Source organism: Lathyrus oleraceus, chromosome 5 (assembly GCF_024323335.1).
Source record: "Lathyrus oleraceus cultivar Zhongwan6 chromosome 5, CAAS_Psat_ZW6_1.0, whole genome shotgun sequence".
Classification (NCBI taxonomy): Eukaryota; Viridiplantae; Streptophyta; class Magnoliopsida; order Fabales; family Fabaceae; genus Lathyrus; species Lathyrus oleraceus.
In genome coordinates this window covers 298,344,954-298,417,042 of record NC_066583.1, presented here as the reverse complement: position 1 = coordinate 298,417,042, position 72,089 = coordinate 298,344,954, and the positions used below count along the sequence as shown (strand labels likewise).

At 38.0% G+C, this 72,089-nt stretch overlaps 2 protein-coding genes across 2 annotated transcripts; both read left to right on the top strand.

Moving 5' to 3' along the window:
- The first annotated feature begins 19,162 nt into the window (after window positions 1-19,162).
- LOC127084093 (transmembrane emp24 domain-containing protein p24delta3) lies at window positions 19,163-21,230 on the top strand. Its single transcript, XM_051024483.1, has 4 exons — window positions 19,163-19,519; window positions 20,366-20,572; window positions 20,652-20,728; window positions 20,816-21,230. The coding sequence occupies exons 1-4, from the start codon at window positions 19,289-19,291 to the stop codon at window positions 20,958-20,960; spliced, it is 660 nt and encodes a 219-aa protein (XP_050880440.1). The 5' UTR covers window positions 19,163-19,288; the 3' UTR covers window positions 20,961-21,230.
- A 446-nt stretch (window positions 21,231-21,676) lies between these two features.
- On the top strand, window positions 21,677-23,682 carry LOC127084094 (uncharacterized). Its single transcript, XM_051024484.1, has 3 exons — window positions 21,677-21,975; window positions 22,060-22,149; window positions 23,367-23,682. The coding sequence occupies exons 1-3, from the start codon at window positions 21,730-21,732 to the stop codon at window positions 23,445-23,447; spliced, it is 417 nt and encodes a 138-aa protein (XP_050880441.1). The 5' UTR covers window positions 21,677-21,729; the 3' UTR covers window positions 23,448-23,682.
- The last annotated feature ends 48,407 nt before the right edge of the window (window positions 23,683-72,089 follow it).

Sequence of the window (72,089 nt, the reverse complement as noted above, 5' to 3'; positions counted from 1 at the left end):
CTCCTTCATTTGCTTCCTATAGAGATGCGAAATTGGCCATTGAGTGTGGTGCAATTGCTGGTCTAGGAAAAATGATTGAGCTGGAAGACAATAAGTCTCGGGCTGGCATTGGCTTTTCTTCTGGGGTCTTCAATGAGAAAGGGTTGTTCAAGAGTGGAGGTTTTATCCACACCAGTCAGGATGAGGAAGCGGCTGTTGTTTTGGAAGAGGATGCAGAGGATTCTGACAATTTCATCATCCCTGGAGGGATCTACAACAATTGGGTCGCTGTGGATATTCCTACAGTTGTCCACAAGTCCACGTAATGATCACTTTGTTTAAAAACCCTTCTCCCATGCCAAAAGGAGAAGTGATGACATTGTTGGCAACATAAATACAATGATATTTTCATTCAATAAATTCATGTTAAATGTTTGTTTTTCCAATTATTTTCCCTTTTCGTTTTTGCATGAAATTGGTGATCACATAAAACCCTAAAAATAGAATAAAATCAATCTTTTCATCTGCATAATGATTTGCCTTGTTTGATTTCTAAAAGCTTTTCATATCCAAAATCATTATGCAGGTTGATTTCTAAACCCATTGAACATAATGACCCAACACCATCTCCCAATTTTGAGTTCCCTGTATTTGAGGCAGAGGAAGATGATGTTGAAGAGATTCCTGACGAGATTACCCGTCTACTTGAGCATGAAAAGAAGATCATTCAGCCGCATCTTGAGAATCTGGAACCAGTCAACTTGGGGTCTGAGGATTGTGTGCGAGAAGTGAAGATTGGGGTACTCCTGGAAGAATCTATTAAGAAGGGGTTGATTGAATTGCTACGAGAATATATCGATATCTTCGCTTGGTCGTATGAAGACATGCCGGGTCTAGATACAGATATTGTGCAACATTTCCTACCCTTGAAGCCTGAGTGCGTGCCTGTGAAGCAGAAGCTCAGAAGAACTCATCCTGATATGGCAGTGAAGATCAAAGAGGAAGTTCAAAAGCAAATTGATGCGGGGTTTCTGGTGACTTCTACACATCCTCAATGGATGGCCAATATTATGCTCGTGCCTAAGAAAGACGGAAAAGTCCGGATGTGTGTGGATTATAGAGACTTGAATAAAGCTAGTCCGAAAGATGATTTCCCTCTACCACATATTGATATGTTGGTAGACAATACAACTAAATTCAATGTCTTCTCATTTATGGATGGATTTTCCGGATATAACCAGATTAAGATGGCACCCGAGGATATGGAGAAGACAACATTCATCACACCTTGGGGAACATTCTGTTATCGAGTGATGCCCTTCGGTTTGAAGAACGCCAGAGCCACGTATCAACGAGCTATGACCACCTTATTCCATGATATGATGCACAAGGAGATTGAGGTATATGTTGATGATATGATTGCTAAGTCAAGAACGGAAGTTGAACATATAGAGCACTTGTTGAAGCTTTTTCAGCGTTTGAGGAAGTACAAGCTTCGTCTGAATCCCAACAAGTGTACATTTGGAGTCCGTTCTGGCAAGTTATTGGGCTTTATCGTTAGTGAAAGAGGTATTGAGGTTGATCCTGCAAAGGTCAAAGCAATACAAGAGATGCCTGCGCCCGAAACTGAGAAGCAAGTCCGAGGTTTTCTTGGCCGCTTGAATTATATTTCCAGATTCATATCCCACATGACTGCCACATGTGCGCCGATATTCAAGCTCCTCCGGAAAGATCAGTCTCATGATTGGACCGAGGATTTCCAGAAAGCTTTCGATAGTATCAAAGAGTATCTGTCGGAACCTCCAATCTTGTCTCCGCCTGTAGAAGGAAGACCTTTGATCATGTATCTGACAGTTCTTGAAGATTCAATGGGTTGTGTACTTGGTCAGCAAGACGAATCAGGAAAGAAAGAGTATGCTATTTACTACCTAAGTAAGAAGTTCACTGATTGTGAGTCTCGATACTCAATGCTTGAGAAGACGTGTTGTGCTTTGGCTTGGGCCGCTAAGCGTTTACGCCAGTATATGATAAATCATACAACTTGGTTGATATCCAGAATGGATCCAATCAAGTATATATTTGAGAAGCCTGCTTTAACCGGGAGGATTGCCCGTTGCCAGATGTTGTTATCTGAGTATGATATTGAGTATCGAGCTCAGAAGGCTATTAAAGGTAGTATCTTGGCTGACCACTTGGCACATCAGCCGATTGAGGATTATCAGTCAGTTCAGTATGACTTCCCAGATGAGGAGATTCTGTATTTGAAAATGAAAGATTGTGATGAGCCTACACTCGATGAAGGGCCAGAGCCTGGTTCCAAATGGAGTATGGTATTTGATGGCGCTGTAAATCAGTATGGAAATGGTATTGGGGCAGTGATTATTACTCCTCAGGGCACACACATTCCTTTTACAGTAAGGCAAACTTTCAAATGCACGAATAATATGGCTGAGTACGAGGCCTGTATTATGGGATTGGAAGAATGCATTGATCTAAGGATCAAACATCTTGATGTTTATGGTGATTCGGCCCTTGTTGTCAATCAGATCAAGGGTGAATGGGAAACGAATCAAACTGGTCTTATTCCATATAGGGATTATGCGAGGAGGATTTCAACGTTCTTTACTGAGGTTGACTTCCATCATATTCCTCGAGATGAGAATCGGATGGCAGATGCTCTTGCTACGCTTGCTTCGATGATTGTGGTTAAACTGTGGAATGAAGTTCCCAATATCACCGTGATACGCTTGGATAGACCAGCTCATGTATTTGCAATTGAAGAAGTGAAAGATGATAATCCATGGTATTATGACATCAAATGTTTCCTCCAGAACCAGGTTTACCCGCCTGGGGCATCTGTGAAAGATAGGAAAACTTTGAGAAGATTGTCAGGCAGTTTCTACCTCAATGGCAAAGTGCTTTATAAGAGAAATTTTGACATGGTTCTGCTCAGATGCGTGGATAGACACGAAGCAGACCTGTTGATGACTGAGGTCCATGAAGGTTAATTTGGTACTCATTCCAATGGACATGCCATGGCCAGAAAGATGTTGAGAGCAGGCTACTATTGGCTGACAATGGAGTCTGACTGCTGCAAATATGTAAAGAAATGCCACAAGGGTCAAATTTATGCGGATAAGATTCATATTCCTCCGACACTTCTGAATGTGATTTCATCACCATGGCCTTTCTCTATGTGGGGAATTGACATGATTGGCATGATTGAGCTGAAAGCGTCCAATGGACACAGGTTTATTCTCGTAGCAATTGATTACTTCACTAAGTGGGTTGAAGCGGCATCATATGAAAATGTGACCAGGCAGGTGGTCGTGAAGTTTATCAAGAATCAGCTTATATGCCGCTATGGTGTGCCAGATAAGATCATTACTGATAATGGATCTAACTTGAATAACAAGATGATGAAAGAGTTGTGTAGTGAGTTCAAGATTGCACACCATAATTCTTCTCCCTATAGACCCAAGATGAATGGGGCTGTTGAAGCTGCTAACAAGAATATCAAGAAGATTATCCAGAAGATGGTTGTTACGTACAAAGATTGGCATGAGATGCTGCCATTTGCTTTGCATGGATATCGTACATCTGTCCGCACTTCAACAGGGGCAACCCCTTTCTCTCTTGTTTATGGCATGGAGGCCGTACTCCCAGTAGAGGTGGAGATCCCATCAATGAGAGTCTTGATGGAGGCCAAGTTAACTGATGCTGAATGGGTTCAGAGTCGTTATGACCAACTGAATTTGATAGAAGAAAAGAGATTGACTGCCATGTGTCATGGTCAGTTGTATCAGCAGAGAATGAAAAAAGCCTTTGATAAGAAGGTCAAGCCTCGTGTGTTCCGAGAAGGTGACCTCGTGCTCAAGAAAGTCTTGTCTTTCGCGCCCGATTCCAGGGGCAAGTGGACTCCAAACTATGAAGGTCCATATGTTGTTAAGAGAGCCTTTTCAGGCGGTGCTTTGATACTTACAACTATGGATGAGGAGGATTTCACTCGTCCTGTGAATTCAGATGCAGTCAAGAAATACTTCGCCTAAAAATAAAAACAGAATAGCTCGCTAAGTTGAAAACCCGAAAGGGCGGCTTAGGCAAAAATGAGCGTCTCGGTGGATTGAAAACCCGAAAGGGCGATCCAGGCAAAAGTTAGAGACATAAAAAATGAATATGTGCATCCTGCTAGATTGATTACCTCATCCTGGGGCAATCTAGGCAAAAATTAGGGATTTGGCAACTAACTGCATCCTGACAAGACTGTGTTCTACAACTGTCATCCATCAGAGATTCTTGTCCATTCGTCGTCAACCAAAGCTTCGAATACATCGAATTCAGAATTGGTGGAGAAATGATCATTATGTTCAATGTAGCCCTTTTCCAATATATATCACTAATTTCAAATTTGTAAAGATCTATGGAGTCTTGCCATTCGCAGGCTACCATTCTATCAAATAAATTTGAGCCTTTATCCAATTATTTGCACTCTTATTTGTTTCTATTCAACAAATGTTTTGCATGCTTTTAATTGAGAAAATATCATTGTTTTAAATAAATGAATTTTTCATAAATTGTTTTTAAACAAAGTGAACATTCACAATGATGAAAGGATACTTAAGGGGTCCTCAGTGCTCTCCCAAGGGTGGCATGATTTTCAACAGGGTAAGACATTTGTTCATGTTCCTGGCATGACTGTATCCTCTTCTTCCAGAATATTTGTTGTGGGTTATTCCACCGAGTGGAGTGCTTGTTAAGGTTATTCACCTTCCCTCCCTTCAGCAGAGCAGTGGTCTTCCTTCCTCAGCAGATGTGTCCTCTTTAGAAGGTTCGGTATTTGGTGGTTGATCCCTAGAATTCCTTCATTTCCTCGGATAAATCCCCAGTAGAGTTGTTGGTGTGGTGGATTTTATCTGTGATGGTTCATCCCCGAGTAGTATGCTTGTTGAGATGTTCACCACTCTCCCCTTCAGTGGAAGAGCGGTTTTTTTCTCCTCAGCAGGTGTGATTTCCTTGGTGAGTTTGGTACTTGGTGTCTGATCCCCAGAATCCCTTATCTCCCTCAGATGGATTACCCAGTAGAGTTGCTTTTGTGGCAGTTTTTGCCTGTGCAATGAACTCCTTTCGCCAGCTGAGACTGATGATTCATCCCTGCAGAGATTTTGTTGTCTCTGATCCCCGACAGTTTGGATATTCTCCGGTGATCTTGGCTCCTTCTCTTGAGATGTAGTACCGGGTGGTTGTTTCCTAGACCTGTGTATGTTAAATATGTCTGTTTGTCAGCATTCATCAAACATAAATCACACATATACATGCATAATTATAACATTCAGATATTCATGTTGCATTCTTTGCCATATATCGTTGTTTGTTGTCTCCTGCTATTTGGTGATATATATTTCCCCAAGCAGATGTGTGTGTTTGATCTCTCAATATAGAGTCAGCCCCTTTAAGCAGAAAGTGTTTATCTTCCCTACCCTATTCCCCACTGAGTTATATCCTCGTGGACGACGGTTGTTTCTACTTCCTCCCAACACATATATTGGGACGGGTTCCCCTATTGAGTTATATCCTCATTAGGACGAGTCTCGATTCAGTTTGCCTTTTTGGTTTGATCCTAAATTGGCCTCTTGTGACTGTCTCGGGTGTTTCCCTGTGGTAAATGAATAATTGCTCAGTAATCAATAATTATTCACCTTATCCTCGGCGGAGTTTGTGGTTTTCTACCCTTATACCGGTAGTCGTAAATCCTATTTTTCCCCTTTTCAGAGTTAACCATTGTTGTTCATCCTAGTTGATGACGGTTACTCTTCTGTGGTTTTCTACCCAGTATCCGGTAGATGTAATCCCCTCTTTGACGGTTATCATTATCCAATATTCGGTATTGATATTCCCTCATTCTTTTGGATAATTGCTCTGATTAAGCAATTTTATCCCCAACGGGTCCTCTTTCATTTACCGTTTGCCGGTGATGTTTGTTGCTCCCATTGTTTGGTCATCATTATATACCTAGTTTTGGTATCCCGATGCCTTTCTCTGTCGGTTGATTTATCCTTTATTAACCCAGTAACCGGTTGTGGATAATCTTTCATGCGAGTATATTATCTATGTTCTGACGGCAATAGATAATATATCTCATGCGCTCTTTGGTTGAAGCCTTTTGTTCTTCCCCAGTCGAGTAAGATTCGTATCCCCTTTGCGGAATCGAATATCCGTCCTATAATCGAGTTTGCTTTTAGCCCTCTTTTGGATGATGAGTGTCTTGGGAATATTCCCCAATTCACGCCTCGGTTGATTTATCCTTTATTAACCCAGTAACCGATTGTGGATAATCTTCCATGCGAGTATATTATCTACGTTCTGACGGCAATAGATAATATATCTCATGCACTTTTTGGTCGAAGCCTTTTGTTCTTCCCCAGTCGAGTAAGATTCGTATCCCTTTGTGGAATCGAATATCCATCCCATAATCGAGTTTGCGTTCTGCCCTCTTTTTGGATGATGAGTGTTTTGGGAATATTCCCCAATTCATGCTTTGGTTGGTCACCTATTAAATGCCCAGTAACCGGTATCCCTGGTGTTCCTTCCTTCTGCTCCCTATTATGACTTTGGTCCCCTGTGGAGTCAGATTTTCCTGAGTTGAAATATACCTTTTAGGTCTTCCTCAGATGATTTGGTTGATTGATATGTCTCACCCTTATACCGGTCTTAGATATTCATTCTTCCCGAGCTTGTTGTTCTCTCACCCTTATACCGGTGATCAGATCACATGTCTCATTGAGCTTGTTACCCAGTAACCGGTAACACCTCATCTCACTGCTTCCCCAGGAGAGTCTTTTTAGACATCCCCAGCGAAGTATCCATTGCGGATAGTTTTGCTGTATTGGCATATTCCCCAACACATGCACCTTCGAGTCAGCTCGATGTCTTTCCAATGGATTTATTCCCTTTGGAAACTCTTTTCCCCAGCTTCAATTCGTGACCTGCTCGCGCAATTTATCTCCTTTTCTATCCCCATAAGAGTCTCGGTAGAGTCCCTTCCCCATGGAGTGGATAACTCATAGGGATTATCAAATTCCTTCTGATATTTTCTTCTTTGTGGACACATATCCCCACAGAGTTTGTTTGTTTTGCATACATACATTTGCATTATGAGGTCTCTTAGGGACCAAAATTTGTCTCTTTGTTATTATTTAAGCCCATTCTACCTCGTCGAGACGAGGATTTTAACCTTCATTTCTCCGGCTAGAATGACCTTAAATAGGGGCATCTGTAAGACCCCAATTTTGTCCCTAAGATCCCTCATGGCATCATAACATTTCATTGCATAGCCTCAAGGATCATTGAGCATCTTGGATCCCTTTCCCTGTGGGTAGGGATCTCTTGTGAGTGGTTTGAGATCACCAAGCATGCTTGAATTGTATATCATTGCTTTTTTTTTGTTTTATTCACTAACCAAAAGCACAAAAATATGTCACTAACATCTTTTGTTGTAGCTTAAGCAATCACCAGGTCAAGAGCTTCAAGAAGATCCTTTATGCAAGAGATGAGGTATTTTTCTTGGGATGAGGATCACATGATTATTATAAAGAGCTTACATGAGCTAGGGTTTCATTTTGAAGCAATCTCACCAAGTGGTAGAGGCCCAAGTTAATCAAGACCTTTCAAGGTTATCTGAGGACCAAAAGTCAACTGTGCAGTCAACTGAGGGCTATGAGGTGGGGAAATGAGTTGACACACCTCAATCATGTTCAAATGGGGTCTATTCATCATTCTAAACATCCATCTTGAAGATTCAAAGGTCATGGCAAAAGTTACTAAAAATGGAAAATGACCTATAATTCAAAGTTTCCAAATTTGGCAAGTTTTTGGTCCACATTCAACTTGACTTGTCAATGTCAAAGAAGTCTCAAATGGATTTTTGGTGAACATAAAAGTTGTATATCTTTGTCTCCCTTTTCCAAAAAGTCCTAATTCATGTTCATATGATGAATGGTTGAGAAGTTATGGTCAATTGATCACAAAGTATGCATGGAAATTCAAAATGGCCTAACTTTTGATATAATGCTTCAAATTGGTTCATTCTTTTTGCAAAATACTTCTCATGTTCAAGGCATCTCAAAATGACTTCATTTGGCCCAATTGTGCAAAGGAATCATGACCATGAACTCATTATTTCACACATGTGCAAATTGAAGAAAAATATTCAATATTCATTTTTGGCTTGAGATGCAAGCAAACAAGTCTTCAAATCTTGACCTTTGGATGTCCATGAGTGGATTGAGAGCTTAACATGGAGCTGTACACGTGGATTATGGCAAGGAAAGCTCAATTTGCATTTTTGCAAGATGCTTGAAATCTCATTAATCATGATTAGCATTTGGCTTAAGTGATTAGCATGGTCATTAGCAAGGCATATAAATACCAAAACCCTAATCATAACTGCATAACATAACCATTTCAGATCAAAATTCAAGAACTCCAAATTTTTCTCTCTCTTCGAATCTTCATTTTCTCCACACAATTCTCAAATCTCTTTGCATATTCTTGTTCCTGGTGCTTCATTGAGCAAGATTCATCCATTGATTGGAGCAATTCATCAAGAAATCATGCAGATCAAGAGCAATATCATGTGGATCGGATTTGGAATTTGAGGTGGATTCATGTGGTTTCAACCGTTCAATTTTGCTTAAAGCTTCAAAGGAAGTGTAGAGGAAGTGATCTGGAGCATTGGAGCTCTTGAGAACGCGTGAACAGAAACTTCCACTTCAAGGTGACTCAAAATTCATCATCTCTTTTTGCTGTTTTTAGACCATAGATGTGTAGATCTCATTGAGTAGAGCTTGTACATGTGTTTAGAATTGAATATGGTTGAGAATTGAGCATGTATGATGAACTATAAGTTTAGATCTGAAATATGTTTCTCCCTCGATCTGGGAAACCTGTTGAGAATTAGGATGATTTGATAGCATATTTGGAATGTATGTGAGAAGGCGGTTCGAATGATGTATGCCTTACAAATTTCTGGAAATTTTTTGTGTTGAACTCGCCGGAGGTGGCCGGAGAAGACGACCAGAGTTGTAGCTCCGGCCTCTGAGTGTGTTTAGGGTTTGTGCCATGTGTGTGCTGCATGGAAGCTTGCGTGTATGTTTGATTGGTTGCAATTGCTTTGACCTGAGCCACGCGTGCCTTGACCAATGACTGTGCATGCTGACTGTTTTAATGAAACGTGGCGTTTTGGTAGTTTGAACCTGGACCATTGATTGCCATGCGCGCCATATCTGATGGCTCATGTATTTTCTGAGTTGATTTGAATATTTGAATTTCCCTCCATATTTTCCATGTTATTCCATTTATTTTGTTCATTTTGTTTAATTCATAAAAAATGCAAAAATGATCCAAATGAGTCCTAATTTTTTTTTATGGTTTTGTATGGATGTCTACTATTTTTTGGTGCTGATTTCATGAATTGTTGATGTCTGGATTTTTATTTGTGAATTTTTTATTGAACATTGTGTTAATTTGATCTATTGCATTCAATGCATTGTGAAATCCTCATGGTTGAGCCATTTGATCCAATTTTTTGCATGCTTGACATTCACATATGATATGAATTTTTGGTCCCTGGTTTGGAATTTTTCTCACATGTTATCATCACTTTTGACACATAGAGAAAAGTGTGACAATTTGTGTCACATTTTTTACATTGAATTGTTGCATTTTTGTTCATATATCATTTGAACCTTTCTGGATTTGATCTTTTGCATATTGATTATTCATGACATGAGGAACTTGTACAAAAATATCAAAGTCATTGCATGCATTTCTGATTTGATGTGAATTTTCTAAGTTGGAAGTTCATTTTGTGCACATTTTTTGTCCTTGCATGACATAGATCATTTGAGATACTTGCTTATGGATTTGATGCTGGTCCTTTTGAGGAAATCTTGTGGATTGTTTGAATGTGAATTGTGTAAAAGATTGGGTTCTGTTTTGGTCATTTGATTTGGTTTTGAATCTAGTCCTTGCACTAGTGTTTTGTACATAAACTAACTTTGTCTTGTGTTTCAGGTTTGGACATTTAGCATTGATGGTTGATTTGTTCTCACTTGTGAGATGCAAATGCATTTGAGTTCTAACATATGTTTGTTTTGTAGGATTTTAAGTGATGTGGTGAACCTATGAGCTCATTTGAGTGCTATGCACTGAATTGTGTAACTGTTGGAAAGTTTCACTGTTTGTCTGTTGGTTTAATAACTGAAGTACTAATTGTTTAGTCTTTGTACAGGTACCTTAGTTGCTTTCTTACTTTAGCTCTTGCTTGAGCTTTGGATTATGGTTGATACACCACTCAGGTAGTTAGCTTCTTACTTCATGTAGTCTGAAGTCCTGTCACCTTTTTGGCAGGCATTTTGTTGGCAAGTCCTCCTTCAGAGGCTCTGTTTGTGTTTGTTTAAAATTGTGCTCAAAGACCTCCAAGAGGAGGCATGTGTTATTTGTTAAGACATCCAAGAGTAGAGGCAATTGACGGATAGAAGGGATTAGTAGCCAATCCCCCATTATTCAGTGTGTCGTTCTTTATGCTCGCACTACGTGCTGATGCTTCTGAACATGTGCCCCAGATCTTTGTCCAGTGTCTGTCAAGTGGAATAGGATCCCACTTTCTGGATCCCCACGCTTTCTTTGTCATGAGCTCATCCTGGCCAGGGTTAAGAGCATGAGGTCTCATCCTCATTTCCATTTTGATCAGCTTCACCCTAACGTTCAATGTTAGTGGTTAAGAGCTACAAATTACCCATTACAGTTTGGCTTGTTTGTCGAGGTTAACATGACCCCTCTTGACTAAAGCCCACCCATTGTTTGAGCCTCTTGTATGTATATAGTGTGTGATGTTTGTTTACTTGTGGGACTTTTGATGTGTGTGTTCTTGAACTAGGAGTTTCCATTTGAGCTTAATTGGAGGATCATTACCATGTTCATCTAAGTGGAAGATACAAGATACATTGAGGATCTCTTATGAGACTTGTTTGATTGCTTATGCTTTGTGCTTGCTTATTCCAAAGGATAGGAGCTACTTGGATCATTTATATGATCTCAAGAGAGGAACTCCTAGTGTGGTTTCATTTCTTATCCCTCACCTTTTTGTTCTCTTTAGGACTTAGCTCTTCTCTCCACCCTAACCCAAGCCAAAACCTTTTTGTGCAAACATTTGACTTTGTTTTCAACATTAGAAACCTAAGCCTTATGCTTTTGATTTTCAAACTTTCTTTTCACAATACTCATTTTGAATTGAATCTTTAAGTCAACTTTGACCATTTTTGTATATACTTCTAATTGGTAAATATAACTCATTCAAATGTGCTTTTTGTGGTTTCAATGTCCACTTCTTAATCAAAATTTTCATAACCTTTAGCTATTAGGTTTGAGTTATCCTTGTGGTAGATATAATACTCACCTATATCCTTAGTGATGGACAATAAGTCTTCCATGCTTATTATAGGGTTAACCCCTCACTAGCATGTTGAAGTTATCCTCACATGGTGGATTTGTGGTTTTAGGTTGAGTTTTCTCCCTTTGATAACAAAAGACCTTAAGGCTTTTGGACCAATCAATCCACTCATTTGTTTTGAGATTTTTACCCCGAACTACGAGGTTTTGATCCTAATCTTTTTATAAAAGGGTACGTAGGCAATGGGTTTATCCATCCAAACACAAAAATGTAAATAATTTGTACATTCTCTTCTCATCTCTTCAATCATGTTTGCACAAATAAAATTTTCACAAAAACAACAACCTTCACAAGTGTGAAAAGGGCTCCCTATGAGTACCTAGGATGTTTTGGGTGCCTAACACCTTCCCATTGCATAACCAACCCCCTTACCCAGATCTCTGTTTTCTTTTACTAGTTTTTGTTAAAACTATTAGGTTTTTGTTCGCTTTCTAACCATTCCTTTGGATAAATAGAAGTGCGGTGGCGACTCGACTTTGTATGATTTACCTTGGATTTAGTCAATATCTCCAATGGTAACGAATACCCCGCTACACCCTGCCACCTCGAATTTTGAACAAAAGTTAATTGTCATGTGATACCAATTATTAGAACAACAACTAGTAACAAAAGAGAAAATAGAAAATGCTAATCGCAAACAACAAACATGATATTTATTTATACAATTCCACAAAATGTGTCCAAGTCCACGACTATAGAACATGTGTAGTTCGGTATAATTACTCGAATGAATTAGAATTTCAGTATTACAAATAATATATATAATACTACAATTCATATTACAAGAATATTATTAAACGTAAACAGATGACCAATCTCCCCCACCTTTGCTTCTCTTTTGGGACTATTAGGTATACTTAACATATAAAATGCTAAGTAAATATTGTTAATTAGTATTTTTTTTTAATTTTTAAAATATTATAACATCATGAATTATATTTAAAGAATTTATCTAAACTCTTTAAAACTATTAAAAAAAAATACTCCACTACAATTCTTAAGTTATCAAAATTAGAGTGATTTTTTATTATAAAAAAGTCATAGTTTTGTCAAAATCTTTCGGTTCTTTCTATTTTATTTTAAATAAATTTTATGATACCCATAAATTATGATTATGTACTTGTTCTTTCTATTTTATTTTAAATAAATTTTATGGTACCCATAAATTATGATTAAGTACTTGTATCTTTAGTGAAAATTAATTTAAAATTTAAAAATAAAATAATTTAAAAATTGACATGACCTACTGTAGGACCATCCGTACCCCTTCTACAAGGAGGAAAGCACCTATGAAAATTACGACGACTAGTTAATACAGCCAGAGCAAATTGTAGGGACAATTAGATTGTATAGCACAAAAATAGCACACACTACCATAAATAATATAATCTCAACCACCCTAGGAGCCACCAAGAGCCATGTTTGCATGCATGCATTTGAGGCTTTTTTTAGAGTTGAGAATTGATATCAAGGAGGCAAAAGTAGTTGCATTTGTTTTTTGTTTTCGACAATAGCACGTAGTTACTTGTTGGGACTCACCAAAGAGTTTATAATTTCCGATTTAAGTTGGAGGTCCAATTCAATTCCACGCCCCCTCAAGTTGACATACATGCACATTTTTACGAGGAAGCCCAACACTAGAGTGAGACACCGCTCCATCTCAACCGTTGGATTCATCCAATGGTTCCCCACGAGACGCCGCACTCTTTAGAGACGATTCTAACTGTTATTCCTATATAAGTGTCACTCAACGACATACCAAAGACGAATCATTATATTCTTAGAAGTTTCACCTATCCGACTTCGTTGGCTTGAGCATTGGAGTGCTAATTTTGCAGACACACTCCCTTGTTGGAATTACGATAAATTCCTGATGTGGAATTTCACCAAATTAAGAAGAATTCCGAATCAATCTTGATGAAGAAGAATCAATCTTTCTGATTGACTACTACTCTTGTTTTTCACTTTTCACTCGAGTGAATCAACCACACCTTAGTTGGAAGATGATTCCAACGCACATAAGTTTGAGAAGAAAGTAAAAGATGAATTGGGGAAGAAAATATAAAATTATGTTTTTAGAGAAAGGGGAAAAGAAAGAGAATATTTCTGCAGAGTTTCTCTCTGCCTTCAAACAAAACTTTATTCAATATTTTCTCTATGCAATTGCTTTATTACAATGATATGGTACCTCCCTATTTATAAGTTGAGATTGCTTGCACACCAAACAATCTCTAATTAACCTAACTCAGCTAAAACACAAAATAAAGCTAAGTCTTACAATTCATGTCGAAGACACACTCTTCGACATTTCGACAACTATACAAAATTCGGCGCATAGCATTTTGACAACAACCAACTCTATCGAAATGATGCTTTGACACAAAGAATTATATTCTCAACATACCACCTAATTCATTGTGTCTAAGGTATCTACATTCATCATTGTTCTTAGTATTTTGAACACTTTGACTTGCACACCTTTTGTCACGGTGTCTGTAATCTGATTCTCAGTTCTGCAGTTTTCTAAGTTCAGCTTCACATTTGTTGCTTACTCTCAAAGATAACGAAATCTCATTTTGATGTGTTTGCTTCTTCCATGTGCTGCCGAATTCTTTGCCAAATTGATAACAAACATGATGTCAATCTTCATAGTAATTGCTCCATGATCCTTCCCTGTAATTTCTTCGACCAAATTCACCATCCATGTTGCTTGACATGCACAAAGGGAAGTAACTATGTACCTTGCTTCACACGACGACATTGCTACTACTGATTCTTTTCTTGAGTTCCAAGCAACCGAATTTTTTATCCTCATAGAATAAACACATAAGGAAATGTGGATTTTCTATCCTCAACATCATTACACCAACTTGAGTCGGTGTAACCCACTAGCTTGGATTCTTTTCTTTCATCAGATGTAGGAAACAAAATGTCATTGTCGAGAGTTTCTTTGAGATACCTTAGTATCTTCTTCGTAGCTGCTAGATGGGATACCTTTGGCTTCTACATGAATCTACTTACCATACCTATATTGTATGTTAGATCAGGCCTTGTGTGATAAATTTATCTTAATGACCCAATAAGTATTTTGTACTGTGTTTGGTCGACATCTTCATCTGACTTTTTCGACTGTTGCAGTCTTGGTTCACCAGGTGTCGAAGTTGCATTGCAGTCTTCCATCTCAAATATTTTGAGTATTTCATTTGCCTATCTTTTTTTGATGCATCATCAATCCTCTACTACTCTTGTAGAATTAGACACCAAGGAAGTATGAAATGTTTTCCATATCAGACATTTCGAACTCCTTTCTAAGATCACCTTTGAAGTCTTCGATCTCTTTCTTGCAGCTACCTGTTATTAACAAGTGATCGACATAGAGACACATTATATGCAACTCATTATTGCTTCTTATTACATATACTTCTTGCTCAGTTGTGCACTTCACAAATTCCTTCTCCCTTAGGAAACTATCTATCTTCTCATTTCAAGCTCTTGGAGCTTGTTTGAGTCCATATAGGACTTTATGCAGCCTGTATACTTTTCTTTCTTGACCTTGTTTCACAAACCCAACTGGTTATGCAACAAAAACTTATTCTTCTAAGGGGCCGTTCAGGAATGCACATTTCACATCCACTTGACACATATTCCAGTTGTTCATGTGTGCTAGACCAACAAATAACCTGATTGTTTCGATCCTAGCAACAGGTGTGAAAACTTCGTCGAAGTCGATTCCTTCTTTCTGAAGAAATCCTTTTGCCATAAGCCTTACCCTGTTTCGAGTTACTTCTTCTTTGGGATTTAACTTCACCTTGTATACCCATTTCACATCAATTTTATTCTTGCCTTGAGGCAATTCGACAAGTGACCAAGTGTTGTTGACTTCAATGGATTTCATTTCCTTATTCATCACTTTCATCCATGTCGAATCCTTCAATGCCTCAGCTGCATTGACTATTTCGACATCTGTATAAAAAGCATAGTGTACCAGCTCACCTTCATCATTGACCATATCATCTAATGTAATCACACATTCCTGCAACCTTGCAAGCATGTGTCTTATTCTTTGAAGTCTTCTTATGCTTGCTCAACCTCTGACTTCTTCTTGTCGAACTTATCTTTCGACTTCACTTGTTGGTTCTTCACATAAGATTCTCACTGAATCCTTCTTTACATTTTCAGCTCAATCCCATTCCTTAATCTCATCTATGATCACAATGATAACAAGAGAGATAAAATTTCCTTTTTCATGCCTGCTTTGCTTTAATTTCACATACATGAAAATGCCAAAAGTGCCCTTATCCATTCAAACTGAACTTTCTTTGCATACTTGCTTTGAGAAATAAAAGTGGTGTCTTATGTGATACCCAAGAATGTAGGTGAATTCTCCACCTAGACTTATCTCAACTTCAGACTGCATTAGTTTGATATAATGTTCCAACATCTTGTTTGACATTTCACCAAACACAAAGTCATCCAAGAGTTTTCCTTTATCATTCTTCGCACATAGGGTGTTATTTATTCCACCCAGGCCTTTCACATGTATGGTTTGCATAAGGTCCATATGAAGTAACTCAAAAACATTAGAGTTGGAAAGATGCTAGAGCTTCTTGTGGACATCTTGGTCTGCTTGCCTATTTGGCAATTTCCACATATTTTGCCTTATTCAATTTTCAGCTTTGGTGAACCTCTAATGGCTTCTTCATATATGATCTTGTTCATGCTATTGAGGTTGATATGACTAATTTTATGGTTTCATAACTTAGTCTCATCAACCTTGGATATCAAACTTGAAGAGAGATGAGAGATCCATATATAACAGTTGTCTTTGGATCTTGAATCCTTCATTAACACCTCTTGATATTTGCTGGAGAAAATAAATCCAGACTTATTAAAGTTCACATCCATACCTTGATGACATAGTTGACTTATGCTGATAAATTTAGAGTTAGACTTTTTACCGACAACACATCATCAAGATAAGGGGAACCTGGACTAACTAGTTTGCATATGCCCTTCATTCTTCCTCTAGCTGCATCACCAAAAGTAACATAACTATTAAAGTAGGGCTTTAACTCTTCAAGATAGTTCTTTTTCTCTAGATATATGCCTTGAACATCCATTATAAAGATAGTTCTTTTGTTCTTATTTGTATTTAAGTCTTTTGAATGTTTTCCTAATTATGTGCATTTGAGCATTTGTATACTTGTTCATGAATTATTCATGATTGTTCTAAATTATGTGCATTTGAGCATTTGTATACTTTTTCATGAGTTATTTATGGTTGTTTACTTGGAATTCAAGGGGGACATAAACATTTTATGCGTTATACTCAAGATCAACTCAATTCAAATTAAAAGCTTGCCAAGCATAAAAAACGGGATATTGTAGTTGCATGTCCCTAATTTAATCAGGGGAGCAACTATATCCAATTATTTTGTTGATTGTCTTATCGCTTTTATATTTGATTTAATTTCGATTTGTTGAGTTTTCTTCGTGATTGCACTTCTCAGAATCAAGTTTAAAAAGATTCATTTTAGCATGAATACACCATTTGTTAGATTTGATCTTGATCATGATGTTTTTTATCAATTACATGAGTAACTGGAATGAAAACCTTTTATATTTTTTATTTGAGTTTGATTCAAAGTAAAATCTCAAAGCGCTTTTAGAACCTTGAAAATTTGAGATTTTATGTGTTTGATTTGAATCAAGGAAATCAAACACATTTTATGATTCAAATCAAAATGGATAGAGGCAAATATGGAATTTTCAGACAATTTGATTCAAATCATTTTTTACACATGATTCTAAACTTCCTGATGTCCACCTCTACTTGATTTTTTTTTCGAATCAAATTTTGAACATGATTCGAATCACACACTTTTCAGCATTTTTCAGTTAGGGTTGTTTGATTTGATCCAAATCATTTCCTGTACATGATTTGAGTCAAGAGGTCCATGATTCGAATCACACTTTCCTTGTGATTCGAATCACATTTTCCTTGTAATTCGAATCAACTATCAAATGTTCAAAATTAAGTTTTTTATGCCACTTCACTTGCTCATTTGATTCAAATCATAGATTGTTCTTGATTCATATCTAATTGACTTTCTTAACCATTTTTTATGCTTAATCAAAAGCACATATAAAACCTTTTTGTCATCATTTCTCATAAAACATATATCATTATGATCATAATTTTCAGTGTGATTTAGTGAAAAACCAATTTCCTCTGCTTTGAGTGTTCAAAGTCTTGCAACGAGATTCTTGCATCTTCAAATTCAATTTGGTTCAGATCTTAATAACGAGAGATTCGTAATTGATTGGAGGAGACGCGTCCTTGAAGCTAATCGTTCTTGGAGATATGGTGGAGTTTTTCAGGTTGTTTGCAAGATTGGGGTGATTGTCAATGGTGGTGACAAATTCCATTGAAAAAAAGTAGGTTATTCTCTCCAGAATTGCCTTAGTAGTGATTGTGTAGAAGGCTACGGATAAGGCAGAGTTCTTCTCATATCTTCAGATAATTCATCGCTCAATAAATCGGTAGTATCAAGGGGTTGATAGCTACAGACGAAGGCTTGTAGCAGATTGATGATATTGGAAGATTCAAGAAACGTAATTTGAGTAAAGATTACGTAGAAGAGTTTGGGAGTGTGCTGTATACAAGTCAAGATCTAAATAGGAGATTGTATTTTTTCAGTTGTATTGTGGATTGGTGATTGTATGAACTCTTGCAAGTGTTTGTCAAATAACAAGGAATTATGCAGGTTCTAATGAGAAACCATTGAAGAGTGCACATAGGAAAGCCGAGGACGAACGCCGAAGCACTATAAATCTCGACGTCATTTCTCTCTCTCTCTCTCTCTCTCTCTCTCTCTCTCTCTCTCTCTCTCTCTCTCTCTCTCTCTCTCTCTCTTACTCTTGCATTTAATTTTATAGTATTTGTATGCTTAGGTATTTCAATTCCATCGTAGTATATCGTTTACACATTGATAGCGATTTATTACATAAACATTAGGTTTTATTGGAATTGAATAACTTTTTAAGCTAGATTGGTGATTAATTTTCTGAGAAACAAATTGACATTAGAATCTCATTCAATGAATCATTGTGTAAACACTTCTTGTGAATTACACAATTGAATATATTCTCATATTCATCTTTGCTATTTGTGAAACGATCTGTATTAACTTGATCAAAATTCAAGCAGTATAATTTTCACATTTTCGCATCAAACCTTCCGCTCACAATTATTTTTGAAAAACACCTTGATTTCAAAAATGACAATTGAATTTTAAATTGGGTCTATTCACCACCTTCTGGATCATTTTTCTACTTTCATATTCACACTCAACAGAACCGAGCTAAAAGTTTATGTCCCATTAGATTTAACTAAGAATTCAACCAAGGGATCAATAGGATAAAAAAAAATTCATACGGAACAAATACTTAGAACATATTCTCCCCCGATATGTTTATGTTGTTGAAATAGTGATAGACAATATGATCTTTGGTGATGACATAATAACATTTAAAAAAAATATAAGTTATATAATTTATTGTTATGATTTTGTGATTGAAAGTAAAGTTATTTTAAAATTAAATAAAAAGCTAATTAACAATGATTTTTTTAATAATTATTTTGGTTTTAAATTTAACTTAAACTAAAACATTAAAGAATCTTGATGATAAAATCTATTTTTCTTACACACGCCAACTTTATTTCCTTCTCTCTGTTAGATCTGAACCATTTGGTTTTGAGTATCCTGTTTTATTCCACGGTCAACGTGTCTTCCGGAAATGGCAAAAAGCTTCAACCCATGTTCTGTAACCCAAATCGCTCTGGTTTCGTTGTTATGCTTCATCTCTCTTTTTAACCTCCCTCAAACTAAGGCCCTTTGGTTAACTCTCCCCAGTTCAGGAACTAAGTGCGTGTCCCAGGAAATCCAAACACATGTTGTCGTTTTAGCCGATTACTATGTTGTTGCTGATAATATCAAGGGTCATCCACTTCCTACTATTTCTGCCAAGGTGTGTTTTAGCTTATGTAAATCCTTTTCTTTTTTTGTTTGAACTTAATGCTTAATTTTGTCAAAGTATGCTCTTAATTTTGTTTTTAGCAAATTTAGGACCAAATTTCTTAGTTGCTCTAGAAATTTTATGGTGTTAAATTAGGATATATGCTTAATGGTTAGCCACTGGGGCTCAACTATATGAATTTCAGCATTTAATAATTGTGGTTAATCACATTTAAATTTGTGATAAATGAAAGTTCGTTGGTGGTTTATGGATTTCTCACATGCAAATGTTTGGGTGTTCCAATAAAACAACTAAAATTCATATAGACTTAAATAAGATTCGATAAATACATTTGTAAGTTGTTAATCTCGGATAGTACCGGTGTAATGGATACCGGGTATTCTGAAGAAATTTGTGACCTTGTCGACCATGTACAAATAAAGTCTCAATATAAGGGATGTTTTTTTGGTCATCTTCTAGTGTATTTATAGCCCTATCTCTTTCCTCCTACTTTCATGGTTTTGGGAGTTATGAGAGTTACATCATTATTGCCATTAACCATTTTGTCTTCTTCTTGGAGCATTATTAAAGAGTTTTAACAATCATCATCTTCTAATACTCAGTCCAGATTTTAATCTTAAAAAACTTTACATGGACTGAAATATGGTTTAAAAATATTTGAGATATGATCTAAAAATATGTTTGTAAGTGGAAAACAATCCTTATTTAGAAGTCGGTTTTGTATATTGAGTTAGACCGGCTTAAAATCTAAAATTCTTTCAATACAATTTCATCCGAGGTAATGAATTGTTCGATTTAACAATGTTGTTCTAATACATGTCTGACCTTTTATCCCAGGTAACATCTCCATATGGAAATAATCTTCACAACAATGAAAATGTCACTCAAGGCCAATTTGCATTTACAACTACTGAGAGTGGGAGCTACGTAGCATGCTTTTGGATGGATAGTAAAAATGTAGATGGTACCTCAATCAGCCTTGATTGGAAAACTGGAATCTCTGCCAAAGATTGGGACGCCGTTGCAAAAAAAGATAAAATTGAGGTAATAAATAAATAAATTTCACTCATTCTCTCTCTCTATTGAAGTGTTTAATGAGATTTGTTTTGGACAATGGCTTAAGGGAGTTGAACTTGAGCTAAGGAAACTTGATGGAGCAGTGGAAGCCATTCATCAAAATCTGATATATTTAAAGAATAGGTAAAAAAATTTATGTTCATTATGATGTTTGATTTCGGTTTTACCCTAAACCCTAACCCTTAAACACTTGCAATCGCGTTGGTATAGGGAATCGGAAATGAGGGAAGTTAGTGAAGCAACTAATGGGAGAGTTGCTTGGTTGAGTATAATGTCTCTTGGCGTCTGTGTTTCGGTTTCGGTGTTGCAACTGTGGTATCTGAGACGCTACTTTCAGAAGAAGAAGCTCATATAGATTTTACTTTCTTGTAACTTACTTTTGTCAAAACCAAATTGTTTTCTTTTAAGTTTTGGAGAATCAGTGATGTCCCTTGGCGTCTGTTTTTTATTTTACTGTATCATTGGAGGTTAGTACAAGGGGTATAGCGGAGGTTACATATATAAAATATAAAGATTTCTGATGAAATGGAATGAAATAGAACAGTAAATAATCAGATTTTCTTGTTTGGATTTGTAATTAATAGATAGAATAGAATAAAATAGAGTGGAATCTATTTTCTTTTCATTCAATTATTTAATTTTTATTGCATCAAATTAATGTTGTATTTTTATTGCATCAAAACAATGGAATAAATTAGTTAACTAAGTTTCATTTCGTCATATTAACAAAAATACCCAAATTATAGAATGAAATATCCGATTCTTTCCACTCATTTTAATTCAATTTTATTAAAATTCATTCAACTCTGTTCTAGTTCATTTATTTTCATACCTTTTTGATTGCGAGGAATAACAATTTTGTTTCGTTACAGTTAAAAATATCCGTTTTAAAATGTCCAATCTTAGCTTTAGAGATAGCAATGGTTAGTTACAACCTTACAATTTTAAAATTAAAATGTGGAGGTGATAATAGCATTTTCAAAGATAATTATTTGGGCTAGAGAGATAAGCATTTCCAGGCCCATTGAAGACATTTTGTTTTTTTTTTTAATTTTTTAATTTTTTTTAATTAACGGATTCAGATGGGCTATGATATATGATTAGTGTTCCCGAGACAGAGAAGAATGGCGACGGTGGCACGTGCGGTGGCAGTGTTAGCAGTAGCGAAACCCTCGGCGGTGTTATTGGGTGGCGGAAAAACTCAAAGGTTTCTAAAATTCAAACCTCTGTGTAGTTCATCTACACCTTCTTCTAGAAAACTGGTCCTTTACTCAAAACCCGGTTGCTGTTTGTGCGATGGTCTCAAAGAGAAGCTCCAAGCTGCATTCTTGCTCTCTGGTCCTCATTCCCTTACCGACGTCGATTTCCAGGCAAATATTTGTATCGTAGTTTTTACTCGTGAGTTTGAATTTGAATTTGAAGTTTTTGATATGATTATGTGTTTGTTTTATCAGATAAGAGATATAACCAGCAATCCGGAGTGGGAAAAAGCTTATCAATACGAGATACCTGTGTTGGCTAAAGTGCTCTCTGATGGCACCGAGGTTTGTTATTTCACTCTACAAGAACATTTTTATTACATTCAATTTATTGATTTTTAAAATTATTATCGGTGTTATTCTAGAGTAAACACTTTGTTATCTAGAATCTAGAGTATTGTCTTTAAAATTGGCTTTGTAAACTAAGGGCAAACACGCCGACTATGCACAAGGCTAATGCTCTGTAAATGCTACAAACACAAGAAAAGGGTCAAACTGAGTGGTTGGTTAAGAACTACTGGAAATGCCTTATTTTTGCCAGAGGTCCAGAGCAGGCTGAGAAATGGTTAAGTTTGGCCTATGTTTGGATTTTTGAAACTGGTTTGTCAATGTTATTTTCAAATGTTGAACTGATTTATAGATTTTAAGGCTTTGGTTCAGGAGTTAATTTAACGGAAAATGGTTCTGAACACACTTATGGTTCTTTTTATTTCATAGTGAGAAACATTATGGCTTAAGGATTACCCATAGGCACTGTCACTGATGAGAAATTTCCGGGTCTTCTATAACTCTAATGATTTATGTATCAAATAATGGCACAACACAGGCATGCAAAGCACTATTAATCACATGCATCCAGACTGAATTAATCAGTATTATTGCGTCTGTTTGCATTGGGTTAGATGGGCCAAAGTAAACAGAGATTTCTACATGTCTTATGGAAATCCAAGCAATGTTCTTTTTCGGAAAGATCCATCATACACAGATCTCTTTGCATTTTGTCAAACGAGAACCTATGATCTGGTGGTCATTTTTTCAGCCCAGTCTGAAAAGTATTTTAATGCATGGTGCTTGCCCGAGTGCATAAACTGGTTGGACTGAATTAAATACTGACCAAGTACCGAATATATTTTGTCCCTTCTCTTTTCAAGGTGTCTTGAAATTATTCCGCCATATGTATGAAGGTGTAGTTTATGGAATATGGACCAAACCAGATAATTAGAAATTTGATATTCCTATTGGCTATCTGGTTTTTGTGTCCAAAATGTTTGATTGTGGCCTGTTCTCCCAGAGTCCCAGTTTAGTTTCTCGACTCCTATCATGTTTTGACACACACAACTTGCTTGCAGCTCAGTATATTTTTGCAGCTTGTGATGCATGTTACCCCATTTGCCTGATCCATGACCGTATTTATAATATCCATGGCCACGTGATAAGTGTTGAAAAATAAAAGACTCAATATTGACGAAAAGTCTCTTATATTGACACTGTTCTGTTTCCAGGAAACTTTACCGCGTTTGTCTCCTCGTTTAGGAGTGGAGCTCCTCCAGAAGAAGATAGCTGCTGCCCTGGGAGAACAATAAAGGCCAGGACTCCCGAGGCATAAGAAATGTTTGTTCTATACCTCTATCATTTAACACCATTTTTTAGTTATATTTAATTAAAGGATTGATTCCTTTATACTAAAGAGTTAAATTTAGAGAGAACAAAGGACAGGACAGAAAAGTTATAGTATTTTATTGAAAATTCAAGTTGAGATTATGATCATATGTAAACACATTATGAAGTTACTTAATACTGGATAACTTCTTTAATCAATTGTTACAAGTATTTTCTCTCTAAAATGAGACATTTTTGTTTATAATTATCAAGTGTTTTTTGACTTAACAATTTTCTCTACAAATCAACATGGGTCGTTTCAACGTACTTTATTCCCGTTCATTTGCATCTAGAGATGACAATTTGACCCATCCCCAATGGGCACCCTTAAATTTATCCACAACGAGTAAGGTAAAAACCTGCAAAAATGGATACGGGCATGAACTCGGGTAATTATCTATAAAAATAAGTGGATATGGGCATGGACTCGGGTAATTATCCATAAAAATAAGTGGATACGAATGCGGGTATGAGCATCTTTGTAACCAGTCTGCACCATACCCGCACACTATATATTTATGTATTTTTATTTTTATTTATATCTTTTAGTTTATATTATTATATAAAAAATGTATGTCTATCAATTCTAAAATGTATATCAATGTTAAAACATAACGTATTTAATATAAGTGTTCGTTTATTTTGACAATAAATTGTTTGAAATTTTTTATTATTTTTAAAAATTTAAAATTATATGATATTTTATAATTGATCTATTTATTTTTAATATGAATGCGGGTCACGGGTACGGGTATGAGTACTTACATACCCATATAGTGCGGGTCATATAGTGCGGGCCATATAGTGCGGGTATGAGTATTAACTTTGACATCCAAGCAGGTATGGGCTCGGGCATGGGGAATTTTTTCAAAGAGTGGGTATGGGGATGGATACTATAGTATCCTGTCCAAATCTTATGCATTACCATCCCCTTATTTTTTGAAACAAGTATGCGTATAGATGATGGTGATGGACATACTTTGTGGCGTATCCCAGACACTGGCCTAAGTGGTGAAAAAAAATTAGTGGTGAAAAAACAAAATTCAGGGATCAAATATGAAAAATGTACGAGTATACGTGTGTAGTTACACCCCTATTGGTTGGAGTGATTCTTTGGCAGTTGTCTAGGCAGAGAGACAAATGTAGGATCCAAATTTATATTGAAATTTGAGTAGTCTTGACAAGTATGAAACCATAGAGTTGAGTTGAGTGATTCTGAAAATGTGTTGGTATAAGTATGAAAATTTAAAAGAATTATTGGTACTATATATCACCATATGTACTAACAAAATGTATATTCTTTTTGGGAGCTCGTTGTACTGGTTCTAACGAGTGATTTTGTGAGGAGTTTGTAGTGTAAAAATCTTAGTTACACATGTTTAAAAGATGTTTTAGCTTTAAGGAACTGTTAAGACAGTCGTTAGAGCTGCCAATTTAGGGATCCAAAATTTTAAATTTTTTTTAAAAATAAATGAGTTTTAAAATATACATGTCCCGGTCAATAAAACTCAAGTAAGGCCTTAAGATCCCCATATTTTTTAAAATTGATTTAAAAAAAAAATCATTTAAAAAAATTGACTTTTTTTAAACATTTCTTTTTATTTTCAAAAAAATCAATTTTTTTGTATTTTAAACAAATCGATTTAATTTTTTGAAAAAACGAATTTTTTTAATTTTTGAAAAACTCGACTACTTTTATTAAAAAAAATTGAATTTTTTTTGAAAAAAAATGACTTTACTTTTTTGAAAAAACCGAATTTTTTATTTTTGTAAAAAAATTGTTTTTTTTTTTGAAAAAAAATCACCTTTCTCATTTTAAAAAGAAATCAGCTATTTTTTATATTTTCAAAAAAATCAATTATTATTTTATTTTTGAAAAAATTAACTTTTTTTTCAAAAATATTAATTTTTAAAAAAATAAAAAAATTTCATATTAAAAAAAATAGACTATTTATTTTTTAAAAAAATTGATTGTTTTATGTTTTGAAAAAGAATACCTTTTTTTGAAAAAAATTAGTGTTTTTTTTTCCAAAAAAAATCAAAGTTTTTTTAAACTTTTAAATTATTTTTTTCTTAAAAAAAACTATTTTTCAAAACTATTTATTATTATAAAAATATATATTTTAAAAAAATAAAATAAAATATTTTAAAACAAATTATATTTTGAACCTCTTATTTATTCTCTTTAAAAATGAAAAACATGAGGGGGCTTCATCAATTTAAGGGGTTTGGTATAACTTTTAAGAGAAAAAGAAATATAAGAAACCTAAAATTTTAAAAATAAACGAGTCCCAAAATATACAGAACTCATAAATTAAAAATCCATAAAATTCAAGTAAGGCCTTAAGGTGCCTTCATTTTTTAAAGTTGACTTTTAAAAAAAATTATTTTAAATAAAAATTAACTTTTTTTAAACAAAGAATTAACTTTTCTTTTTATTTAAAAAAAATCACTTTTTTTATTTTTAAAAAAAATCACTTTTTTTATTTTCGAAAAAAAACGATTTTGTTTCAAATAAAATTAACTTATTTTATTTAAAAAATTGTTTTAATTTTTTTGAAAAAAATCATCTTTTTTTTATTTTCAGAAAATTTTGACTTTTTTTTTTTGAAAAAAGTAAATTTTTAATGAAAAAATCACCTTTTTTTTATTTTTTTTCGAAAAAATCGACTTCTTTTATTTATAAAAATAATAATTATTTTTTTGGAAAAAAAATGACTTTATTTTTTCGAAAAAAAATCATTTTTTTTGTTTTTGAAAAAAATCGTTTTTTTTTATTTTCGAAAAAAATCATCTTTCTCATTTTAAAAAGATATCGATATTTTTTATATTTTCAAAAAAATTGATTATTATTTTATTTTTGAAAAAATTAACTTTTTTTTTCAAAAATACAATTTTTGAAAAAATCATAAATTTTTATATTCCAAAAAAACAGATTTTTTTTTTAAATGATTTTTTTGTTAAGAAATGTTTTCTTTTATTTTCAGATTTTTTTTATTATCTTTGAAAAAATTTAGGACTTTTTTTCTCGAAAAAAAGTCATTTGTTTTTTAATTTTTTAATTATGTTTTTCTTAAAAAAACTATTTTTCAAAACTATTTATTATCTTTAAAATATATATTTAAAAATAATAATAAAATTTATTTTAAATGAATTATATTTTGAGCCTCTCACTTAGGCTCTTTAAAAATAAAAAAATATGAGGAGTTTTAAAAATAAGAGATCAAAAAATTAATGATTTAGTAGGGGACCAAAAAGACTAAGTAGGGGATTTAATTGTTGGATTTTTTTCATTTAGGACTTTTTTTTGACATCTCTAATCATTTGAGAGTATGAAAGATGATCTAATGTACAGAATTTCAGAATTAAAATATAATTAGATAGAATCTCATAAAATATATCTTATATGTTAGGTTAAATCGTGATTAAATAAGATCTCTATTTGAAATTATTCCAATAACTAATAATTCAAATGATCTTAAATTTTGGATCGAATTGAACTCAACCTTTACCTATAAATAAATTTTTGTAATACACAACGTGTGACTTCTCATCACCACCCACTTCAAATCTAGAATTTTACATACTTTCCTAAGTGATGCGATAACAATCAATTGATCATTAACCATCATAAAAACATATAAGAAAAACATATAAGGTGAACTATATGATATCATTAACCATCATAAAAACATATAAGAAAAACATATAAGGTGAACTATATGATATGTTTTATATATTTTAAGTCATATCTTATTCAATTTGACGTGTGATTCTTAACACTGCCTCCCCCTATCTAGTTCTTATAATATATTCTCATGTCATATTTAATTTAATGTGAGACTTTTAAACAAACTAAAATCTAGTTTGTGAAATGTTTTTCTTTCTTCTGTATCTATTAGAAAGAACAAACATTCCACTCTAAGCATCTTTTATTGTTTTGACAATTTTTTTTAAAAGTAAAATAAAATATAATTAGATTTTATTTAAAATTTATTTGAAACAATTTTAATTAGATTTTGTTTCTAATTTATTTGGATTTGTATTTTGTATTTTTTATTGTGTGTGATGATTATATTTAGAATTTGAATTTAAATAATAAATATGTGAAATTATGATATTTTGAAATTCTGTAGAGTCATGATACTTTTTAGAGACTGAGTCATTCAGTTTGATCGATTTAATAAGTATATAGTTTTGTTATTGAGATTGAGTTATTGAACCGAATTATCCAATTTAATTTGGTTTAGTAATGCGATTTGACTAATGATCTATTGATTCGATGAATGAACAAGTGATATAGCATCCTCATTGATCTAATGACTAATTTGATTTTTAAAACATTGATTTAGTCTAAATGTTCATTTAAACTAAAGCATTTACAAGATGTTTAAGAAAACATTATTATCCTTTCCAAGGTAAAAGAGTTTAACCATTTTTTCTAAAATTAGCTTTTCACCAAAGTATGATCATATTTACCCATACAATAATTGAAATGAAATTAATAGCAATCCTAATGAAGTTTGTTTCAAGTCTTTGACACTAAAGTTAGTATCTTTCAAGAGTTTCACCATTGGACACAATCTAAGTGGCAGATTCATGAGCAGTTGAAAGATACTTTCAAGAGTTTTTTGAAATAATGAGAAAGTTGCATAATTGCTTCAAAGTTATGTATTTTATTAAATTAAATCCACTTAAACTACTTATAATGGGTTGCATTATTAGAAGTCCTTTAAAATTGATTGTTTCTCTAAAGAAAGCATTGTTATCATCATCAGCTCTTTATAATCATGCAAGCCAGTTGGACACACTAACTAAAGAGTATTCCAAAAGACTAATGTGCTCCTCAATGCTAGCTCATGTGTTCAGTCTGAAAAATTGATTAATACCTATGCAAAATAAATGTAAAGAGAAGATATAATTAAATGATTATTACATAGTTTGATGTAAACGAAAATAAAAAGAAAGTAATTACAGGAAATACGTTTGTATTAACAAAATGACTTAAATTTTCTTAAGAAAAATTAAATATCATATAGAGAATAACATTAATTTAAAAAATATTATTTCATTATATTCATTTTTTTACAAAAAAATAAAGAGGATAAAACATAATAAAAATAAAAAATAAAAATATTACTTTAAGAATAGTAGGTAAATAAAAATAAAAATTAAAAAAATATGTTCATCAGATTATAAGTAATAAATTGTAGAAATTTAATTTTAATAGATTAAAATAAATAAGTAATATAAATAAAATATCATATAATTAATTTAATTTTATGAAATAAAAAAATGTTTGACATATAATTGCACAATAAAAATAGTGTTATTCTCTGATTGTCTATTGACAAAAGTCGTGTTTTTTGCTCTGGTTTTGGAGTTTCCATGTTATGTTCTTGTGTTGTGATTGTGTTCCTCATTTTCTCTATGCTTTATTTTCTTTTCCAACAACTGATATCAGAGCTTTTGGTTTGATCCGAAGATAGGTGTTCTTAGTATGATCTATGGTTGCAGTTTTGTCTGATCTTCCACAATAGAAAAGAAGGATAATATTGTGAAAGAGTTATTGAGTTACAGTCACAAATTTTGCTGTGCAGTTTGGGATAGAGAAAATTGATGGAAGATTTTTTTTTACTTGTGGAAAGTTCAAGTCAAAGATGTGTTGATACAATCAAGATTACACAAGGTGCAAGAATATGTGTAATACCCCAAAATTTACCCTTCATTTTTCTTGGAAGCATGGGATTATGTTTTACACTTCATTAGCATCATATTAGGTCATACTCATTGCATACTGCATTAGTGACATGGAGATCAGGTTTTGATCGATCACTCCTTAATAGAAGGAGCCCACACAAAGCAAGATTGAGAATTGGGCTTCATTCTCTAAGTGTACAAGTCTCAAGGGTCTCAAGGGGGGTCCAAGTATCTTATTATGGTTCTCAGTTCATCAGTGAAGGATTCAAAGCTATCAGAGTGTTCATATGGATTTAATCAGAAATTAGGGTTTCATGGCTACCTGCAACAGGCAATGTTTGGTTGGAAGTAGATGAGCTCATCCATGTCATGATTAGAGAGGCATCTTGGCCTAGGAAGATTCACAATTATCTCAGAAAGATCCATTGACAATCAGTGCAATCAATTCCTGATCATTTTGCCCTAAAACTAGGGTTTGGTATAAAATCAGTTTATTTCTGATTCTTTGGGTGAAACTATTTTCCATGGCCCTTCATATGTCCACAAGGGTCTACATACAAAAAATCAGCTCTTTATTTGAGCTAGAAGTGCTTCAATTGATCAATGAAATCGGGAATCATACAGTTTGAGAAAAGTCAACTATGGGGCCAAAAAAGTCAACTCCTGACATTTTGAGAGTGGAATCTCAAAATCCATGCCTAGGGGATCCTACATGTGAAATTTTATCAAGGTTGGATCATGGATTCATCATTTAATCAGGAATTGGAAAAGTTACTTAATTTGGAAATGGTTGACTTTCCATTTAGGGCAAGTTTTCATGATCGTTGCACTCACTTTAAGCACATTTTGCATCAAGATAAAAGCTCCATTTGAAAATTTCTCCAACAATAAAGTTGTTCCTCTTGTTCCAAGCTTTCTAGATATATAAAGTTTGCTCCATTTGGATTAGAATTGAGAAAGTTATGCTTAGTCAAAGTGAGACATTTTTTAGGACACTTAGAAAAATTTCTAAGTCCAAAATCTTCAAAATTTGTCAAGACTTCTTGGCAAGTTTTCTTGCACTTCAAGGCATTATTTGAAAATACTTTCTTCACAACAATTGTACCTTGCCATTTCCTATTTCACATCCTTTTAGAATCATCTTATTTGGATCCATGGTTTGAGAGATACATTCATTTAAAGTGGGCACCATGACTTGATTTTCGAGGCAGATTTTGGGCCTGACTGGCCCAATCAGATTTTCTAAGCATGCTGCACAAACCAGTCATGTTTTTTTTTACCTCTTTTGGCCATGCATTGGACATCCATTCACTTAGGTTTGGCCCAAAATAACAACATTTTACACCTCACTTCACACTTTTATTCTTATGGATAAATCACTTATTAAAAAGCTCATGAGAACACCTAATCCACCCTATTTAAGAAGCTGAAACCCTAACCCTAAAGGAGCATTGGAATTTCGTGGCAAGGAGGCAAAGCTTCATCACATATCAGATTCCATTCCACTTCTATTTTCCATTAGGTAATCATCTCTTCCATGGCCATGTTTTGATATATCTACGCTTGCTTACCATGTTCATCACCATTAATCCTTCCATTTTCATATTTCTTTTTCTTATTTAAAATATTTTCTTCTCCCATAAAAATTACCCAAAAATATTTTTCACTTTTCCTAACGTTTTATTTAATTTTATATAATTATTATTTTCGTATTTTTTTAATATTAATTTTTTTTTATAAATATTTATTCTAAATGGTCTATTTTAACACACTTTTTTTTTTATTGATTTTATTTTTTTGACTTAAAATTATTGTTAGCATTTTATTTTTGGATGATGGTTGATCACTGTCTCATGGTCAACCTGACCTTTTCTTGGAATTTTATTTCACATTTTCAATTTATTTTGGATTTATTTTTGACCTAGTTTGGTTGGTTGACTTTTAATTTGACTTCTGTTTTATTTTAATTAATTCTTGTACCAATTTTCATTATTTTTAAAATAGTTTTAGGGAATGATGATTTACTGACCCCACCTTATTTACTTTAATGTTTCATAATTTTCTTGATTAATTTACTATTTATTCTTGATTTATTTCTAACCTAGTCTTATTAATTGACTTTTAATTTAACTTCTGTTTTATTTTAATTAATTCACGTACCAATTTTCATTATTTTTAAAATCTTTTTGGGGGATGATGATGTCCTGACCCCCCTTATTTAGTTTAATTTTTCATAATTTTCTTGATTAATTTTCTATTTATTTGATAATTATTAAGTTGACTTGAATTTTCAGTTAACTTCTTTATGATCGATGTTTGACTTAGGGATTGCTTATGGCAATTGAAGAGATCTTTTGACCCTCCCTCGTTCATCTCATATGCCATGTATTAGAGGCCTTTTACCTTGATTTTATTTGGTCCTTACCTCATTTCCTGATTAAATTATTCAGTGGACCCTTCATGTGCATATTTTCATCTGTTTGATTCATCTGTTATCTTTTATACTTGTTTCTCTCATTCATGCTTTCTATTGCTTGATTATTTAACATGTTCATACTCCCATGCATTGTTTAAATGCTCCATTATTTGATTCTTTGGTTTGATTATATATTGTTTATTTATCCGATCTGATTGATAACTGTTGCCTACTTGTATGATGTATGAGGCATATATTCTTATTGTTTGTTTGCCATGAACAATCCCCATTCATAACAAATGTACCCCTCTCCCATAAAGTGTATAATATTTATTTCTTTATTTCTTTAGTCACCTGTTAATACAAAAATTAAAACGAACATTCGATAACCATTTCAAAATAAGATCAAAAGCTCGATCCAACGTCGAGTAATCATTTTCAAAACTTAACAGAACCGGCACGCATTCATCCGTCCTCTTGTAAGTCGATTGCCTCAAGCATCGCCATCTACCTGTAAGTCGATTACCTCCGGCATCGCCATCTACCCTTATCCGTAACTCCTCTCCGCGCTCCATCCGTCGACTCTTGTTCCGTTTAGGTAGCACCCATTAGGTAGAACCCTTTGTATGATAACATAGGTAGAATTCCCTTATTCTTTGCATGCTAACATTAGGTAGATGTTCCCCTTTGTAAATCCTAACACATAGGTCCATATTGCATGACAATTCTAGAGCAGAGCTTCCCCACTTTTAGACCTTCCGCACGTCTCCGATCTTGTGGCATGTCAGTCCGTTCTATTGCAAAGAGGTAACTGCCTAAGACTCGATTCAGCGAGCTGCGACACCTACTACTAGGACGTTGAACAAACTGCCCACCCTCTTTTGACACAGCTGGTGTCCTCTTTTGTAAGTCCATGTTCAGATGGCAATCCTTAACCCCTAGTTAGCCGAACTACGTTTTGCTATGATTCTCATTCCAGATGAGATACGTAGGCATAAGACGCGACGTCTTACCGAGCACACTTCTCTTTAACCCATAGGTAGCCAAGCTACGAAGACTCTGATTTTCATACTCAGATGAGATACGTAGGCAGTGGATGCGACATCCTTGCCAGTCATTTTCTTTTAACCTTCCTTTTAGTAAATAGTACTTTAGATATACCTACACCCTTTAGACTAGAACAACACTTATGAAAAGGGATCCCTAGGAGTACCTAGGATGTTTTGGGTGCTTAAAACCTTCCCATTGCATAACCAACCCCTTTACCTAGATCTCTGACATTTTTACTAGTTTTTGATTCGATAAAACTTTTAGGTTTTTGTTCGCTTTCTAACCATTCCTTTGGATAAATAGAAGTGCGGTGGCGACTCGACTTGTATGATTTACCTTAGATTTAGTCAATATCTCTAATGGTAACGAATACCCCGCTACAGAAAAGTGGCGACTCTGCTGGGGACTATCATTTGCCTAGTGGGTTTTGCCTACTTTTCATATTTGTTGTATTGTATGGTATATTGCTTTGTGACATATTTTTGTGCAATTTGGGATTACTGTATTGTATGTAATGATTGAATTGTTTGAATATTAATTCCTTGTATGCTTGGTGATCTTCGTGAGATGAGTTCTATACCCGAACTCGAGTACACTTAGGATAGGAGAATGGCATAGTCTTGTTGACTTGTGTGGAGTTATTCCTTAGCAAGTTGACTTGCAAGCCCATTCACTTGGTGGAGGTTATGTTGGGATCAATAATGTCACACGAGTAGTCGTGGTTAGGCATTACTCTTTCCAATATATGCCTTAGAAGCCAAGGACCTTAGTTTACCACGCCCATCTTGGCCTATTTTTAGGACGTAGTGCGAAGATCGTTCAAGTGTAAGATTTGATACGATTGTTACGCGATACTACACTCATAAGAGTCTCTCTTGAGAATATTTTTGGAATACGAGTAGTCGTTTATCCGATGATATCCGAAAGATGGGATAATGACTATGGGAACCTCTTGTAGAACATGATTGTCAGGTTTAACCATAGTACACTTCCTTTGGGTGGTTCTTAACCAAGACTCCATGCTCGCGACTCACAACAAACCCTTGATTCGTGGTTGATCCGTTCTTGTGTATCCTTAATATCAATGGAACTTGGGTGTTGATAAGGTGTAAACCATAATCCACCAAAATGGATGATTGATATTAAGGATGACTTGATCCATCCCATGACCTTTGTGTGGTGTGATTGTTGCATCCATGCATTCATGCATTCATACACATCCATATCATCAACAATGAGAAAACTTTCAAGGAACTTAAGAGGTCTATTTGCAAATTTTCAGACATGGATAAGCAAAGAAGGAATACGAAGAAGTACAGTTTCAGACAACCCGACTTGAAAAAGTTAAGGAGTTTGACATCCTATGTATTAGATCCCTTGGAATTCAAGGCTCGTCATGGGAAGCTTCTGTCTATTCTGGCTACTCAAGTGGATGAAGGTCTAATGAGTGTGTTGGTGCAGTTCTATGATCCCTTGTACCGTTGCTTTACTTTTCCGGATTTTCAGCTTTTGCCCATGCTTGAGGAGTATGCCTATCTTGTGGGCATACCTATCCTAGACCAGTTGCCGTTCAGTGGCTTGGAGAGAGTTCCTTCTTCTCAAGAGATTGCTAATCTGTTGCGTATAGATGAATCTATTATTGGTGCTCATATGACTACCAAAGGTGGAATTCAAGGTCTCCCGTCTGATTTCCTCATTGATCAAGCTACTATGTTTGGGAAGGCCATGAGTGAGGACGCCTTTGAAGCCATATTTGTACTTCTCATCTATGGGCTAGTGTTATTCCCCAACATCGACAAGTTTGTGGATGTGAACGCCATTAGGATTTTCTCTACTCTTAATCCCGTTCCTACTCTATTGGGTGACACTTATTTCTCTTTGCATATGAGGAATGCAAAGGGCGGTGGTACCATTATGTGCTGTTTGCCTCTGTTGTACAAGTGGTTTATTTCGCACTTGCCTCAGACGCTCGCCTTCAAGGAGAACAAAGGATGTCTACGATGGTCCACGAGACTTATGTCTCTCACTAATGATGATATCTTTTGGTACAACCGTGTATATGATGGTGTGTAGATTATCGACTCTTGTGGTGAATTCTCCAATGTACCTCTTCTTGGTACATACGGTGGAATTAACTACAACCCTATTTTGGCACGTCGTCAGCTTGGGTTCCCCCTAAAGGATAAACCCAATAACATTCTGTTAGAGGGTGTGTTCTTTCAGGAGGGTAAAGATCCCCAAGGCTTGAAGGGCAGGATGGTCCACGCTTGGCGCAAGATCCATAAGAAAGGAAGGAAGGAGCTAGGTCTGAAGAACTGTATCGCTTCGGAACCGTATACCTCTTAGGTTAGGAGGAGAGTTTCTGAGTACCTCATGCCTTATGAGTATCCAAGACCCATACCTTTGGTTGTGGCAGGGCCTTCAACCCTCCCTAGCCAAGGAATAGAGGAGTTGAGAGATGAAGACCGTTCACGTGCTTGGATCCGTGAACGAGAGGAGTTGCTTCAGCAGATCAGAGAGAAGGATGCTTTGATAGAGTTCCTTGAGCACCAGGTTATTGATGATCCTGATGACGCATTGACTTTTCTACTTCCTCAGTCTTCCAAGTTTTGGAAGAGGAAGTATGATCGACTCGCCAAAGAGAAGGCAAATATGGAGGCAGCCTATGAGAGGGAGGTGAAGAGGCTTCGTGCAGCTTATCTTCCGGTCTCGAGGGCTTTGGACGATTTCTTTTAGGGATCCATAGGATGTTCAAATATTAATTGACGTGATATTTCCGTATGTGATAAACGTTTAATATTTCCAAAATTTGCAAATAAGACTCTAAAGTTCCTCTGATATAAAAATTAAATCATAAGCATTGCATGCATCATGTTTATCTATTCCTAGGGGTTTATATCTTCTTCTTGATTCTAGTCGGGGTTTTCTTACACTATTTATCTAATGTGAGACTGGAATCAAGGGGTAGAATACCCTTTGAAATTGATAAACATGTCATTGCATTTGCATAGTCATTAGCATGTCTTGCATAACAGGTACCGCCGCAGTGTTCTCATCTTGTTTGGTATTCCATTAGGATAGCTGACTCAGGCATTCACCGATACGGTACCCGAAGGAATCAATAGAGAGCAATGGAAGGTTTACAAGCAGAGCTCACTGAGATGAGGATTCGCATGAATCAGTTCATGGAAGTGGTCCAAGGAGTGGCTCAGGGACAGCAGGAGATTAGATTATTGGTACAGAGGAATCCCCATACTACTCAACCGGAGGTTGAGACTGATCCTCCCGCTGGAGAGGCTAATGGACCCAATGGACCGGGGCCTATCCCAATCCCACATGGCAACCTTAGTCAACAACCCATCCATGATGATCAGGAGGATCAATTCCCCCTGCTTCAGGAGGACTTTGGCATGGGCCATGGTATGGACCCTATGTTTCGGAGACTGGAAGAGAGGTTGAAAGCTGTGGAAGGGCAGAATGCTCTTGGTGTGGATGTTGCTGACTTGGGGCTGGTCCCAAGCGTGAGAGTTCCGCCAAAATTCAGAGTCCCCGTGTTTGATAAGTACAATGGCAACTCTTGCCCGAAGACTCATGTACAAGCTTACTTCCGCAAGATGATCGCGTGTTCTGATGATGAGAAGCTGCTCATGTACTTCTTCCAGGACAGCTTAGCTGGGGCATCCTTGGAGTGGTATATGAGGCTGTACAGAGCCCATATTCACTGCTGGAGAGACTTGGCTGAGGCCTTTGTGAAGCAATATCAGTACTGTAAGACCCCAATTTTGTCCCTAAGATCCCTCATGGCATCATATCATAACTTTGCATTGCCTCAAGGATCATTGGACACCTTGCTTCCTTCCATGTGGGGGGGATATCTTTTTGAGAGTGGTTCTTGATCACCAAGCATTTCTTGCATTTGTATATCATTGCTTTTCCTTTAATCACTAACCAAAAATGTACAAAAATATGTCATCTAACATTTGTCTTGCAGTTTAAGCAGTCAATAGGTCAAGGCATCAGGTGAATTCATGGTACAAAGAGCAGATGGTAGTTTCCATTGAGATATGGATCATGTGATCATTATTTTGAGCTTATATGAGCTATAGGTTCATTGTGGAGCAAGTTCTCAAGTGGCAAAGGCCCCAAATTCATCAGAACATGTTCAGGTCATCTAAGGGCCAATGCAATCAACTGAAAAGTCAACTGTGGGTTTTGAATGTGAGAATTGAGTTTCTTCATCCCATTCATGTCCAAATCATGCTTATTCATCATACCAAAGATCAAGGTTGAAGAATTTGAAGTCAAGTCAAAAGTTTCCAAAAATGGAAAATGACCTATAATTTCAACTTTCCAAAAATGGCAAGTTTTTGATCCAACTTCAACTCAACTTTCCAACACCAAAGAAGCTTCAAATGAAATTTTGTCCAACATGAAAGTTGAATATCTCTCTCTCCCATTTCCAAAAAGTCCAAGATCATGAGCATCTGATGAATAGTTGAGGAGATATGATCCAATCATTGCCAAGTGTGCATGGGATTTCAAATGGCCATATCTTTTGATCCATAACTCCAAATTTGGTGGTTCTTTTTGCATTTTGCTTCTCATGAAATGAGCTTTTCAAAACATTCACCACATTGCATGAATTGTTATCACATGATCATTTGCATATCCATGCCTTTTTTGGAGGGAAATTGCAAAATTCAAAAATGGTGCATTGTATGGATTTTCTACCATTGCCAATGTGTTTAAAAGATGATTTTAAGTGACTTTGATGAAGGAAGTGGTACTGTTCACGTGGGTTTACTACATGCACCATGCAATTTTAATTTTTTGCAAAACACCTTATTTTCATTAACCAAATTAATCATGGATTAGCAAGGTGATTAAGAAAGCATATAAATACCTAAACATAACAGAATTTGAAGAGGGAATCATTTTTCACCATTTCTAGATCCAAAAACTTTTTCCCTCCAAAATTTTCTCTCAATCAAAACTTGAAAATTCTCCACATAGCATAGCGTTTTTCTTCCATATTCTGGTTTATTGAGTGTAGTGGATGAAGAATCAAGCATTGGATCATTGAATTCGAGCAGAAATCAAGCATACTCCAAGCAAATTCATGAAGATGGAAGTGGAAAATTAATCAAGATCTAAGCCACTACAAGCTCCAATTTCTTCATAAAGCTTCAAGTCATCAATATAGGAGTGGATCTGGACACTTTAGGAGCTTGAATCGCTGGTTTTATTGTTCTGCTCTTCAAGAGGTAAAAATTCGAATCTCTTAATTCTTCAATCCATTTCCATGTTTAGGTAGAGCTTTTCATGCTGATTAATCTGATATAAAATTCGTATGAAATGGATGAGAAATGAATGAGTTATGCTTGATTAAAGTTTGACATGTCAAAATGTTTTTGCTCGTATCTCTTAATCCATGGCTTGTTAGGCTTAGATGTTGATTGATCTGTAACCTACATTGGAAGAGCTTTCTGTTGATGTATGCATTTCGAAATTCTGGAATTTTTTTTGAACACATGCACTGTAGCGCCACCGTCTTCGCGAAGAAGACGGTGGAAACCTCCACGCAACGTACGCGTATCATACGCGTACGACCTGCTATAATTTTGACATTACGCGTACCATACGCGTACCAGCGCTAGGGTTTTGTCTGGTTCAGGCGCGCACACGCTTCGATTCCTGCATGCTGCATATTTTCAAATTTCTTTTCCATTTCATCTTTCCCTCCATATTTCCATGCCATACTTCATTTCATTTCAATTTTTTTCTCCAACTTTAAAAATCCATAACTAATTGAAAAATCATCCAATTAATCCCATTCTTTTTGCAAAATGATCCTTTGTTTGTATAGAATTTTATGATGTTAATTTCATGATTTTACACTTCCTGGATTTTGATTTGTGCTAGACTTTGTGATCATATGTGCATTTGTGACCTTGCCTTACTCTTTCTATTGTGAAATGCTTGATATTGATCCAATTGCTACCAAATTTTGCATGATGATTCTTGACATGTTAATTGACATTTTGGTTTTGGTTTGACATTTTTCCCATGCTCCATTCCTGTTTTGTGTATGTGTTAACATGGTGTGACAATTTGTGTCACACATTTGGTTGATCAACTTATGCAATTTAATTTCCATATCAAATGACTTCTGTTGATCCTTATTTTTTATATGATGATTGTATTGGATATGTTAACTGCTCATGAATTTTTCCAGAATTATTTGAATCATTTCTGTTTTGTTTTGGAATTTTCATTCACAATGATCAAATATGAGCTTTGAAATTGCCTTTGATTTCTTTTGATCATGAAATGTTTTTGCTTAATGATTTTGATGTGATCCTTTTTTGGACATGTTAATATGTGTTTGAAGTTGCATTGTGTTGAATTTCAGCTCCTGTTTTGAATTTTTTCTTTACCTTTGACCCTAGGCTTTGGCCTAGTGGTTTGTACTTACATGTGAGCTTTGAATTTCAGGTTCAAGCATCCAAATTCCATGGTTAATGTTGCTTCATCATTTGAATGTTGATATTTGCTTTTGATTGCTAACATTTGCTGTTTTGTAGGTTGTTGATAATTCACTTGAGTTTTCCTTATGGCTTACATTTTGTACATTGGGATTGTCTGTTTGTTATTGACAGTTGTCTGTTGGTCTGAATATTGTACTGATTTGTTTAGTTGTTTTCACAGGTACCTAAGTTGCTTTAAGTTCATTTGAACTTTGCTTTGCTTTTGCTTGTGGTTGGCATACCACTTAGGTATAATCCTTAATCTTCATGTAGTCTGGAAGACCTGCTGTTATTGGCAGGCACCTGTCTGAAGCCCTCCTTAAGAGGCCATGTTTTTGTTTGTTTAATTTTGTGCCAAGCAGGTTAAGTCCTCTTAAGAGGCAATTGGTAGATAAAAGGGATGTGCAATCCATCCCCTGCTATTCAGTTGTGTCATTCACTTTGCTCACACCATGTGTTGATGCATTGTGAATAAGAACCCAAGATCTTATAGAGTCATTTGTGGAGAAGAGTTCCCTCATTCTGAACTCCCACACTTTCTATTGATTAAAGCTCTCCCAGGCCAGGGATAAGAGCTATGAGGCATAACCCTTATCTCCATTTCATCTGCTTCACCCTAACTCTCAATGTTAGGGTTAAGAGCTCAAAACACCCCATTCCAGTTGGCTTGTTTCTAAATCCTAACCTTGCTTGAGCCCATTGATTGTGTATAGTGTGTGCTAATTGGTTGCTTGTTGTTTGTTTGCCCATATGTGCATAATTGTTTGTGTGTGCCTTTGTGCATTTGTTTTCATTAATTGTATATCATTTCATGATCATTGTTCATACTTTGTGACATTTTGTTTTGTCCATTGAGGAGTCAATTGTAAGTCCATTTATTGGCAGTTGTTTCCTATGATCTGGTGGGAGTTGGGACTAAGACCATTGATTGGCATCCCATTTCCTTGGAGTCGAGTGTAAGACCATTTATTGGAAACTTGTTTCCTCTTGCTTATTGCATTTGTTATTGGTTTCTTGTGAGGGGTCAATTGTAAGTCCATTTATTGGCAGTTGTTTCCTATGATCATTCTTGGGAGACTAGTGTAAGTCCATTGATTGGCATCTGGTATCCATTTTTGTTTTGTGAGATTGGTGTAAGTCCATTGATTGGCATCCGGTATCCTTGTTTTATTCGTTTTGTGAGATTGGTGTAAGTCCATTGATTGGCATCCGGTATCTATTTATGTTGTTTATTTGTTATCACTTGTTGCCTTTTCCAAAGGAATCACTTGGATCATCTACATATGATCTCAAGAGGTGAACATCTAAGAAGTTTTACATCCCTTAACCTCTCACCCCTTTTGTTCTTTAAACCTCCATTTTGCATTGTTAACTCAAACCAAAAGTATTGTGCAAACATTTTCACCTGTTTTCAAATTAGAAACCTAGGCCTTAAGCCTTTGATTTTCAAACTTCATTTTCACAATATTCCTTCTGAATTGAATTCTAATCATACTTTGACTTCATTTTTGTGAATAAATCCTAATTGGTTAATTTCACTCATTCAATTGTTTTGTGGCTTTGTCCATTCTTGATAAGTTTTCATACATTAGCCATAGATCTCAATTATCTTAGTGGTTGATGTGAATCTCACCTTTTGTCCTTAGTGATTGAATTGTAAGACTTCCTTGCTTATTATAGGGCATGGTCCCTCACTAGCAAGTTGAAGCTTTTCTCACATGGTGGACTTGTGGTTGTATAGGTTGAGTTTTCTCCCGTGGATAACGAAAGACCTTAGGGCTTTTGTTTTAAAATGAATCCACCCATGTTTTGGAAATCTTTTAGCCGAACTACGGCGTTTTGATCCTTACCTTCCATGGAAAGGTACGTAGGCAACAGGTTCATCCGTTCAAACACAAAAATAATAAAAATTGTATATTCTTTTCTCATCCTCCCAATCAATGTTTGCACAATAAATATTTTCATAAACAATATCTTTTGCAACAAGTTGTGAAAAGGATTCCCTAGGAGTACCTAGGATGCTTTGGGTGCCTAACACCTTCCCTTTGCATAATTACTCCCTTACCCAGATCTCTGATCTTTCATTAGTTTTCTATGTGTAAAACTTCTTAGGCTTTTGTTCGCTTTTTAGCCATTCCTTCGGATAAATAAAAGTGCGGTGGCGACTCTATCTTTGTATGCTTTGCTTTTGATTTAGTCAATAAATCATAAAGTGACGAATATACCGCTACAAGTACAATGCGGATATGGCACCTGATATGACTCAGCTCCAGAATCTGTCTCTCAAGAGCAACGAGTGCTTCAAAGAGTATGCTCAACGCTGGAGAGAGTTGGCTTCCCGTGTTCAGCCTTCGATGTTGGAAAAAGAGATGGCCAACATGTTTATGAACACACTGCCTGGATCTTATTTGAAGCATCTGGTGGGTTGCAACGCCTCGAATTTTGTAGATGTGGTCTCTACCGGTGAGAGGGTGGAGAACTACTTGAAGACATGTAAGATCCAAAATGGGGTTGGATCATCTTCGAGGTCAAAGAAGTCGTTCTTAGGAGGACAAAAGAGGAGAGAAGGGGATGCAAATTCCGTGTCTTCTTATTAGAGCAGGGGTAACCGGAGGAATAACTTTCAGAATTACCATCAACAACCTTATGTTGCAGCTGTGACCATTCCGGCTGTAGCACCAGTGCAACAACAACAACCTCAACGTCAACAAAATCAATACCAACAACAACAGGGTAACAGACCTGCTTATCAACAGAGACAGAGGATGATGGATAGGCGTTTCGACACTCTTCCGATGTCGTATGCCCAATTGCTTCCCAACCTTCAACATTTGCAACTTGTGCAGTTACGCACTTTGGCTCCTCCCGTTGGCAGGCTTCCAGTGGGTTATGACGCCAATGCTAGGTGTAATTTCCACTCTGGGGCACCTGGCCACACTATTGAGAACTGCAAAGCTTTTAAGCACGTAGTCCAGGACCTTATTGATTCAAAGGCCATTAACTTTGCGTCGGCTCCTAATGTTGTCAACAATCCTATGCCACAACATCGTAGAGCAAATGTTAACATGGTTGAAGGAGAAGTCAAATTAGTCAAGGAGGTGTTGAAGTTGAAGACTCCGCTGTTAGAAATCAAAGAATACTTGCTAAAGGCAGATGTTTTCCCCGGCTGTGGGAGTGGTTGTTTGGGTTGTGTTGCACAGAGTGGGGGTTGTGTGAAGCTGCAACAGGGTATTCAGGCCTTGCTTGACGATGGTATCCTCCAAGCTGAAGACTTATATGCCCAAAGGTCTGTTGAAGGGGTTGTTGAGAATGCAGATGTTGATCCTCTCTTTCCTGAAGATGCTGAAGAATTTACAAATGTTGTTCCTACTGATTTTGTAATTCCCAATGATGTAATTAATTTTTGTGATGCTGTTGCTGATATTCCAAACATGGTGTTTGATTCTGATGTACTTGCTGAACTTGATTCCGATGTTTCAGATGTTTGTACTTCAATAAATAAGATTTCTGAGTATGATTGTGACGTTGCCACTATCATAATTTTCTACCTGACCGCTCAGATCAGTGCGCCAGTAGCGCAACCGGTACCACCAGTGCGACCGCATCAATCCACAATGACCATCACGACCCCTGGTCCTTTACCTTTCACCAGCGAAAGGGCCATTCCTTGGCATTACGGGGGGAGTGTGTACACGCATGATCTTGGAGTGGAGCAGCCACTGAAAGTAGAAGAGGTGCAAGATCAGAAGTCTAAACCTGGAATTGAGATAAAAGATCCCGCAGTGGACAATGTTGGTGGAATCGGGCGATTCACCAGAAGTGGTAGACTTTTCTCACCACCGGTTACCCAACCTGATAGTGCTGACACCGCGATGAAGGCCAAAGGCAAGCAAGTTATGAATGAGGGTACCTCTGCACCACAGGCTGGCTCTGAGTCTGCTTTTGTGAAGGATGTGGACGAACTTTTGAAAATTATAAAGAAAAGAGATTACAAGGTAGTCGATCAGTTGATTCAGACGCCATCCAAGATATCTATTGTCTCACTCCTACTGTGTTCAGAGGCACACAGGGAGGCACTCCTGAAGGTCCTTAATGCTGCATATGTGCCTCAGGAGATCTTAGTGAACCAACTAGAAGGGATCGTTGCAAATGTTCATACAAGCATCAAGTTGGGTTTTACTGATTCTGACTTGACGCCAGCTGGACGCAATCATAACAAGGCTTTGCACATCTCGATGGAGTGTAAAGACACTGTGCTATCCCATGTTCTGGTGGATATAGGTTCCTCTTTCAATGTGCTACCCAAGAGAGCCCTGTCAAGGTTAGATGTAGAAGGTTTGATCTTGAAGCCTTCCGCTCTTGTGGTAAGAGCCTTCGATGGTTCTAAGAGGTCGGTGTTTGGAGAGGTAGAATTGCCAATTCAGATTGGATCACAAACCTTTAACACTGTATTCTATGTGATGGATATTAGTCCTTCGTATAGCTGCTTGCTGGGTCGTCCTTGGATCCACAATGCTGGGGAAGTCTCCTCGACCTTGCATCAGAATATCAAGTTCCCGGTCAACGGAATAATTATCACTGTCTGTGGTGAGGAGGATATTCTAGTCAGTAACCTGTCTACATTCAAGTATGTAGAGGTAGAAGGTGAGATTCATGAGACCCTGTGTCAGGCCTTTGAGGCAGTTCAAGTCAAGGATGCAGCTCCTATGGAAGAGGTTAAAGCAGGTGCATCTTTGTCGTCCTTCAAGCAGGCACATGCCTTGGTAAATTCAGGTGTTGCTCCCGGTTGGGGACCTCTGGTGGATTTACCTGTAAAGGAAGACAAGTTTGGGATTGGGTATCAGCCGACATTGACTTCTACAACTTCAACGCCTCAGACTCGTCAGGGGCCGATTACTGTCTCCAATGCTGGCATCATTCAGTATGGCCAGGTCTCTGCAATCAACGAAGAAGATGAGGATAGTGATTGCGACATTGACAACTGGGTGCGTCCAAGGGTCCCGGGTGAAGTTCTCCGCAATTGGTCTTCTGAAGAGATTATCCAAGTCATTCTTCTTAAAGAGTAATTTTTTTTGTTTATTCATGCATATCCAAGTCTTACGTTCCGCCCAGGGCGTGATGACTCATTGTAGGGCTCATCTATGTGGATACCTGCATTTTTTTTATCATAAATAAAGGACATCTTTTTGCATTCAAATATTTTGTTCACTGCCTTTCTATTTTTGCAGTTTTCAAAAATCAAAAATATATATAAAAAATATACATTTGGCAATGTTTTGTTTAGTTTCCACTTCTTGTTCACACTCATAAGCACATACCATCACTCATGCAGATGCACGTCACTGGATCCTATTGATAACAGTTCTGCTATGGCTCGCTTCGACTTTGAAAATCCAATCTTTCAAGCTGAAGAAGAGGGTGATGAAGACTGTGAACTCCCTGAAGAACTTGCCAGGTTGTTAAAACAGGAGGAAAGGGTCATTCAACCGCATCAAGAGTCTGTTGAAGTGATTAATCTCGGCACCGAGGACTCCAAGAGAGAAATCAAGATAAGGGCTGCTTTAGAAGATAATGTGAAGAAGGGTCTGATTGAATTGCTGCAAGAGTATGTTGACATCTTCGCTTGGTCTTATCAGGACATGCCAGGGCTTGACATAGACATTGTGGTACACCGTTTGCCTCTCAAAGAGGATTGTCCTCCGGTCAAGCAGAAGCTCAGAAGAACAAGACCAGAGATGGCTGTCAAGATAAAGGAAGAAGTGCAAAAACAGTTGGATGCAGGGTTTCTAGTGGTTACAAATTATCCGCCATGGGTTGAAAATATATTTCCAGTACCTAAAAAGGATGGAAAGGTACGGATGTGTGTTGACTACCGGGATCTGAACAGAGCTAGTCCTAAAGATGATTTCCCATTACCTCACATCGATGTTTTGGTGGATAACACGACTCAGTTCTCGGTATTCTCCTTCATGGATGGCTTTTCTGGCTATAATCAAATTAAGATGGCACCAGAAGACATGGAGAAGACAACTTTCATAACCTTATGGGGCACCTTCTACTACAAGGTGATGCCGTTTGGTCTGAAAAATGCTGGGGCAACATATCAACGAGCTATGGTAACTCTTTTCCATGATATGATTCATCATGAAATCGAGGTTGTAGAAGCAAGCTTCAATCCAAGAAGTATTTTGATGAAGACAACTTGCATCAATGCAAAAAGAGAAGAGCTACAAAGATATTTCAAGCATCAAGTATTCAAAGCCGCATATGCATTTGATCAAGCTTCATTTTCAAGACAACCGTTTGCAAGATTGTTGATTCACTTCTTAGGTATATCTAACTCACTCTTAGATTAGTATACAAGTGTTCAACAATCATGATCTGCATTTGCATCTTTTAACATAACCATTTGTTAACACCTTGAAATGCAAGACACATTTATTTTTAAGTATTTTTCTGCATTTCAACAGTGTTAACCGGTTAACCATATGGGTTAACCGGTTAACAGCCCAGTTTTTCAAATTCTTTGTTAACGTTTGCATGCGTTAACCGGTTAACCCATATGGTTAACCGGTTAACACTGTTCGTTACAGCAAAAAATGTTTTTGAAAAATTATATCTTTTCATCAATATTCATGAGGGAATTGATACCTCTTTGAAAAGGTATTTTTGGCAATATAAATTATTAAATTTTCAAAATGAATTTTCACCTCCAAGAATTTTCATACAAACTTCAAATAAATCACTCTCTCATATTTTTCCTTTAATAATTTTTTGAAAGTGTTCATAATAAAAAATTTCATCTCATTCTTTTGTTGAACACTTGCATATTATCTTTTGAGTGACTTATTTATCTAAGGAGAAGATCAATCAAGAGAAGATTGATAACACTACATCTTTGTTAAAAATCATTCATAGAATTATTTCTGTTTGACTTGTGATCCAGGATTGTTGGACACAAGGGTTGGTGTTGAAGAGGATTGTTCTTCATACACTTGTTTGTCTATAGGTTAGATAGTAGGCATCACCGTTTGTGTGAATAGGCTGTACCATATTCTAACTATAGTGAATTCTCTTTCGTGTGAAAGGGGAGTGGATGTACCTTCGGATTGTGAAGGGAACCACTATAATTTTCGGTGTCATTTACTTTCCGCATTTTAATTTTCCGCACTTAAACAAAAATATCCAAAAACCGGAAACTAGATCGAAGAAATTTTTATCTCCTAATTCACCCCCCCCCTCTTAGGCGCTTTTACAACTTACATTTGGCATCAGAGCAAGTTATAGGTAACTTGTTCCTAGAGATCCAGCATGGCTTCCGCAAGCATAAATCCGATTTTCAAAGACGGTGGAAGTAGCAACAAGTCCCCACTCTTCTCCGGAGAATATTTCGATTTCTGGAAAATAAGAATGAAGGCACATCTTGAGGCCCAAGGAGAAGGTATATGGGAAGCAGTTGAAGAAGGTCCACACAATCCGGTGAATGTGGTGAATGGAGTTGGTACCGCAAAGTTGAAAAACACTTATGACGAAGATGATAGGAAAAATATTCTGAATGAGAAAAAGGCAATCAACATACTCCAAAGCGCTCTTAGTATGGACGAGTTCTTCTGTATATCTCAATGTAAATCGGCAAAGGAAATTTGGGACACCTTGGTTGAAACACATGAAGGAACCACCGAAGTGAAGAGATCGAGGCTAAACACCCTAAGTCAAGAATATGAGATGTTCCGCATGCAGCCCGGTGAATCTATAGTTGCCTTACAAAAGAGATTCGTCCATCTAACAAATCACTTGATCGCTCTGGGTAAAACTTTCACTAATGATGATCTCAACCTGAAAGTCCTAAGATCTTTGACAAGAGAATGGCAACCGAAACTGACCGCTATTTCGGAAAAGAAGAGTCTCTCAACGATGACATCCGCGTCTCTATTTGGAAAACTTCAAGAACACGAATTGGAACTTGGAAGGCTCGAGAAGCACGAAAGTCAAGAAAAGAAGTCCAAGGGAATTGCCCTGAAGGTTGATTCAAAAAGGGACAAAGATGATGAGACATCCGAAGATGAGAACTTTATGCTTCTTGTAAAGAAGCTTGGTAAGTTTTTTAATAAAAATAAAAATTCCTCTTATCCTAAAAAGAATAACCATTTCAGGAAAAAGGAAGCATCCACATCAATGCAAGACGTTACGTGTTATGAATGTGGACAGCAAGGTCACATAAAGCCGGACTGCCCAAAACTTGCAAAGAAAGGAGGATTCAAAGGCAAGAAGGAATTCAAAAACAAAAAGGCTTACGTCGCTTGGGACGATAATGAGATCAGTTCATCTTCGGAATCGGAAAGCGATGAATGTGCGAACATGGCTCTTATGGCTTCACATCACTCCGATGAAGAAATCGATGAGGTTAGTAGCAATTTTTCAGTTTATGACAATGACGCACAAGATGTTATAAATGAACTCTTAAAAGAATGCAAGACATTGTATAAAAGTATTTCATCCCAAAAGAAACAAATTTCATCCTTAGAAGAAAAAAATACTGCTTTGGAAAAATATATTGAAAGTGGAAAACAAAAGTTGATGGATGAAAAACAAAGTCTTGCATGTAAGAATTGTGAATCTTTATCTTTTCAAATTGTTCAACTTAAAAGAGTTTTAGAAAGATATGAAAAAGGTCAAATTGGGTTGGAAGAAATTCTTAAACACCAAAGGTATTCTAATGACAAAAGTGGATTAGGATATTCTAAGTTTTCTAAACCAAGCACAAATAAGACCATTTTTGTTAAAGCAAGTGAACAAGTTGTAAAAGAGAAAGTAAACAATTCTAAAATTATGCATCAAAGTCATAAAAAGAAAATGATTGCTAAGAAGAAGAATTATGTTCCTAGATATAGAAGTAATTTTCAACCTACTTGCTTTTATTGTGGAATCAAAGGGCACACACCTAATGCTTGTTACGTGCGAAACTTTAGCGTTCCAACAGGGCATTATGTGTGGGTTAAAAAGGGTACTAACTACCAAGGACCCAAAGCAATTTGGGTACCTAACAAAACTTGATTTTGTTTTGTAGGTATGCTTGAAGACAACCTCTAATCAATGGTATCTTGATAGCGGTTGTTCAAAGCATATGACGGGCGACATCGACAAATTTTCACATCTATCTTTAAAGGCCAAAGGATATGTTACATACGGTGATGACACCAAAGGGAAGATCCTTGGAGTAGGAACCATTGGAGCACCTCCTGTTACCATCATCGAAGATGTCCTTTATGTTGAAGGCCTAAAGCACAATTTACTAAGTATAAGTCAATTGTGTGACAAAGGGTTCCGAATCAATTTCACAAAAGATGAATGTGTGATAGAGCATGAAGTCACCCATGACATCTTGCTAAAAGGTAAAAGGGTTAATAATATTTTTATGACTTCTTTTGATGATTCTTCCTTGAAGGTAAAATGCCTAATGTCGAACAACAATGAGGCTTGGCTATGGCATAAAAGATTCGCTCATATACACATGGAGCACATGAACAAATTAATAAAGCATGATCTTGTCGTTGGTCTTCCAAAGATTAAATTCATCAAGGATAAGTTGTGTGACGCATGCCAAAAGGGAAAGCAAACCAAGACGACTTTCAAATCCAAGAATGTTGTGTCTTCGTCGAGGCCACTTCAACTCTTGCACATGGATCTCTTCGGTCCATCAAGAACGAAAAGTTTCGGAGGTAATGTTTACGGTTTGGTAATTGTTGATGATTTCTCTAGATATACGTGGACTTTGTTTCTTGTGCAGAAAAGCGATGCTTTTAAGGCGTTCAAAAAATATGCAAAACAAATTCAGAATGAGAAGTCTCTTTCAATAATCTCCATTAGAAGTGACCACGGGGGAGAATTTCAAAACACATTCTTTGAAATTTTTTGCGAAAAGCACGGAATTTCTCACAACTTCTCCGCACCACGAACACCACAACAAAACGGTGTCGTAGAGAGAAAGAATAGATCCTTGGTGGAACTCGCAAGAACGATGCTCAGTGACTCCAACCTTCCTAAATATTTTTGGGCGGACGCAGTTAGCACAGCATGTTTTGTTAGCAACCGTGTCAACATTCGGCCGATTCTCAAAAAGACTCCGTATGAGCTTTTCAAAGGAAGGAAACCTAATATATCCTTCTTTCACATCTTTGGGTGCAAATGTTTTGTCCTCAACAATGGAAAGGAAAATCTTGGTAAGTTTGATGAGAAATCCGACGAAGGTATCTTCCTTGGCTACTCCCTTTCTAGTAAGGCTTTTAGAATTTTCAATAAAAGAACTCTTACTATTGAAGAATCAACGCATGTATGTTTTGATGAAACTAACCCCTCGAAAGAGGATAACCTTGTTGTTGATGACAATGATGATATAATAGATGTATCACAAAAGGAACTTTCAAATGTTCAATCCATTCCACAAGGAGATGGCTCACCAATCATTGAAGAACATCATGATCTACCGAAAGAATGGAAAACTCATAGAGATCACCCGATCGATAAAGTTATTGGTGATATTAGCCAAGGCGTTGCAACACGACTAAATCTCAAAGATGCTTGTCTCAACATGGCTTTTGTGTCTCAAATAGAACCAACCAAAGTCGATGAAGCCTTAGGCGATGATCAATGGATAGTAGCAATGCAAGAAGAACTCAACCAATTCGAAAGAAATCAAGTTTGGAGTCTTGTACCAAGACCAGACAACAAGCACATCATTGGAACAAGATGGGTCTTCAAGAACAAACTTGATGAGAATGGGATCATAGTTCGTAACAAAGCAAGATTGGTCGCACAAGGATACAACCAACAAGAAGGAATTGATTTTGATGAGACGTTCGTTCCGGTAGCAAGGTTAGAAGCAATTCGATTATTACTTGCTTTTGCTTGTTCTATGAACTTTCAATTGTTTCAGATGGATGTCAAAAGCGCTTTCCTAAATGGATATATCAATGAAGAAGTCTACGTCAAACAACCTCCGGGTTTTGAAGACTTCAAGAACCCTTCACATGTTTACAAGTTGAAGAAAGCACTATATGGTTTAAAGCAAGCACCGAGAGCGTGGTATGACCGCCTCAGCAACTTTCTATGTGAAAAGGGATTTGTAAAAGGAAAGGTTGACAAGACTTTATTCATAAAGAAGATCAAGGGTAACACCTTATTGGCTCAAGTCTATGTCGACGACATCATCTTCGGTTCAACAAATAAAGATCTTTGCGAAGAGTTTTCAACCATGATGCAAGGAGAATTCGAGATGTCCATGATGGGAAAATTGAACTATTTTCTTGGACTACAAATCAAGCAAACCAAGGATGGCATCTTCATCAACCAATCCACGTATTGCAAGGAATTATTGAAAAGATTTGATATGGATAGTTGCAAAGTGATGTCCACTCCTATGGGATCCGGAACGTACGTTGATCAAGATGAATCCGGAATGTCAATAGATATTACAAAATATCGAGGTATGATTGGTTCATTACTATATTTGACGGCAAGCCGTCCTGACATTATGTTTAGTGTATGTTTGTGTGCACGCTTTCAAGCAAACCCGAAGGAATCGCATCTCACCGCCGTGAAGAGAATTATGAAATATCTCAAAGGAACAACGAACGTCGGACTATGGTATCCAAAAGGTAGTATATGCTCCTTGATTGGTTATTCTGATGCTGACTATGCAGGCTGTAAGACCGATAGAAAAAGCACAAGTGGTACTTGTCACATTCTCGGGAATGCACTAGTGTCGTGGGCATGCAAGAAGCAAGCATGTGTCGCACTTAGCACGGCCGAAGCAGAGTACATTGCAGCAGGCAGTTGTTGTGCACAAATTTTATGGCTCAAGCAACAACTTCTGGATTTTGGTATAGACCTCGGCTGCATTCCTCTTCGATGCGATAACACAAGTGCCATCAACATCACAAAGAACCCGGTCATGCATTCAAGGACGAAGCACATAGATATCCGACATCATTTCCTCCGAGATCACGTGCTTAACGGAGATGTAGATGTTACGTTCGTGGATACACATAACCAACTCGCTGACATATTCACAAAACCATTGGCTAAAGAGCAATTCTTCAAGATTCGGCGAGAACTTGGGATTCTCAATGAAGGTGACATCTAACCTTGTCTTCAAATTACTTGTTATGTGGTATAGTTGCTAAAAATGTGTTTACTTTCAGTTTTTATGTTATGCATGCTAGCACTTCTTTTTCGCCGTTTTCCGTTTTTCTTACTTTCGCATGTCCAAATATTATCCGTTTTAAAATATTTTTAAATCGAAAGTTGCGTATTGATAAGTGCTAATACTTTGTGTAAAAATCTTTTAAAAATCTTTTCCCGGTTCTTCAAAACGGAGCTGCTGTTTTTCTTTTATTTTTGAAAAATTTCAGTCCGTTAACCGGTTAACGGTATAGGTTAACCGGTTAACACTCTTTTATTTTTGAAAATTTTCAGTCCGTTAACCGGTTAACGGTATAGGTTAACCGGTTAACACCTTCCAACAGCAACTCTGTTTTTCGTTTTTAAAATACAATATTTTTAAATTAATTGTTTTATTTTTATTACGTGTGTTTATGTTCAATGCATGTGCTTTACTCTTCCACCTTCTCCTCATAACTCTCTCCTCCCTCATTACTCTCCATAAACCCTTCATCTCTTTACATTCAACTTTCATAACTCTCAAACCCTTTTTCCAAAAATCCATCTCTAAACCCTAGAATCTTCATCTTCTTCATGGCTCCACCAAGAATGGGAAAGGCTCCTGTATCATCATCTAGCAGTGAAGAGGAAGAGTTGAAAATGGAAACCGCCAAGAAAAGGAGGATGGATTTCAAAGTCAGGGTTAGACATCTGCTTAAGGGTAAGTATGTGAATCTCAAATCCTTCACTACTTTCTCTTTCCCTGAGTTGTTGAGATACCAAGGATTGCATGCGTTCATCACTGATAATGGGAAAATTTACACTGATTTGGTAAAATCTTTTCTGAATCATTTTACTTTAAATCTGAATGATGATGAACAACACATGCTGTCTGCAACTGTAAGAGACTCTGAAATTGTTACAGACCTTAGGACGTTGGCTGCGCCTCTTAAGATTCCATATTCTGGTTTTTTCCTTCGGAAAGGTGTTAATCATGAGGAAGGAAAATGGGCTCAGTATGATAAGATGGAATACTACTACTCTATCTGCAGATTTCCCAGGGAGGTTGTTATGTCGGGACAGCGCACTTCTCGCATACTCTGCTATGCTAAGAATCTGTCGGTTGACGATCGTATGCTGCATTATGTTATCTGCCATGTCCTGCTACCCAAGGATTCCAACCTGTCTCAAATCAATGATTTGGAAATGCAAGTTCTGTTTGCAGTGAAGAACAAAATCCGAGTTAATTGGCTGCCCACTATGATGTATCATCTGCAACAGCAACTTTCTCTCAAAACAAGGCTGCCATACGGTCGCCTTATCTCAAGGATTTTGGAACTCACAGATATGGAAATCGGGAGAGAACCTTTTTTGGCTATGACCACTACCGCCAATGAAATCAACGGCGTTACCATCATGAAAAATACTGGAATTATTCAAAGCAACGACGACTCCTACAAATATGATGATGGGTCCTCCTCTTCAAACTTCCCTATTCCGGAAGGTGGCATTACCAATGAGTTTCTCTATACTACCATGATGAGCCACCACCGTGAAACCACCCGTGCTATCAAGAGTCTTCGGAACCTAGTGTTGAGTTCCCGCAACCTTCTCGTAGAAGATGATGAAGGTGATGACGGTATTGAAGCGGATGGCGAGGAGGATGAGGCCGGTTCGGAAGAAGAATAAAGCACTATGTTTTTTCTTTGTTTATGCTTTCTGTTATATGTTGTTCTAGTGTTTTTGTTGTTAAACTATGTTTATGCTTGTTCTGTTTACCAAACACTTAACTTTTAATCCATTTTATTCTGTCATACTTTGTGATTCAATGTTCATCTGATAATCGCACAATGTATGTTTACTTGTATGCTTTTCCTTTTTCATAAGTCTCTTCCTTTTTGCTAATGACAAAGGGGGAGAAGACTTGTTTCTCTAATGGTTTTCTATGCAGATTTATTGTATGCCTTTCATTTAGGGGGAGTTCTTAAATTTAGGGGGAGAATCAACTTAGAGAAACTTCACTTTCATGCATCTATCTCAAAGTGGTTGTCATCATCAAAAAGGGGGAGATTGTAGAAGCAAGCTTCAATCCAAGAAGTATTTTGATGAAGACAACTTGCATCAATGCAAAAAGAGAAGAGCTACAAAGATATTTCAAGCATCAAGTATTCAAAGCCGCATATGCATTTGATCAAGCTTCATTTTCAAGACAACCGTTTGCAAGATTGTTGATTCACTTCTTAGGTATATCTAACTCACTCTTAGATTAGTATACAAGTGTTCAACAATCATGATCTGCATTTGCATCTTTTAACATAACCATTTGTTAACACCTTGAAATGCAAGACACATTTATTTTTAAGTATTTTTCTGCATTTCAACAGTGTTAACCGGTTAACCATATGGGTTAACCGGTTAACAACCCAGTTTTTCAAATTCTTTGTTAACGTTTGCATGCGTTAACCGGTTAACCCATATGGTTAACCAGTTAACACTGTTCGTTACAGCAAAAAATGTTTTTGAAAAATTATATCTTTTCATCAATATTCATGAGGGAATTGATACCTCTTTGAAAAGGTATTTTTGGCAATATAAATTATTAAATTTTCAAAATGAATTTTCACCTCCAAGAATTTTCATACAAACTTCAAATAAATCACTCTCTCATATTTTTCCTTTAATAATTTTTTGAAAGTGTTCATAATAAAAAATTTCATCTCATTCTTTTGTTGAACACTTGCATATTATCTTTTGAGTGACTTATTTATCTAAGGAGAAGATCAATCAAGAGAAGATTGATAACACTACATCTTTGTTAAAAATCATTCATAGAATTATTTCTGTTTGACTTGTGATCCAGGATTGTTGGACACAAGGGTTGGTGTTGAAGAGGATTGTTCTTCATACACTTGTTTGTCTATAGGTTAGATAGTAGGCATCACCGTTTGTGTGAATAGGCTGTACCATATTCTAACTATAGTGAATTCTCTTTCGTGTGAAAGGGGAGTGGATGTACCTTCGGATTGTGAAGGGAACCACTATAACTTCCGGTGTCATTTACTTTCCGCATTTTAATTTTCCGCACTTAAACAAAAATATCCAAAAACCGGAAACTAGATCGAAGAAATTTTTATCTCCTAATTCACCCCCCCCCCCCCTCTTAGGCGCTTTTACAACTTACAGAGGTTTATGTTGATGATATGATTGCCAAATCTCAGACGGAAGAAGAGCATCTGGTGAATTTGCAGAAACTATTTGAGCGTTTGAGGAAATTCAAGCTGAGGCTTAATCCGAACAAATGTACTTTCGGGGTGAGATCTGGAAAACTGCTGGGTTTTATTGTTAGTGAAAAAGGTATTTGAGGTGGATCCGGCCAAAGTGAAAGCGATACAAGAAGTTCCTGAGCCAAGAACAGAAAAACAAGTTTGTGGTTTCTTAGGAAGGTTGAACTACATTGCAAGGTTCATCTCTCACCTAACAGCCACGTGTGAGCCAATATTCAAATTGTTGAGAAAAGATTAGGCCATCAGGTGGAATGATGATTGCCAAAGGGCTTTCGAGAAGATAAAAGAGTATTTGCAGAATCCTCCAATCCTTATGCCTCTAGTCTCAGGGAGACCGCTGATTATGTATTTGACAGTACTTGATAATTCCATGGGTTGTGTTCTCGGTCAACACGACGAGACAGGTAGGAAAGAGCATGCCATCTACTACCTGAGTAAAAAATTCACAGATTGCGAGTCGAGATACTCAATGCTTGAAAAGACATGTTGTGCACTTGCATGGGCTGCTAAGCGATTGAGACAATACATGCTGACTCACACAACCTTACTGATCTCCAAAATGGATCCAGTCAAGTATATATTTGAGAAGCCAGCTCTCACCGGAAGGGTTGCTCGTTGGCAAATGGTACTGACAGAGTACAACATCCAGTGTACATCCCAAAAATCCATCAAGGGGAGTATTCTGTCAGACTATCTTGCTTAGCAGCCGATTGATGATTATGAGCCTATGAAGTTTGATTTTCTGGATGAAGACATCATGTTCCTCAAGATGAAAGACTGTGAAAAGCCAGTTGTTGAGGAGGGACCTGATCCAGATGAAAAGTGGACTTTAATGTTTGATGGGGCCGTCAATGCTAAAGGAAGTGGAATTGGTGTTGTCATTACCACTCCGAAAGGTGCCCACATCCCTTTCACCGCCCGTCTGACTTTCGAGTGCACCAATAATGAAGCTAAGTATGAAGCCTGTATCTTGGGTATTGAGCAAGCCATTGATTTGGGAATCAAGACTCTGGACATCTTCGGAGATTCAGCTCTGGTGATCAATCAAGTGAATGGTGATTGGAATACTCTCCAGCCTAATCTGGTCCCCTACAGAGACTACACGAGAAGACTGTTGACTTTCTTCACAACAGTAAAGCTGTATCATATACCTCGTGATGAGAACTAGATGGCAGACGCTCTTGCTACTCTATCCTCCATGATCAAGGCGATTCGGTGGAACCATGTTCCCAAGATCGATGTTATGCGCCTTGATAAGGCCGCGTATGTGTTTGCTGCTGAACTGGTAGTTGATGACAAGCCCTGGTACCACGACATCAAGTGCTTTCTGAAGAATCAAGAGTACCCTGCAGGGGCATCCAACAATGATAGAAAGACTTTGAGAATATTGGCAGGCAGTTTCTTCTTGAACAAAGACGACGTGCTGTATAAGAGGAACTTCGACATGGTTTTGCTCAGATGCGTGGATAGACACGAAGCAAACATGTTAATGCAGGAAGTTCATGAAGGCTCCTTCGGTACTCATGCCGGCGGACATGCAATGGCTAAGAAATTGTTGAGAGCGGGTTATTACTGGATGACCATGGAATCTGATTATTTCAAATATGCTCGGAAGTGTCATAAATGCTAGATTTATGCTGATAAGATGCATGTGCCGCCAAATCCTTTGAACGTGATGTCTTCACCATGGCCGTTTGCTATGTGGGGCATTGATATGATTGGAAAGATTGAGCCGACTTCTTCCAATGGGCATCGCTTCATCCTTGTTGCCATCGACTATTTCACCAAGTGGGTCGAAGCAACGTCATTTGCGAAGGTCACCAGACATGTGGTTACCCGATTCATTAAGAAAGAAATCATTTGTCGTTATGGGATTCCCGAAAGAATCATTACTGATAATGGTTCTAACCTCAATAACAAAATGATGAAGGAGTTGTGGAAGAACTTCAACATTCAACATCACAACTCTTCCCCTTATCGTCCTAAGATGAACGGTGCTGTTGAGGCAACAAATAAGAACATAAAGAAGATCGTGCAGAATATGATTGTTACGTACAAAGATTGGCATGAGATGCTACCCTTCGCCTTGCATGGGTACCGTACTTCAGTACGTACATCGACCGGGGCAACCCCTTACTCCCTTGTGTATGGTATGGAAGCAGTCCTACCTGTTGAAGTGGAGATTTCTTCTCTAAGAGTCCTGCTGGATGTCAAATTAGACGAAGCTGAATGGATTCAGACAAGGTTCAATGAGTTGAGTTTTATCGAAGAGAAGCGAATGGCAGCCATTTGTCATAGGCAGTTGTATCAAAGTCGGATGAAGAGAGCCTTTGATCAGAAAGTGCGTCCTCGATGCTTCCAAGTCGGAGATTTGGTGTTGAAAAGGATCCTTCCTCCTCAGACAGATCACAGGGGCAAGTGGACTCCTAACTATGATGGACCGTATATTGTCACCAAGGTTTTTGATGGTGGAGCCTTAATGCTTGCAACTATGGATGGGGAAAACTTCACTTCCCCTGTGAACTCAGACGCAGTTCAAAAATACTTCGCATAAAATAGACCCGCTGGACGATAAAAAGAATAGTCCAGGCAAAAAAATGGGCATCCCGGCGAACCAAGAAAATGAAAAAGGTTCGGGCAAAAGTTAGGGATTAAAAAATGAAAATATTATACACCCGATAAGTTGAAAACTTGAAAGGGCAACTTAGGCAAAAATGGGTATCCCGGTGGATTGAAAACCCGAAAGGGCGATCCAGGCAAAAGTTAGGGATTAAGCGAATGGCTGCGTTCTGAGTAGTTCTGAATATCATCTCGTGTCGATAACCAGAAACTTCCGAAGGATAGGAAACAGTCCAATCACCTTTTTCGGAAAGCTGATCATCTGGAGGATCTTGAAGACGAGCGAATCATAGCAGAATTGGAATCCGATAGAAATCCATTTCACATTGCCATTAGATTAATTCCTGTTTTTATCTGTTGTGTAATTACCTCTTTCCAGGGATTGCTTCCTGATGTAAATACCTATTCAGAGGCCACTCAATCAATAAAATCATGTTATTCAGTACATCTCTGTGTTCATTTTCATTTTACTGTTTTGTTTGCAAAAATGACGTCTGATTTTTTGATAAACATTGCATCATGAAACATAAGAGCTTTACAGGTACGTGCTTAATAAACATTGAAAATTGTTGTAAATTTTAAGTGCTTTGGATCGTCTATTCAGAACAGGTACACTCGGGGCATTTCCTTAAGGTCCCCATCAAATGATCGCGGATGTTTTTCCTCAACAGTTGGAATTTGGTATCTTATCCCTACAGAGCTGGTCCGAGCATCGGATTCTTCAATCCCCAACAAGCTTTCACTACTGTACTTCCCCAAGCATTTGTTTCAGATTATACATTCACCAGTAGAGTCGATAGTGTCTGATTGTATATCCCCAGCGGAGTTGACAGTGTCAGACTGTATATCCCCAACGAAGTTGACAGTGCCAAATTGTATCTTCCCAGCAGAAGCGGCTGCTCCTTAAAGTTTGATGCCAGATCGATGATCTCGACGCTAGACCCATGGTATCTTTCCTTGAAGCAGAATCTCGGTACCGTATCGGTGTTTGCTTCCCCTGCTGAGTCGTCTCTCTCTCAGATTATGGTTTCCAGAACCACTGTCGCTTTCCTCAACAGCAAGTTTTCAGTGCCATTCTCTCCCCAGTCAGAGCCTCGGTGTCGCATTCGCGAAAAACAACCGGCGGGCTAAAACAAAACAAACAGAGCCGCCACCGTGCGTTATTTATCCCAAAAGAGGGAAAGGAAACGCTCGAAGTAAACCTGGAAAAGACATGGTCTCGCGACCAAAGAGAGATGGGATCGGGAGTCGGTTATGCGAAGGGAAGGTATTAACACCCCTATGCTAAACACTGCTCAAAGAATACACACACACACTGGAATAAGACACAGGTGGAAGAAGAGGGGAACGGGCTCGCTAGGATATCGCATCTTATGCCTACGTATCTCATCTGAAATGAGAATAAGAGCTACCGTAGTTCGGCTCACGCACGCCAAACAAAACACACACACACAAGAAACCGACTGCCAATCGCTGGACTTACGTCAGACTCCACACAAACAGTCAAACATGGAAACCGAATGCCAATCGCTGGACTTACATCAGACTCCGAACCAACAAAGACACACAGGAAACCAACTGCCAATCGCTGGACTTACGTCAGACTCCACACACAAGAAGGTTAACAGACAAACAAGTTAATAGGGAGTCTGGAACTCGAGCCTAATAACTGTCAAGCAAACACACACAAAAAAGAAAAAGGGTGCCCGGAGAGATCTCGTACGATCTCCTGCCTACGTACCTCATCTGGTATGAGGATCAGGGCAACGTAGTTCCCCTTAACAGGGGAGAAACTTTCTCCTAACCAGAGACTGGGAAATGACAAACTAGAAGGGAGACTGACTCGAGCCTAATAGTTATCATGCAATCCACAATGGTCCTAGGTTGAGGTTTCTATCTAACTTGCACAGGCAGCAAGCTATCCTAAACAGCACAACAAACACATACAAGCATAAAAAGCAAGCACACACACTATATGCACACAATTGGGCTCATACAAGGTTAGGCTATGAAACACAAGCCAACTGGAATCGGGTGTAGTTAGCTCTTAACCCTAACATTGAGAGTTAGGGTGAAGCAGATGAAATGGGAAGTGAGGGTAAGACCTCACAGCTCTTATCCCTGGCCTAGGAGAGCTTTAGACAAAGGAAAGTGTGGGAGTTCAGAAAGTTGGAACTCTTCTCCACATATGACTGACACAACAAAGATCTTGGGTTAATATCCATAATGCATCAACACAAGGTGTGAGCAAAGTGGATGACACACTGAATAGCAGGAGATGGACTACACATCTCTTTTATCTGCCAATTGCCTTATCAAAGGACTTTTCCTGCTTGGCACAAAAATAAACAAACACAAGCATTGCCTCTTAAGGAGGGCTTCAGACAGGTGCCTGCCCACATAACAGGACAGGTCTTCCAGACTACATGAAGTCAGAGAGTTATACCTATGTGGTTAAGCAACCAAGCAAAAGCAAGTTCAAAATGAACTTAAGCAACTTATGTACCTGTGGAAACATCAAACAAATCAGTTCAACTGTACAGACAAACAGACAACATGAATATCAAACAGTCAAACCCAATGAGCAAAGGCATAAGCCAACAAGTCAAACTCAAATGAGTTAACAACCCTACAAAACACACAATATTAGTAGTCAAAAGTAAACATCAAAGGCTCAAGTGATAGAGCACCAACAACTAAGGAACTTGAATGCTCCACCTGAAATCAAAGCTCAAACATAAGCAACCAACCACTAGGTCAAGGCCTAGGGTCAAAGATGGAGAAAAAATCCAAAACAGAATATGAAATTTAACATGAATCAACTTTATTCAATCAAGAACACAATCCAAAAGGTCTCATATCAATATCATTCACCAAATCCATTTCATGAACCAAACATGGCAAGGTATGCAAGTTGTGATCACATTGAGACACCAGAATGAACAAATGCACAATAAATAAAAAATGCTTCAAATAATCTTGGAAAAAATCATGGGTAAACAGAACATACAACATGATCATCACACAAAAAATTAGATCATTTTGGACAACATTAGGCATGGTAATCAAATTGGATAAGTCAAGGTAAGCACAATCAAGCACATATGTGACACAACTTGGCACACCAACTTAGCACAATCCTAAAACAGAAATGAAACATGGTAAAAACCTCAAACCAAAGCCAAAACAACATTCAACATGTCTAGAATTAGTGTGCAAAATTTCACATTCATTGGATAAAGAACAAGCATTTCACAATCAAATGAAGTTCAAGGCAATTCAAAAGCTCTCATATGACTATCCAGAATGAAAATTCTCAATTAAATCAGAAATCAATCCAACAATTCCACGAAAAATCATGAGCATTCACAATATCCATATCAAGCGTCATACAAAAAATCAGGACATTTGGAATTCATTTGGCCTGGCAAATTCATCAAATAAGATGAACAAGCAAATGTGTGACACAAATTATCACACCAACATTCACATGATCATAAAACAGAAACCACAAATGGTAAAAATACCAAATCAACACCAAAATGGCAAGCCAAGAGTCTAGTTACAGCATGCAAAATTTCATGAGCATTGGAGAAGAATCAAGCATTTCACAAAGGATATGGCAAAGCAAGGTACAAAATGCACACATGTTTACAACCCCTAACACAAAATAATTTCCATCCATGCACAATTTATGGAAAAATAATCAAAAAATACTAGACAAAAAATGCAACACAATGCGAAAAATCTCATCATTTTTGGGGCATTTTTCAATTTAATATGAATTTTGCAAGTTGAAGAAAAAATAAAAAATAAGCATGTGAAGCATGGATATGACATAGGAGGGAAAAAGAAAAATCAAAGAAGCATTTTGAAAAAATGTCACCGCCTGGAATCGAACCAGGCGCGTTTTTGAATTCAGTTTTGGCGCCCAAGCAAAACGACGTAGTTTTGGCGCCCAAACCCTAACATTAAGCGCTGCATGGCTTTTGTAGCAAATCCAGAAATTCCTAGCTAATTTCGTAGCAAATTTCCTAGCTAAATGGTAGCAAATACTGGACAGCAAGGTTGAAGATGAAGATCATCTTCCAAATTTCCAGATTTTCAAAACAACACCAAAACTCAAAATCAAGCACAGCATCATGCAATATTTTTCACGTACATCATAAATCCATGAATCAATTACACAAAAACATCATCAAACGCATGGATCGAAGGAAATAAAGTTTATCATCAAAACTTCAAACGCATGGATCTACATGAATATAGCATCATTTTTCTTGATTCAAAATGCAGATTCATCACCATTAAAAGATCTACATGATAGACATAATAATTTTAAGAATTAAGGAGGTCGAAAAAGTGACCTCTTGATGAGCAGCGGCTGGATTCATGTGTTTCTTGGCTTGGCAATGCTTCAATCCTGCTCCAATATGCTTCTTGTAATGAATGATGATGAAATGGATGCTTGAATGTACATGAAGCTTGCTCAATCTTCACTTGCCATGGAAGCTTCACACCTTGAACATGAACAAAATAGCAACAATTTCCTCTGTTTCCACGTGCAAATGCTCTCAAATATGCTCCATGATGATGAATGAATCAAGAAAAAGTGCTTGTGTTTGAAGAATTTTTGGAGAAAAAGTGAGAGAGAATTTTTGAGATTTTTTGTGATTCTAGATCTAGAATTGGAAATTATGAGTTGTTAACCCTGAAAACAGTTATGGTTATGCTTATATATGCTTCACTAATCATGCTTAATTAAGCCCTAAACCAAATGCTAATGAAATGAATGAGTTAGGGAGTGTTTTGGCAAATTGAGTTTTCACCCTATGCATGAAAATGCATGGTGAATAGTGCACGAATTTCCCTTCAAATTCACTTCAAATGATGTTTTGGAGGCAAATGCAATGGTAGCATGTCCAAATAATGTACAAAATTTAAATCCCATATTTTCCCTCCAAATATCAAGTGAATTTCCAAATATTCATGTGAATGTAATGTATGTCATGTAATGCAAGATTTGGAAACTATAGGTTAAAAGGAGAATTTAGCAAAAAGAACCACTTGAAATGGAGTTTTGGTTGAGAAGTTATGCACATTTGAAGTTCAATGTTCACTTGGTCAAGATTGATCCATATCTCTTCAACCACATATGAGAAATTGATGATCTTGGACTTTTTGGAAATGGGAGAGAAGGATCTACAACTATCATGTTCAACAAAATTTCATTTGAAGCTTTCTTGATGATGTAATCTTGAGTTGAAAACCTTTCCATTTTTGGCAAATTCAAATTATAAGTCACTTTCTATTTTTGGAAAGTTTTGTCCTGACTTTATTTTCTTCAAAGTTGATGTTTGAAATGTCAAATGAGACTTGTTTGAACATGAATTAAGTATTTCTAATCACTTCCCACCTCCAAATCCAACAGTTGACTTTGTAGTTGACTTTTGCAGTTGATAGATGACTTGGTCATGCACAGATGAATTTGAGCCTCAACCTCTTGATGAAATGGCTTCAACATGAAACCCTAGCTTATACAAGCTCAACAAAACCACATGATGATCTCCATCTCATTAAGGACCTCATCTCCTTGAAAAACCCTGATTGTTATAATACAACTGATTAGGGTTGACCAGAGGTCAAAACCCTAATCCCAAGGCACATGATCAGGCACAATGAGCCTCTTGGTGATGATAAGACCATGATGATGGTGATGTACCATTGCAACCAAGATAATACTCAATCTCCTTGAGGAACCAAGACCCTAATTGAAGCACAAACCTCAGATGATCAGTGATCAATTCATGAGACCCTCAAGCTTGAATCTTTTAATCTCTTTATCTTCTGAGAAAGACCTAGGAGGATGACTTGCTTATTGTTTCCACATGATATGCAAAGATGTAATGCCTAATGTCCTAAAAGATGAAATGCAATATGCTAAGCTAGTCCCAAGAGAGGAGGGCAAATTTTGAGGTGTTACAGCTGCCCCTATTCAATCCACTGTGAACCCGTCGATATGAATAGCCTCGGCTTTCAGATGATCAGGGTGAAGAGTGATTGAATACCAAGAACAGACGAACAATTTGCACTCTGATGGGAAATAATTAACAATGCCTATCAAAATCAGCGAAGAAGCAATCTCAAAAGAAGAATCCGTCTGGTACGGAGAAAGTCGGCCTGAATACCGAAACAGAATGTTGACCTGGATACCAAAATAAATGGTAACACAAGAATAACCATGGCCTGGACGCCACATCCGCTGGGGATTATTATCTTTTTTACTTTTTCTTACTTTTTCTTGAACCCCGGAACTTTCTGATTGATAATCTTTTTTATTTTTCTTGAACCCCGAACAAATATTTTCTTTCGTGCAGATGATCCCGGATCACCGCAGTTGAACCCCGACATCTTCATAGTAGTCTTGTTTGCCAAACAATGAACCCCGCTCTCCAATTGAACCCCAGTCGCCTGACGATAACTCGCGATCGCCATTGTGAACCCCGTTCTCCAGAAAACACCTTGTGTCTCCCTTTCTCCATTTGGACCCCAGTCGCCTGACAATAACTTGTGATCGCCGTTGTGAACCCCGTTCTCCAGAAAACACCCCGTGTCTCCCTTTCTCCATTTGGACCCCGCTCTCCAGAAAATGCCCAGCATCTCCTTCTCTCCATTTGAACCCCGTTCTCCAGAAAATGCCCAGCATCTCCTTCTCTCCATTTGAACCTCATTCTCCGCTTTCTTGTGATAATTCCGCTGGCAACGCCGGAAATAACACCAAAACACCACTCTGATGGCGACATATCAGAGGGTACCCCTTCACGAAAGGAAGGTAACATGTGCATTTCTTCCTCAGAAGACACCCATAACGACTTCTGTCGGCCTCAGCCAAAGTCTAAGGTGACACATGATCAGAAGATAATCCTAAGGACCTCATCCCGGATATAATCTTCAACTCCAATCTCCGTTTGAACCCCGTTCTCCAGAAAATGCCGCAACACTTCCTCTTCTCCAATCGAAATGTGTTTTCGCGCTGATCGCGTAACGTTCTTTGATTTTATTTCCATCTCCGCCCGACGGAAAAGTTTCCACCAATATCGCACTACTGGGGAACATTGTTGCTCCAACATTATGATGCCGAACTCCTCAGAGTAACATCTTCCAACTTCTATCTCGCACGACAGAAATCTCCTCCAGTATCGCACTACTGGGGAATACGGTTGACCCAACGTCACAATACTAAACTCCTCAGAGTAACATCTTCACCATCCGGCGAAACCAAATCTCAAGCGGTAACCACGGCTTGAGTAACCGATGCTTGCAATGCCGATGCTGATTTTCCAACTAGAGAAACCACTTCTCAAACAGTAACCACGACTTGAGTAACATCTTCACCCACTGGCGAAACCAAATCTCAAACGGTAACCACGGCTTGAGACCAGCTTATGCTTGCAATGATGATGCATGGTTTTTTTAGCGCAATGCTCCATAATTATGGAAATGCTACGCAATTTATTATGCAATATGCTATGATCTCTTAAATGATGCATGCATAAAAAGTATCCCCCTCAAGGGACTCTCCCGGGGAGCTCAAGGCACTCTGCTGAGGAACCCGATAGCACTCCAATCTCCACCCTGCTGGGGAATAGCACCGCTGCTGGGGAAAGGACCACCCTTACCAGGGATGACCTCCACTGAACCCAATTTGCTTGGGGACTTCGCTGGGGAAGAAACCACCACCGCACTCTGCGGGGAAAACAACAGTCTCTGACTTGCTGGGGAATTAACAAGCTCCGCCATGCTAGGGGCAACAACCACCCACAGACACTTCCGCTGGGAGATAGCAACCTTCAGGCCTGGCTGCTGAGGAAACACCGATCTCAAACCTGCTGGGGAGATAACCATCCCGACCCTGCCAGGGAAGACACAAACCTTGAATCTGTTGGGGAGATAACAATCCCAACTCTACTTGGGGAAACAAGGAAATTCTGGCGCAGAACACCCGTCGACTCGTCGAACCCTGGTATTCAACATCCAAATCCAATGTCAGCTTTCCACTCTTGAGAGCTCCCAGACTCGTCTGGACTTTTCTGATTCATCACCTTGTATTTCCGACTCCTCCGTACTCGACGGAGATCGAACTCTTTGAATTCATACAGACTTTCCAATCTCAGACTTTGAAGAGTCTTCTTGATTAATTCTCAAGGATCGTCGTACGTTTTCGCCGTCCTTTCACCATTCCTCAATTCTTTCGTCCCTGATTGGACTCTAGGGGATCTTTTGTCAAAAGCTTCACCTCACAACCTGCAAGTGAGTGAATATATCTAACAGCACCTGCAAAAGAGATCGTTAGATAACAACGTGCCCCAGGCGTGCCAAGATTTCAACACCTGAGTCACTCGACCTTCCGAATAAGATTTCAAGTTTTCAATCTTATAAACATGCATTGGAAGGGACCTGTATGTCTTAAAATGCAAAGATTCTTTATCACAAACAATTGGATGTTTTTGCAATCAAAGCGGTAATGAAAACAAAAAACAAAATTATTTGACTGAATATGCATTTTATTGATTGAAAAAAAAGTGTGGCTCGAACTGAGCAATACAAAGGAAGCAATTCCTGAAAAGAGGTAATTGCGCACAAAAGGAAAAATCTATCCTAATGGCAATGTGAAACCGCGATCTCATCGAGTTCCAACTCAGTTACACCCCATATGTCCTCAGACTCTCCGTGCTTTTCCGCCTTCTAAACAAGACGCTTCCGACTGATCCCTACCGGGGATTATCCATGTCATATCCAAAGTACAAACGATCATGCTAGACGCAGTTGTTCGTTTTCAATCCCTCTTTTACCTGGACCGCCCTTTCGGGTTTTCAGTCCACCGGGATACCCTTTTTTGGCCCAAGCCGCCCTTGCGGGGTTTTCGACTTGCTGGGTGTACAGTTTTTTTCTTTTTTATCCCTAATTTTTGCCCGAACCTTTTTATCATTTCATTTTTTTTGGTTCGCCGGGATGCCCATTTTTGCCTGGACTATTTTATTCTTTTCGTCCAGCGGGTCTCTTATACGAAGTATTTTTTAACTGCATCCGCATTCATAGGGGATGGAAAATCCTCACCATCCATGGTCGTTAACAACAAGGCTCCGCCAGAGAAAACCTTCTTAACCACGAACGGACCTTCATAGTTGGGTGTCCACTTGCCCCTACAATCGTTTTGAGGAGGAAGGATCCTTTTCAGCACCAAATCTCCCACGTGATACACACGAGGTCATACCTTCCGGTCAAAAGCACGCTTCATCCGTTGCTGGTACAACTGCCCATGACAAATGGCCGCCAACCTCTTTTCCTCAATCAGGCTCAACTCTTCATACTGGGTCCTTACCCATTCAGCCTCTTGCAACTTCACGTCCATCAGGACTCTCAGAGAGGGAATTTGAACCTCAACTGGTAGCACGGCTTCCATTCCATATACTAGCGAGAAAGGTGTTGCCCCAGTAGATGTACGCACCGACGTTCGATACCCATGCAATGCAAACGGCAACATCTCATGCCAGTCCTTATAGGTCATGACCATCTTCTGCACAATCTTCTTTATATTCTTATTGGCCGCCTCAACCGCCCCATTCATCTTCGGACGATAAGGAGAAGAATTATGATGCTCGATCTTGAATTCCCGGCACAAGTCTGCCATCATCTTATTGTTCAAATTAGAACCATTATCAGTAATGATTCTCTCGGGAACCCCATATCTGCAAATGATGTCTCTCTTCAGGAATCTGGCCACGACCTGCTTCGTCACGTTTGCGTAAGAGGCTGCTTCCACCCACTTGGTGAAGTAGTCAATAGCCACTAATATGAACCGGTGCCCATTCGAAGCCGTAGGCTCAATCTTTCCAATCATATCGATGCCCCACATAGCAAACGGCCACGGAGACGACATCAAACTCAACGGATTTGGAGGCACGTGCACCTTGTCAGCATAAATCTGGCATTTATGACACTTCCGCACGAAATTGAAACATTGGGCCTCCATTGTCATCCAATAATAACCAGCCCTCAGCAGCTTCTTCACCATCGCATTCCCACTGGCATGGGTACCGAACGACCCCTCGTGAACCTCTTTCATCAATTGGCTTGCTTCTTTATCATCAACGCATCTGAGCAAGACCCAATCAAAGTTTCTCTTGTACAAAACCCCATCCTTATTTAAATAGAACACCATAGCCAACCTCCGCAGAGTCTTTCGGTCCTTCTTGGATGCTCCCTCAGGATACTCTTGGGTTTCCAAATAGCGCTTGATATCGTAATACCACAGCTTCTCATCATCAAGCGCTGTGTCAACAGCAAACACATACGCCGGTCTATCCAGACGTCCCACCTCAACACTGGGGAACTGATTCCACGACTGCACCTTAATCAAGGAAGCCAGAGTAGCCAAAGCATCTGCCAACGGATTCTCTTCTCTAGGCACATGATGCATTTTCACCTTGGTGAAAAACGTCAACAATCTCCTCGTATAATCCCGGTATGGAACTAAATGAGACTGATGCGTATACCATTTTCCGTTAACCTGATTCACAACCAAAGCTGAATCTCCATATATAACAAGGTTCTTGATTCTCAAATCAATCGCCTCTTCAATCCCCAAGATACAAGCTTCGTATTCAGCCACGTTGTTGGTGCACTCAAATGCAAGCCGGGCAGCAAAAGGAATATGGGATCCTTTCGGCGTAACCAAAACAGCACCAACTCCACTACCATTTACGTTAACGGCCCCATCAAACATCAGAATCCATTCGGACTCAGGGTCAGGCCCCTCCTCCGGGATTGGTTCCTCACAATCTTTCGATTTGAGAAACATGATGTCCTCATCAGGGAATTCAAACTTCATCGGTTGATAATCCTCAATGGGTTGCTGGGCGAGGTAATCAGACAATACACTCCCCTTGATCGCCTTCTGAGAGGTATACTGTATATCATACTCGGTCAAAATCATTTGCCACCTCGCAACCCGTCCGGTCAATGTTGGCTTCTCAAAAATGTACTTGATTGGATCCATCTTGGAAATCAATAAAGTGGTATGAACCAGCATATACTGCCTCAGTCGGCGAGCAGCCCAGACCAAAGCACAGCAAGTTTTCTCGAGCAGTGAATATCTTGTTTCACAGTCGGTAAACTTTTTGCTAAGGTAGTATATGGCATGCTCTTTTCGACCAGACTCGTCATGCTGCCCCAATACACACCCCATAGACCCCTCGAGGACCGTCAAGTACAGGATTAACGGTCGTCCCTCCACAGGAGGCATCAGAATCGGAGGCTCCTGCAAATACTCTTTTATCTTTTCAAATGCCGCTTGGCAATCATTATTCCACCTGACCGTTTGATCTTTTCTTAACAACTTGATTATCGGTTCACACGTGGCTGTTAGATGAGATATGAACCGTGAAATGTAGTTCAATCTACCTAAGAAACCACGAACCTCCTTCTCCGTTCTCGGTTCAGGCATTTCTCTTATTGCTTTTACTTTAGCAGGATCAACCTCGATTCCTTTTTCACTTACAATGAACCCCAACAATTTACCGGACCGAACTCCGAAAGTGCACTTGTTCGAATTCAACCTCAGTCTGAACTGTCTCAATCGGTCAAACAACTTGGCCAGATCTACCAAATGCCCCTCTTCTGTCTGGGACTTTGCTATCATGTCATCAACATAGCATTCAATTTCATAATGAATCATATCATGAAACAAAGTCACCATGGCCCTCTGATAAGTAGCACCGGCGTTCTTGAGACCAAATGGCATCACCTTATAACAAAAGGTTCCCCACGGTGTGATGAACGTTGTTTTCTCCATATCATCTGGCAACATTTTGATTTGATTATAGCCAGAAAAGCCATCCATGAAAGAAAACACCGAGAACTGAGCTGTATTATCTACCAACACATCAATGTGAGGTAATGGAAAATCATCCTTCGGGCTAGCTCTGTTCAGATCCTGGTAGTCCACACACATTCTCACATTCCCGTCTTTCTTCGACACCGATACAATGTTTGCGACCCAAGGCGGATAGTTAGTGACAGCTAGGAAACCAGCATCCCACTGCTTCTGCACTTCCTCTTTAATTTTCATTGCCATCTCAAGTCGAGTTCTGCGCAACTTCTGCTTCACTGGAGGACAATCTGCTCTCAACGGTAGCTTATGCACAACGATATCGGTATCCAACCCTGGCATATCTTGATAAGACCAGGCAAAGATGTCGACATACTCTTTGAACAATGCTACCATTCTGCTCTTGACACTCGCCTCCAAAGCGACCCCGATCTTCACTTCCTTTCTGACCTCGTCGGTACCCAGATTCACTATCTCAACTTGCTCCTCGTGCGGCTGAATCACCTTCTCCTCTTGTTTCAATAACGTGGCTAATTCCTCCGGCAATTCACAATCTTCTTCGCCTTCTTCTTCGGCATGATAAATCGGATTGTCGAAGTCATATGAGGGTGTAACAGGATTGTTATCAATGAGATCCAGCGAGAAATCGCATCTGCATGAATGTTGATTCATGCATTGCTTTAGAATCGGAGCGAGACAAATTGAAAAAGAAAATGCAAACATTGCCATTTTATTTTTTTGTTTTTAAACTGCAAAAATAAATGAAAAACAGGGAACACCGCTTTTAATTGAAAAACATCCATTTATTTATGATGCAAATATTGCAAAATGAAACATGAGGTGGCCCTTACAATGAACCATTACGTTTCGGGCAAAACGTATGGCTTCCATGCAAATAAAATTGAAAACAGGAAATATTACTCTTCAAGTAGAGTGACAGTGATGATCTTTTCAGCCTTCCAGTTCTGGACTTCCATCCTTGGTACGCACGACTTTATCCATTGATCCATCTCACAGTCGCTGTCAACTTCTTCCCCTACCATACAGATGTGATCTGGATCCAGCATGCCAACACTGGTGAATGTGAACGACGGACGACGTCCTTTGCCTTGTCCAGACGAGCCTCGGCCCGACTGATAACCCACTCCGAATCTATCCTTCTTGGCGGCGATGTTCATCATCTTCCCCCACCCAGGAGCTTCTCCACTCTTCACCACCTCAGCGGCCTGCCTATACGAAGAAATGAACGGCTTCTCCTCTTCTTTGGCAAAAAGAGCATTCTCCACCTTGACGGTTTCGAATGCTTGACTCGGCGTTTCCCATATCTCACCGTCCATTTCCACGTATTTGAACGATGACAAGTGGCTGACGAAGATATCCTCCTCTCCGCAGACTGTGACGACCTGCCCATCCCAGATATACTTCAGCTTCTGGTGCAAAGTCGAAGTCACTGCCCCAGCAGCATGAATCCATGGGCGACCCAACAGGAAACTGTATGCCGGCTGAATATCCATGACATAAAATACCGACTTGAACACCTCGGGCCCGATCTTCACTGGGAGCTCTACTTCTCCGAACACTGCCCTCTTTGAACCGTCAAACGCTCTCACTATCAGGTCAGTGGGCGTCAGGATCAACCCTTCACAGTTCAGCTTCGCCAGGGCTTTCTTTGGCAACACATTTAAAGAGGAGCCGGTATCAACCAACACATGTGAAAGCACAGCCCCTTTACATTCCATTGCGATGTGTAAAGCCCGATTATGATTCCTCCCATCCACAGTTAAATCCAAATCAGTGAAACCCAGCCCATGGCTGGCATTGACATTTGACACCACCGTCTCCAACTGATTAATTATTATCTCCTGAGGAACATAGGCTCTCTTCAGAATTTTCAGCAAAGCCTCTCTATGCCCCTCGGAGCTTAGCAACAACGACAAGATTGAAATCTTGGATGGAGTCTGCTGCAGATGGTCAACAAGTTTGTACTCAGACTTCTTGATGATTCTAAAAAATTCTTCAGCTTCATCATCAAGTTCTTTCTCCGACCCACCAGGCGCCGGTGTCACCACTGGAGTACCTTCATTGATTACTTGTTTCCCTCTCGCCATGGCTAAAGCCTCGGCCTTTTCTTTCTTTTCTCTCTCTCCATCCCCACTCCTCAAAGCGTCAGGGGCAAACAACCTCCCACTACGAGTGAAACCACTGGGTCCGGCATTATCCACCTTTGAAATGGTGGTTTCACTTGCAGCTTGATCTTCCAGCTTCTCCCCGTTACAGTACACCTCCCCACCATAATGCCACAACACGGCATCATCTTTGTCATAAGGAATTGGCCCAGGTACTGTGATAGTAACTAGAGCCGCATCTGCCAGCGTTGACAAATCAACCGGGTCGAAATAGATGGTTATGGTGGAGACGTCTTCCTTCACCAAATCAACCTTCTCAAACCTGAGGCTCCCCTCATCCATCAGCCTCTGGATAGCCTCCCTCAATGATATACACCCATTGACAGCAACAGTGCACGCAGCACAGCAAGCATCACAGCCCGGAAAGACCCCCTTCTTCAATAACTGCCTTTTGACCTCATCCAACGGAGTCTTCAACTGACCAACACTCAACAGCCCAATTCGGCCCTCATCAGAGATTGCATTCACCCCCATTTTACCATGCGCAGGCATGGGATTAGCATTAACATTTGGAGACGGTGCAAAGTTGATCGCTTTGGAATCCACCAAGTCCTGGACCACATGCTTAAAAGCTTTGCAATTTTCTACATTATGTCCAGGGGCACCTGAGTGAAATTCACATTTAGCGTTCTCATCAAAACTGGCTGGCCTCTGATCAGGTCTCAAAGGAGCCAAAGTTCTCAGCTGGACCAACCCCAAGTCCTTCAACTTTTTCAGCAGGAAAGAATAGGTCAC

What these genes read in the sequence shown, in the direction of transcription:
- LOC127084093 (XM_051024483.1), top strand. Translation starts at nt 19,289, where the DNA reads ATGGCAAAAAGCTTCAACCCATGTTCTGTAACCCAAATCGCTCTGGTT. An exon ending in CAAAAAAAGATAAAATTGAG is followed by an intron (nt 20,573 to 20,651) that starts GTAATAAATAAA and finishes CAATGGCTTAAG; the next exon opens with GGAGTTGAACTTGAGCTAAG. An exon ending in CTGATATATTTAAAGAATAG is followed by an intron (nt 20,729 to 20,815) that starts GTAAAAAAATTT and finishes GCGTTGGTATAG; the next exon opens with GGAATCGGAAATGAGGGAAG.
- LOC127084094 (XM_051024484.1), top strand. Translation starts at nt 21,730, where the DNA reads ATGGCGACGGTGGCACGTGCGGTGGCAGTGTTAGCAGTAGCGAAACCC. An exon ending in TTACCGACGTCGATTTCCAG is followed by an intron (nt 21,976 to 22,059) that starts GCAAATATTTGT and finishes TTGTTTTATCAG; the next exon opens with ATAAGAGATATAACCAGCAA. An exon ending in TGCTCTCTGATGGCACCGAG is followed by an intron (nt 22,150 to 23,366) that starts GTTTGTTATTTC and finishes TTCTGTTTCCAG; the next exon opens with GAAACTTTACCGCGTTTGTC.